The sequence below is a fragment of the Suncus etruscus genome, chromosome X (genome assembly GCF_024139225.1).
Source record: "Suncus etruscus isolate mSunEtr1 chromosome X, mSunEtr1.pri.cur, whole genome shotgun sequence".
Classification (NCBI taxonomy): domain Eukaryota; kingdom Metazoa; phylum Chordata; class Mammalia; order Eulipotyphla; family Soricidae; genus Suncus; species Suncus etruscus.
The window spans coordinates 102,635,750-102,707,838 of NC_064868.1; the positions used below are offsets into that span (position 1 = coordinate 102,635,750).

The following is a 72,089-nucleotide window of genomic DNA, read 5'->3' on the forward strand; positions in this document are numbered from 1 at the left end:
AATTTGCTGAGATCCAAGAAAAATGCTTACCATTAAGTACATGGCATTCATTTGACTAAAAAATCATATCTGTATATATCTTTGTCTTTGTGGAGTTATACTGGCTTTCATGGTTATACCCTTTGTAGACTATGAAACTTTTCATATGAAGTACATGTATTACTTTTTCAATAAGATACCTGTTTCATGTCTTTTTTTTTGAAAGCCTGCTTATCTCATTTTTCATTTCTTCTCTTGTTCTTATCTCAAGGTCTATTTACCACTTCTCAATGTTGTGCCAATGGGGCTCTGCTGGGAGCTGATGATAATCAGTTACTTGCTCCCTTTCATAACACAGTTCAGCAATCAGAAAATTCAATTTCCTTTTATCAGAAAAGTTCCCAGTTGATGTTTAGTATCCAGGAATGCAACCTACCCAAACCAAAAAAATCTCAGAAGCAGAGTGTCTTCCTCAAACTTTCTGAGACATCTAAGAAATATCGAAGAACCGGTGAATTTCAAGCATTTCTTAGATGGTAGCAATATAGAATCCACAAGTCTTGGATCCTTTGCTGACTCTCCAGCAGATGCTGCTCTCTTCAGGACTTTTATTTACATTGTCAATCTTTTCTTGAATTTTCTGCATTTTATATCTAGTAGTGGATATTGTATTAATACCTTAACTAAAGTTCCACTTTTTCTCCATGTTAATGTTCACAATTATTTCAGATACCCTATGAACAAATGTCTTCTTTTCCTAACTTTGTGTCACACTGTCATTAAAAGATAATAGACATCCAAAATAATCCTTGCACAAAACAATTTCATTCATTTTTGTTTTAGTGACACGCTTTGCAATGCTCAGGTTGTTACTCCTGGTTCTGCACTTAGGAATTCTCCTGGCAGTCCTCAGGAGACCATATGATTGAACCAGGCCAGCCATATGCAAGGCAAGGCACTGTACTTGCTGTACCACCTGACAAATCCATATTTTATTAGTTTTTACCAACATGTAAAAAACAATTATATATGTTATGATATAAATGGCACTGTTTTAGAGTCTTTTCCATAACTTGAATAGACCTTTGGTCAAATTACAAAAACTTTCGTAACTCAGGTTTGCCATTTTTGAACACTGTATATTAGTATCGTCTATCATTGATATTAAATATAAACAGATTTGCAGCTTGTAGAGAGCTATTACTCCAAAATCAGTATTATTCCTTTCAATGGCTTAATATCTCTATTACAAATGAGAAAATATTAATAGACTTGAAGTTAATAGATCACACAACAAAACCTTAAATTGTAGTTAATGACTTTCCTCCTTCCTTCCCTCCTTCCCTTCCTCCCTCCCTTCCTCCCTTCCTTCCTTCTACACCCAGAAGGGCTCAGGGCTTAGTCCTGACTGTATGCTCAAGTATCATCCTTGAGCTCAGGAGACCTTATCAGTTAGCTGCCATGGATAAAACCTGGGTTAGCTACATGCAAAGTAAGTACCATGCCCACTGTAGTATCTCTTCAGCCTCCGTGTATTTATTTATTTAACTTTCATATTTATTTTAATTTTGTTTCTTATGGACCACATCTGCCAGAGCCCAAGGCTAACTCCTTGCTGTGTTTTTTGGTATCCTTCCTGATTGTGCTCTGGGGACTTATGCAGTGCTTGTGGAATTGTACTGAGGTCAACTACATGCAAGAGAAGTGCCTTAACTCTTGTACTATATTTCTGGTCCTAATTTTCTTTCTTTTTTATTTTTTGGGGGGTTTTCTTTTCTCTCAAATATTTTGTGGAGTATTTTCCCTTGTTAGTCCCTCAACAATGATCTGAGAGTAAGCTAGCTACTAATTTTTTGACTTCATCATTAATCCTAAAGTAAGGGTATTATACCCTCATTATAAGGCTATTTGTAAGTTTACATGAAATTATGTATGTGAATTTGTCAAATATAAACTGGTAAAGTGCTATATCAATTCAGAGTGTTTAGATTACATGCACATGTAGAGTGAGATTTTAAAGTGAACAAAAGCCTTTGGAGTCTCAATGATTTAGTTTGCAGCTCACATTGATGTGTCATTTTTAGTTGGTTCACAAGCCATATTTCCAGCTGTCATCCATCAACACTTTGGCCACAGCCTGTTCTTGGCTGCCTATCTATATGGAATTAGTTATCCTTCCTAACCCAGCCTAGTTTTCTCCAGACAAAATCCCTTCCTCTCAAGGACAGATATTCACTCAATGTTTTCAACAAAATGCCTTATTTTGAATATTCTTCATATTTTTGACCTTAGAAAAGTTGAAACTTAAAAATATTGAACAGTTCTTTTTCAAAAATATATTACAGTTTAAGTGAAATGGCTATAATAATATCAAAGTTTATAATGTTGATGTACAAAGTTATTGCACCCAACCACCACCAAAGTGCCCAAGACTCTTTACTGCCCTATATGTACAACCTCTAATCTATCTATATTGCTTAGTAATATACTTTATAATTCAATGCCAAATGTGCTATACTGTCCATCACTTACTTTGTTCTTCTATATACAACAGGTGAGTGAGATCAATCGATATTTGTCCTGTACCTCTGATTTATTTCACGATACTAATACCCACAGTTCCATCCATGTTGAATCAAACTACATGATTTCCATTTTCTTATAGATTTATTTGTTGTGTATATGTATATTGCTTAATTATGTTATGAATTTATTCATAACACATACCATTGTATGTATATATCACAAATTCTTCAGAGTTTCACATTAATATATGTGTAAAATTATCACCACACTCTATATAAAAGTTTCAGTGCCAGAACACTAACACAACGATCAATTTATTCGTTCTATTAGCCTCCCTTTCCTCTCCCTTTAGTAACCATCATAGTTAAGACATATTTTAGGTTAATTAATTTATTATCTATCTCAATCCATGAAAAAGTACTGAAATCCTACTGTATCGCAGATCTATTAGTTAACTTTGATAATATATAATGGTGGCTGAAGGATTGTAAAGTAGGTAGGTAATTTGCCTTGCACAAAATTGACCTGTGTTTGATCTCTGGCATTCCATATATAGTCTTACAAGTTCCACCAGGAAGGATTCCAGAATGCAGAACCACAATTAATCCCTGAGTATCTCTAAGTGTGACCCCCTCAAACAAATGTGAGAATATAGAGTTAAATATTTTCATAATAACTCACAACTGAGTAGAAATATATGTAAATAAATGTTTATAATTAATTAATTCCTTATTACAGCAATAATTAATTTTTTTGCCAGTGATAGTTAAAGCAATTGAAAACTCTTTAAATGGTGTATTACTTCAGTTTTGAAGTATAAACACTAATTCAAAAGACAGATAAGAAAGATGGCTTTTCCATGAAGGCGTACAGGATATATAAAGCTAGAAAAGTATGAAGTGCATTTAATATAAGTATGAAGCCTATTTATATATTTATGAAAAGTATTCAGAAATAAATTACAGCCCAAATCATGGAAATCACTGCAGCCATACAAATAGGAAAGGCATAATTACTCTATATTTGTGCTTGTCATTACTCATGTTGCATCAAAATCATCTGGCTGTATTCATGTATTCAAATACATGAATGCCCAAACCCTACTCTTGAGATTGATTGTTCTGTGGTGTAGTCGATTTTGAGCTGTTTTAAATTTTTTCTTGTTTGCAGCCTACACTGAGTGGTGCTCAGTGCTTACTCCTGGCTCCAGGTTCCCACCTGACCATGCTCGTTGGTGGACCATATGGGATGCCAGAAATTGAACCCAGATTTACTGTATGCAGTTCAAGAACTGTACTATAATTTAGGCTCCAGTGTTTTAGAGAGAGGGCAAATGCAGGCCCCCACTACCACAAATTATGCAGTCTAATTTCCCACATTTGGAGAAATTGCAGGGGTCAGCACATCAGGAGTGCATTGGATGAGCCTCGCCCTGAGGAAATTACCTTCGTGATCATATCTCCCCTGCCAGGTAAGTATCCAGTTGGTATTTTTAACATGCATATAGGTTGAAAAAGATTGGTGCTAGGACAATCAGACTGGTGAAGGGTAGTGTACATTCTATGACTGTAACCCAGTTATGAATATTTCTGTAACTATGGTGCCTAAATAAAAAAATTATTTAATTCTTGCGAAAAAAAATTATTTAATTAAAAATAAGCATCAATACTCTAAAATATTATTTTGATAATATAAAGGTTTTATCAGAGCTCCAGGAAGACCAAAAAATAAACAGATCCTGGAGGACCAAAGAGCTATTTCAATAGTCTGGATGAAATAAATTTAGCAGTGACATGTTTAAAAATACAAATTGTTTATTCCAAAGATAAAATACAGCAGATAGGGTGATTGCCTCTTGCACAGCTGATCCAGGTTCAATGTCCAGAACCTCATATGATTCCTGGAGACCGGCCAGGAGAGATTCCTGAGTGCAGAGCCAGGACTAAGTCCTGAGCACAGCTGGTAATGGCCCAAAAACAGCCACCACTTCTTAAGAAAAATAAAAGTAAATTGCTGTCTTCCCAAAGCAAATAAAACTATTAACTATGTAAATCTTTAACCGTGGTCTCCAAATTATTCAATTTCAATTTGAACCTATAGCTGTAGTAAGATAGAATTAGAAGTCCAAGATCAGGGTCACAACATGTGTGAGTACTATTGAGAACCATCTTGCCCTCTCTCTGGTTTGTAAATGACTAAATTCTCATTGTATACTCATGTAAAAGGGAATTGATGAAAAAGGCAAATTCTTCAATCTCTCTCTCTCTCTCTCTCTCTTTTTTTTTGTTTTTTGGGCCACACCCATTTGACGCTAAGGGGTTACTCCCAACTATGCTCTCAGAAATCGCTCCTGGCTTGGGGGGACTATATGGGACACTGGGGGATCGAACCGCGGTCATTCCTACGGTAGCGCTTGCATGGCAGACACCTTACCTCTACTGCCACCTCTCCGGCCCCTCTTCAATCTCTTTTTATAAGGAAACAAAATTTCACTCATGGCAACTCCCCCTTCAGGACCGCATCACTTAAAAGACCTCACCATCTAGTGCATTATACATTAGAATTTAAGCAAAAGAAAAATTGGGGGATAGTCAGTTTATAATCATAAAGCTATATCTATATATCTACCTATATATACATAAAGAGTGGAAGTAAAGATGGTAATTAGCAAAGAGTGACTACATGAAATATTGTATGAGTACTATGAGCATTTGTCATACTTGTCTATATATTTGATACTATTTCATCATAAAACATTGGTAATAGCACTGAACAAAGTTGTTTCAGCCCCGAGCAGTCTGTGACCCAAAACAGTTACTACTGGTCATTGAATTGTGCGCACTGAAATAGTTAAAATGGTCAGTTTTAAGTTACATGCATTTTCCTACAAATAAATGGATAAAATTGCATATAATATGCTCAAATAATTAGATGACTCAAGTCTGGGTACACACAGGTGGAAGCCGAAAAGGTGGGTAATAGAATCATGATACTTAGCAGGATGAGAGAAAGATGAGTGAAAATGAATGATTTCATAGTTATCCCTCAAGATACAGAACATCAGCCTCACATATACAGGATTATTTTTCATGACAGCAGTTGGTGTGAAAGTGCCCTGGGGTTTTTCACTTGCTCACAGGCTTATGTGAGGCAAGGCTGTGACACAGTCTCTAAATTAAGGCATGCAAGACGAGCTCTCAAGAATAGAATCTGAATGTCCAAAAGAATAGATGTCTTACTCTTACTTTTAGATAGTTCTCCATAGTTATTTGGTCTACAACACCCTTTACAAAAATTAAAATTCATTCAGCGCCCCCCCCAGAAATCCAACTTTTTAAATGAAAAATAAAACCAGGAAATAGCCCCCCCCTCAGTTTCCACCCAAAGCAATATCAGCCCAGTATAATTCATGCACCTCCCATGAGACAGTATCCCCCCCCTTTTGGTAAATACTGTGTTAATTAAAATATATAAACTTGTAAGAGAAAAAGATATAAAAAGCCTAAGAAATTATTTTCATCTGTTACCTGGTGAAAATGTTGTGCCAAATCAGTGGTCAGATTGAAATTAGATGGCCGTAAAAATGGAGCAGAAGGACTAATCTGGGCTGGTTATACGGAAACCAAGAAATTAAAAGGCTATAAATAATTTATAGGGTTCTGAAAAACTAGAACTAAAGGGTTAACAGTGCAATGTTCCCAAGAGCTTGAATAGCAGCTGTGAGGCAGGCCCACTGCAGCTGCTGCTCAGGGTTTGGCCCCACAGCCTTCTTCTTGTTGTTCCTTCAACAGTCTGCTAAAGTCAGAGTATGGCTCTTAGAAGCAGTACAGAAAAAAACATACATGAAAGGGACATGAGAATTCCCTTCAAATTTGGTAGGACTTTGTGGTCATTATTACTACGTCCAGTTTACAGATTAGGAAAACTAAGTCTCAGAAAGTTATACGTAAAGAAAAGAACCATTGTTAAGAAATGGCAGAAGTTAAATTCAAATGCAGATTGTCATTCATTTGAGTTTATTCAAATGTTATGGTATGGTGCTCATGGGAAGCACTGGAACTTCAATGTTTTTTTTTTCATCAATATACTTTAGTCTTAAAACAATGCATTCAGAATTAAAAGAAATTATTTCCTACTGGTTAATATATTCCATCGCTAAAGATCTGTAGTTCAATTGGAGCTTGACTGTACTACACATGGAGGTAATAATTGGAAATTACATCTAGAAAACTGAGTTGCATCCAAACTGAATTAGCTTTCAAATGTTATGCCAAGCTGGTTGGACTTTTTATATTGTACTTAGTGGAGAATTATAAACATTTTCCAAACCAGAGGTGTGGTATTTTCAGATACATTTAGCAAGATAAACTCTAGTAGCAGAATGAATATGGACTGAAGAGAGCTGAGAAGACAGATAATTTTCTATAATTAGCATCCTTAAGAGAAGATGAAGGCCAGAAATAAGGTAATAATAGTAGAGACATCTAATGATGGAGATAAACAGATGTGAGAACTTTTTAGAAGGTTGACAGTAAGACTCTGTGACTGATTAGACATAAGGAATAAAAATAAGGAATCTGATAGTGCTGCTGAATTGGAAAAAGCAAGACAATTCATGGAAATAAAGAATAGGAAAGGAAAGCCAGATTGACAGAAAAACACCATTTTTTTCTAGAATGTATTCATTGTAAGGTAGCTATGTGATCTAAGAAAGGATGCTGCATAAAAAGGACTGAAGTTGAGAAACATTTGACATGAAGTTAAGCATTTGGGATCTTCAGATTTTGATTTGGTTCAAGCTATTTTTAAGGACTGAGACTAAATCTATTTTGGAAGAAATAGAGAAGGGAAGGTTGTGATGAATAACATTTTTTAGACTGCCCTAGCACACAGTAGGTCTGAAGTAAATATAATTATAAAGTTACTATACCAAAGGTGGTATAAAAGAAACTTACCAATGGAAGTCTGTATCAAGCAGTGTTTTTCAACCATTTATTGATTGTCTCCCCTTTCAAATATTGTTTATTTCCTGTGGTCCCTATCTAACCAGTCAGTTTTCTAGTCTCATGTCCTTCCCAGTTTCACTATTTCACCTGTCACCCCTTTGAAACAGTTCTATGGTTCCTAATTTAAAGTCCTGGGAATGAAGAAAACAAGTCAGAATAAGACAGAAAATGATGATGATAGAAACTAGAAACTCCTTGAGGAAATGGAATTGGACATGTGAAGGGAAAATAAAAACTTCAGATAGAAGGTGGGTGTGGAAAGGACTAAAAATCACCATGGAGATTGTCTTAAGGGAATAGAAATCTAGTCAAGGTCTAAGTGTATTCAATCACAGTATGTAAGCATTTAAATTTTAGAATTACTAAGAGAAAAATACAGGTATGTAGAAAGAGTAGCAATCTCTCCATAGGTCCTTTGCTCTGAAGATTTAAAGCTAGAATTCAAACAAATCTGAACTGTCAAAATAAAGAAAAGGTGAAGTATGTGTTTATATTACCACAAAAATGAAGAGTTTAGAATTGATCTAAGGAAAACAAAAAATTTGGAATATTCCTAAGAGTTGGATTAAGAAAAGATAAAGTCATTCCATTTACATTGGATGGATCTAGATGGAGACTATCATGCTGAGTGGAGTTAGGAAAGGATGAGAGAAAGGCACATAATCATCTCTTTCAACCTTATAGGTGATACAGTAAGTTTTACAAATATAACTGCTAATGAACTCTCTCCCCTTCTTCCATTTTTTAATTCTGTTCTCTTTCTATTTCTTAATAACTTTGCTTTCTGTCATCCTGAAACAAATGCATTATGATCAGTTATGTCAACAATATGATACATTATCTTTAAATAAATAATTAAAAAACAAATGTGTGATATAAAGGACATAGTTGGGGAATAACAAATGTCCAAAAGCAATATAAATGAAGAGTATGGTCTTGAGAAGGAAGTTTGACACAAGCAGGGGGTGGCGATGGTGGGAGGAGGAAAGAGATATGCCAGGGATGGAAAGACAATACTAAAGGGAATTGGCCACTTGGAAGGATGAAGTTGTTTTGAAAGAAGGTAAAGTCATATGCATGATACCCCATCAGCAAATATATTGTAAATCACAAAACCCCAAGGGCACAAAAAGTGGTTTCCATAGAGACCAGCTGTGGTTTATGGAGGAAACTCATGATTTTGATGGAGAGGAGTGGACGCTGCTAAAGGTTTTGATTTGGAACATAGAGTTTCTGAAACTAACCCATGAATAACTTTATAAAATTTTAACTCACAGTGATTCTGAAAATGGAAGAAAACCTTGTATACATAGTGGATATGCATTGTGACTTTTATTAGAATTATTTCAATTCTAATAATCAGTAGATTTTGTGTCAGCAAACTCTTTTTTTCTCTGTCTGCTCAGGGTTCATCCCATCTGCACTTGCTGAAGAGGCTGAATTACAAAGACTATAAAGTGGTGCCTAATTTTTTATGTCTAAATTTTTATGCTTCATCTAAAGAGAATGTAATTTTACTAGCTGAAATGATCACTGTGGGTTTTGTAAATGCAGACAATAAATGCCAAGGCAGGGAATCATAAGGAATTGGCTGGAAGAGAACCTTGAACGCCAGGCTGTGAAAATAGACCTTGATCCATTGAAAGAGGAAGACATCTGAGTATATTGAAAGTTAAGTTAAGGGGTGGGGAACAAAAGAAAGTTAAGTTTAAACATGAGAAATTTACTCCTAAATTGGCATGCAAAATTGGTTCTGATGTTTTCATCCTTTAGACTTGGAATATTATGTAAAATGTATAGCACCGTTAGGTCCAGGTATGACCTCTTTGGATATCTCTTAATTTTTTTAGGCATCATGATTTACAATACTGTTACTATACAGCCTCATGCACAAAACATTCCAGCACCACACCCTTCACCAGAATGTTCCCTTTTCTCCACCACTGTCGCAGTGCTCAGACCCTTATAATTCCCCCACTGATGCTAAGTGCTAATACCCTTCCTGCAAAAGACCAGTTCTCAATTTCTGTTTCTCTGGGGAAATTTTATTTCCTAATTGTGGTTCTTTATATCCATCATATGAGGTAAATGATTATATATATATATATATCCTTCTCTTTCTGACTATCTGCATTTATCCTCTCTATATATCTTGAGATGTAAGATACAAAAAAAAAACAATGGCAAGAGAGGAGGGTGCAATGTACCTTGTCTCTCACTATTTTTATTTAATTAAGGCAACATAGAGACAATTGTTTTAACATTTATACTTATGGTTTATGTAGTAAACTATACTACACCATTCCCTAACCAAAATGTACAAGACCCTCCACCACTTTCCTATGTCTCTTCTAGTCTCCCCCCCACTTCTCCTCCCCTAGGTCATCTTAGTTCTAAATTTAAAGTCCAGTAGTTGGTTGTCCTTAAATACCAGACCCCTGTATTCTATACTCTTCTTCCAAATTCACTCAATTTTACTCTTACTCTGGATTTCATTTCTTCACCGAAAACTTTAAAAATTATCTATAAATCAAAATAAATATAGAATAACTACAATAATGTACAATATATCATTATTGTGTAAAGGGGACTTTAAAGTTGGCATTAACAATAACAAGTGACACCCTCGCCATGCTAAAGGCAAGGCACTGACCCAGATGATCTCTCATATTTGATTCTTTTCCAGATTTCAAGTCTGTGCCTTGGGAGGTTTGTCCTAGATGCTTTTGGGAAAACATGTGAGAGAAATACTAATGTAGTGGCAAAATTACTTCTCCAAGAAATAACTGATCCTGCTCAGAATTACTTTCAGTTTAACCCCTTCCCTGTTTGCTGTTTATCCTCTTTTATACTGTCACCGTGATGGAAATCCTGAGCATAGTCATTCTTGTGGAGGTCAGTCTCAATTTATTTGTCCGTTATGCCTACAGTTCTGAAATTCATTTTCTGCATGCTCGGAGTCCTAGCAAGGATGTTTTCCAAGCACAGGGCTGCCCTTTTATTTCTGAAGTCCTGAAGCATAGATGAGATTCTTCAGCATCTTGTATATCACATAGTTTTTTTTTCTCTTGGCAGCAATGGCCCATGATAACTATGCCATCATCTCTAAACCTGTATTCTCCATTTTCACTAGTGTATAAAACTCAGTTGGCATTTAGATGGCAAAAGATATATGTAAAGGCATTCATCTCAGCAGTTCTCCTACTGCTCATGTTCTACCTTTTTATATTCTCGTATTTAACAACCGTTTCAGCTCACATTGGTGAATTTTTTTCTAGTTTAAGTTGACTTCTGAACCATTACTTTCAGCTTTGAACTCCTTTATTTCAATAATTTCAATATAGCAAAATATTTTGTGGCTGTACTGATAACCACCTGGACCCAGCCACCATATTCAGATGGCTATATCTTGGATGTTATATCAGGATATTATTTTGTTTCTACATGAGTTATCTCCATATCACACCAAAATATATGGAAAATAAGTTAGAAATCTGGGAATGAAAGCTCTTTCCTCATATGCAATTGACCCCAGTTTGTACTCTGCCACTGCTATGATTCCCTGAATATTGTCAGAAGTTTTCCCCCAAATAGAGAGCCAGGAATAAATACTGAATATCTCCAGGTGTGACTTCAAAACCAAAAATATTCAAAAATATTTGAAGAATAAAATTTACAGAATTCCATATATCATTATTTTCTATTTATCTGGCTGAAATTTTCATAAAAAGTTTTGATTCCAATATAGGTATCAGAGAGATATTACAGCCACTAGAGCACTTGCACTGCCTGTGTCTGACCCAGATTCTATTCCCTGGAATCCCATCTGGTTACCCATAGGATTGCCATTAATAATTCCTGAGTTCAGAAGTATTCCCTAAGAATTGGTGAGTATGGCCTGGAAATAAAACAAGAAAGGAATAAAGGAGGAAATGAAGAAAGGAAGAAAGGTAAATGAAAGAGAGAGAAAGAAGAAAGAAAGAAAGAAAGAAAGAAAGAAAGAAAGAAAGAAAGAAAGAAAGAAAGAAAGAAAGAAAGAAAGAAAGAAAGAAAGAAAGAAAGAAAGAAAGAAAGAAGGAAGGAAGAAAGGAAGGAAGGAAGGAAGGAAGGAAGGAAGGAAGGAAGGAAGGAAGGAAGGAGGAAGGAAAGGAAGGAAGAAGAAGAAGAAAGAAAGAAAGAAAGAAAGAAAGAAAGAAAGAAAGAAAGAAAGAAAGAAAGAAAGAAAGAAAGAAAGAAAGAAAGAAAGAAAGAAAGAAAGAAAGAAAGAAAGAGAAAAGAAAGAAAAGTAAAAAGGAAAGGAAGGAAGAAGGAAAGGAAGGAAGGAAGAAAAGGGAGAAAGAAAGATGAAAGAAAGAGAGAGAAAAAGAAAAATAGAAAGAAAGAAAGAAGAAAGAAAAAGAAAGAAGAAAGAGAAAAGAAGGAAAGGAAGGAAGAAGGAAAGCAAGAAAAAGGAAGAAAGAAAGATGAAAGAAAGTAAGAAAGATAAAGGAAGGAAGGAAGGAAGGAAAGAAGCAAGAAAGAAAGCAAGAAAGCAAGAAAGAAAGCAAGAAAGCAAGAAAACAAGAAAGCAAGAAAGCAAGAAAACAAGAAAGCAAGAAAGCAAGAAAACAAGAAAGCAAGAAAGGAAGAAGAAAGAAAGAAAGAAAGAAAGAAAGAAAGAAAGAAAGAAAGAAAGAAAGAAAGAAAGAAAGAAAGAAAGAAAGAAAAGAAAGAAAGAAGAAAGAAAGAAAGAAAGAAAGAAGAAGAAAGAAAGAAAGAAGAAAAAGAAGAAAGAAAGAAAGAAAAAAGAAAGAAGAGAAAAAGAAAGAAAAAAGAAAGAAAAAGAAAGAAAGAAAGAAAGAGAGAAGAAAGAAAGAAAGAAAAGAAGAAAGAAAGAGAGAAAGAAAGAAAGAAGAAAGAAAAAAGAAAGAAAGAAAGAAAGAAAGAAAGAAAGAAAAGAAAGAAAGAAAGAAAGAAGAAAGAAAGAAAGAAAGAAAGAAAGAGAAAGAAAGAAAGAAAGAAGAAAGAAAAAGAAGAAAGAAAGAAAGAAAGAAAAAAGAGAAAGAAAGAAAGAAAGAAAGAAAGAAAGAAAGAAAGAAAGAAACCAACAAAGAAATAAAGAAAGAAAGAAAGAAAGAAAGAAAGAAAGAAAGAAAGAAAGAAAGAAAGAAAGAAAAAGCAAGCAGAAAAGAAAAGGGTCTTATATATAAAAGGGCTTTAAGAAAAGGGGCTTGGGCTTATATGGGTTGTCAAATCACTCTAGGACCCAGAATATACTGAGAAGGAAAGAAATGTAGTGGGGGGATGGAAAAAGACAAATATCAGGTACAGCGGTGGTGTTAACAAAGGAAAGAACTAAATATCCAAATCAGAGTCAAGAACAATGAAATCATGAGATCCAAACTTTAACAACCAAACATAAAAAATTACCTCTTATAATGGCAGGCAGGGGCAGAGTGTGGTGGCACGGGATGGACTCTAGGAATATTGGTTGAGGGAGGTTGTCACTGGTGGTGGGTTTGGCCTGAACCATTGTTTATTTAAAATACAACTATGAATAATTTTGTAAATCATAATTGGTCTAAATAAAAATTAGAAAATAAAAGCGAGGTATTTTTGCATTAAAAAAAAAAGAAAAGGGGCTGGAGTGACAGCACAGCAGATAGGGCATTTGCTTTGCGCATGGCTGATCTGGGTTCTATCCCTGGCATTCCCATATGGTCCCCTGGAGCTTGCCAGGAGTGATTTCTGAGCACATGGCCAGGAGTAAACCCTGAGCGCCACCTGGTGTGGTCCAAACCCCAAATAAACAAACAAACAAACAAGAAAATCTTTGAGGTATCATTAGACATGTCGAAGGTGTGAGGTCAACCTAGTAGGCCTGGAGTATGGAGTCGGTTTTATGCCAAAACCCTTCAGGGGTGTGGTTTCCCTGTTTTTAGGTCAAAGGTTTCTCCTTTCAATTTCTTCCATATTTTGCTGTGCCTATGCAAACAACAACTGCCACATACACACACTTCTTTCTTTTCTTCTAATCCATCTATTACCTGAAAAAAATATCTACTAATGAACTTTCCTTTTCTCTTTTTTAGATCTCCTATTTTCTTTTTTTTTTTTTTTTTTTTTGGTTTTTGGGCCACACCCGGTGACGCTCAGGGGTTACTCCTGACTATGCGCTCAGAAGTCGCTCCTGGCTTGGGGGACCATATGGGACGCCGGGGGATCGAACCGCGGTCCGTCTCCTAGGCTAGCGCAGGTAAGGCAGGCACCTTACCTCGAGCGCCACCGCCCGGCCCCTTAGATCTCCTATTTTCTTTATATTTTTTGATTCTTCGCTTCCTGTCATCCTGAAACAAATGTATTATGATGTTATGTCAATTATGATGCATTTTCTTTGAATAAATTTATTTTATAAACAACATTATGAAGAATTTTCTAATGAATAGACAAATGCAAATTTTATTAATTTGAGTATAATATTTCTTACTGATTTTAATATAAAATTAAATATAATAAATGAGAGTATCACTGGAAAATGAGAAACTTTAATTAGTTGTCAAAATGTGTATATGAAAATAAGAACCATTTTATTGTTTCTATTGAATCTCAAAATTTCTTCAAGTCTATATACAATTACCTACTTCAGTATCATAACTGCTTTTTATTCACTATTTCATAGAACAACTCCATTGCAAATACCAATCTCAGAGATATGTTTGTTTCCACAGTTTTTATTCCTCTATATACATATATCTGATTCGAGATTGTAGAGAATTCACATCAAATGGGGATTAGTTTGTTTTTGTACCAGGTATGTGATCTTGGAAACTGAAAAGTGATTGTTCTTTTTTATTTGCTTCTAGAAGAGATTATAACACACTTGATATAGAGAGAGCAACAAAAGAAGAATTCTTTTAGAAACAACTAGACTCTAGAGGCTAGAGTATGATGTTACTTTAACTAAAATGAAAATAAAAAAACCAATATATCTCCAATAATAATAATGAACGTTACAAAGAAAATATTATCTATAGCCATTTGTAGTCAACTTTACATGAGTGGACTTTATAAGAACGAATAGTCAATATCTGATTATCTCTGCAATCGCATACATATTTACACACGTTAACCCACAATTTCTTGCTGTACAATTAAATTTAAGGTCACCAAACCCCATTTCTTGACTAGTCTAGAGCATGAACTAAAAGGAACTCCATACATAGCAAATGATTTTTTTCTTTCCCTGGATCATGTTTTCTTATTCTCAAAGTTATTCTATTTCACACTAGAATGCCTAATCCCCAGCATGGTAATAGTAGCATGATATAAGACACAGTCAAATGTGTTTATACTATTGTTTGTACAAACCTCGACTTTCATATATATTTATCCAAAACTTGTATAACATGCATCCAGAGGAAATCATATTATTTTTTCTAATTTCCTATTGGATGGCTTTACCACAGTTTGTTTTATGCCTCCTGCATGGAAAGTTGCATAGGTTTTCCTAGTTTTTCATTATTGTGAATAAGACTGTTGGATGTAAATCTATTATGTCTTTTTCTCTATGTTTTCATTTCTCAAAAGAAAAAAAAACTAATAGTTCATAAAATAATAATGGCCACTGATCTTTCTCATGTAATCTGGTCCAGGCTCTGTGATTTCTCAAGAAATGAGGGAATCATTTTCCTCTTTCTGCATAACCGACAGGAGCCTAACGTCACTTGCCCTAAATTCTCTGATAGAAAGTGCCCAACACCAAGATCGAAATCTTATAATATGAATAGCTAAATCCTCTCAAATAATATTGGACTCCAGGCCGATATTTCTGGACATTTCCTTCTGAAATGGAATGGAGTTGAACTCTCCTGCCGAATACCAACTTCCTGGCAGAAAAAATAAGCCACTATTTTCTACCACTATTCTTGGAAGAAAATAATGGCCAAATATTTCCCAAGTAGTTTTGTCCAGGCTGATACCTCTATGACCTTTGCAGAAAGGAGGTAGACAGATTTGTATCACAGGAAATATGATGAGAAAGTTTCATAGTTTTCTACCCACTTCAGTGAGCCTAAATAGTAACAATGCTCAACTCGCACCAAACCATAGCCTAGTAAATTTTTAGACACTAACTTTAGCCATACCAGGGAAAGATAGAGAAGCTATTTCAAATTGACAATTAATGATCTAAGATTTGATAATTGCAGTTGCTTTTGTAACAAGCAATATGAAGTAAATTTGTTTGTGCCTGCATGGAGGCAGACTATAGTGGTGAGTGGGTAAATGGGCATACTGGGGAAGGGATGGACACCCTGGTGGTGGGATTGATATTTCAATATTTAATGCCTAAAATTATTGTATTCTGAGCAATGTGATAAATCATAGTCTTAAAATAAAAATTAGAAAGGAAAACATGATTGAGAAGCAATTTCATAGTCATATAATCACTGCATTTTTAAGACAATATGAAATTTTCTGCATTTTATTATGCATGTATCATTTTATATTTCAATGTGCAATGTATGATTTCTAGTTGCTTCACATTTTCCCCAGAACTTTTTTCTCATTATTTTTAAAGACATTCTAACAAATGTCTGGTTTTATCTTAACTTGATTTCAATTTGCATCTTCTAATGACTATTGATGTTAAATATGTTTCCCTGAACTTTTTTTGCTATCAGTATATCTTCTTTAATGAAATGTTTTCTCATGCCTTTTGCCCATTTTCTAATTGGATTTTTGCTCTTGATATTTAAGTGATTTATATCCTGGATGCAAGCCCATTGTTGGCTATATGAATTGCAAATATTTTCTGTCTTTAGTTTTCTTTCCCACTTCCCTTATAGTGCCTTTGAAAGAAAAAGTTAGTAATTTAAAAACTTCTGTTTCGACTTTGGTGCATGGTGTTAGAAAGGGGTCTGACTTCATTTATGACTGACATTTTCCCCAGTACCTTTTAGTAGAATAGAATCACCTTGCTCTATGTCATACTTTTTATTTCTTTGTCAAAGATTAATATAACATATAACTATAGATATGTTTCTGGAGTCTTAATTCTATTTCATTAGTCTAAGAGTCTTTTATTTTATTAGAATAAGAGCCCTTATTCTAATACCACACTGTTTTTATTACTGCGGCTATATGCTATAATTTAAAATTGGAGAAAGAGAAGCTTGCCATATTCTCTTCTTAAGTTCTGCCTGTGCTTTATATTTGCATATTCAATAATTGTCAGATGAGATGTGGGTAAATAGTTTTTCCAGTTTGTGGGGTATGATTTTATTCTGGTCTCATTTTTACTTTGAAAAGCTTCTTAGTTTTATGGAATCTTATTTGTTTATTTTTGTTTGTTTGTTTTGCCAATGGCACTATACAATTAAAGATAACTCTAACTTCATTATCATGATGCGGTGTATTTATGGATTTCTAAATATAATTTATGGATTCACATTTGATATTCATAGTAATCTTTGGAGAAGCTGTAAAGTTGTTGTTATGGTTCTTTTAAAATTTTTTATTAAGATGATCTTCTACATTAGTTGAAAGATTATCATTTGAATTATTTTTATCTTTGTCAAAGATAAAGTGGCAGTGTATGTAAATCTATTTCTGAACTTCCATTCTGATCCTTTGATCCAAACGTCTGAGACTGGAGAGATCATACAGAAGGCAAGATTACTTACTACCTGAGTTTGATATCTAGCACCACATATTGTCCTCTGAGATCACTAAAAGTGATTCCCTGAGTGCAGAGAAGGGAGTAAATACAGAAAACTGACATGTGTGACCCAATAACAAAAGAAAATAAAAACATAAAACTAAAAATGTTCAGTTATTTGCCAGTTGACACTTCATACATTAATGTAGCATTAAATTAATTAAAACTTGGTGTAAGTCCTCCATCTTTGTTTATTTTTAATATCTTTAAGCATCATGATTACAAATACTTTTGTTGTTGGTTTTACTTATTAAAATGAATACCCCAATTCACTCATACAACATTTCCACCACCAATGCCACCCATCTTCCTCCTAACTCAACCTTTCTCTTACTCACTACCATTGTCATGATAGTTGCTAGTATAGTTATTTCTCTAACTGCACTCACCACTCTGTGGTAAGCTTCATAAGGTGGGCAGGTCCTTCCAGCCCTCATCTCTTTTTGTCTCTGTGCATTGTTACAATAATGTTTTTTTTATTTTTATTAAAGCCCACAGATGAGTGAGACTATTCTGTACCAGTCTCTCTCCCTCTGACTTATTTCATTCAGCATAATAGTTTCCATGTCCATTCATGCATAGCAAAATCTTATGACTTCATTTTCCTGACGCTGCATAGTATTCCATTGTGTATATGTACTACAGCTTCTTTAGCCTCTTACGTGTTGTCAGGCATCTGGCTTGTTTCCAGATTTTGGCTATTTTAAATAACGCTGCAATGAATATAGGTGTGCAGAAGGCATTTTTTGTGTTGTGTTTTTGTGTTCCTAAGGAATATACCTAGGAGTCGTATGGCTGGATCATATGGGAGCTCAAGTACCAGGTTATTTTTTCAGGAATATCAATATTGTTTTCCATAAAGGCTAGACCACCACCCCCATCATTAGTGAATGCGAGTTCATTTCTCTCCACATCCTCGCCAACACTGATTGTTCTAACTCTTTGTTATGTGTGCCAGCCTTCGTGGCTTGAGATGGTACCTCATTGTTTTGATTTGCATCTCCATGATTATTAGTGATGTGGAACATTTTTCATGTGCCTTTTGGCCATATGTATTTCTTCTTTGAGGAAGTGTCTGTTTATTACTTCTCCCCATTTTTGATAGGTTAGATGCTTTTTTCTTGTTAAGGTCTGAAAGTTCCTTGTATGTCTTAGATATTAGCCCCGTATCTGAGAATATTGGGTGAATAGCTTTTCCCATTCTGTATGTGGCCTTTGTATCCTCGTAACTATTTCCTTTGAGTTGCAGAAGCTTTTCAGCTTAATATAGTCCCATCTGTTTACCTCTGTTTCCTCTTGTTTAGACAGTGCTGTTTCTTCCTTAAAGATGCCTTTACTCTCAATGTCATGGAGTGTTTTACTTATGTGTACTTCTATATACCATAAGGTTTCTGGTCTGATTTCAAGGTATTTAATACATTTGGATTTGACCTTTGTGCATGGTGTTAGATGGAGTTCTGAGTTTGCTTTTCTGCATGTGGCTGACCAGTTGTCCCAACACCACTTGCTGAAGAGTCTTTCCTTGCTCCATATAGCATTTCTTGCCCCTTTATCAAAGATTAATTAAGTGGGGTTGATTTTTAATGTTAATTTCTTCTTTTTTTTTGGAGTAGTGAGTTTTTTGTTTATTTATTTTTTTTATTTAAACACCTTGATTACATACATGATTGTGTTTGGGTTTCAGTCATAAAAGGAACACCACCCATCACCAGTGCAACATTCCCATCACCCAAGTCCCAAATCTCCCTCCTCCCCACCCAACCCCCGCCTGTACCCTAAACAGGCTCTACATTTCCCTCATACATTCTCATTATTAGGACAGTTCAAAATGTAGTTATTTCTCTAACTAAACTCATCACTCTTTGTGGTGAGCTTCCTGAGGTGAGCTGGAACTTCCAGCTCTTTTCTCTTTTGTGTCTGAAAGTTATTATTGCAAGAATGTCTTTCATTTTTCTTAAAACCCATAGATGAGTGAGACCATTCTGCGTTTTTCTCTCTCTCTCTCTGACTTATTTCACTCAGCATAATAGATTCTGTGTACATACATGTATAGGAAAATTTCATGACTTCATCCCTCCTGACAGCTGCATAATATTCCATTGTGTATATGTACCACAGTTTCTTTAGCCATTCGTCTGTTGAAGGGCATCTTGGTTGTTTCCAGAGTCTTGCTATGGTAAATAGTGCTGCAATGAATATAGGTGTAAAGAAGGGATTTTTGTATTGTATTTTTGTGTTCTTAGGGTATATTCCTAGGAGTGGTATAGCTGGATCGTATGGGAGCTCGATTTCCAGTTTTTGGAGGAATCTCCATATTGCTTTCCATAAAGGTTGAACTAGACGGCATTCCCACCAGCAGTGGATAAGGGTTCCTTTCTCTCCACATCCCCGCCAGCACTGTTTGTTCTCATTCTTTGTGATGTGTGCCATTCTCTGTGGTGTGAGGTGGTATCTCATTGTTGTTTTGATTTGCATCTCTCTGATGATTAGTGATGTGGAGCATTTCTTCATGTGTCTTTTGGCCATTTGTATTTCTTCTTTGTCAAAGTGTCTGTTCATTTCTTCTCCCCATTTTTTGATGGGATTAGATGTTTTTTTCTTGTAAATTTCTGTCAGTGCCTTGTATATTTTGGAGATTAGCCCTTTGTCTGATGGGTATTGGGTGAATAGATTCTCCCACTCAGTAGGTGGCTCTTGAATCCTGGGCACTATTTCCTTTGAGGTGCAGAAGCTTCTCAACTTAATATATTCCCATCTGTTAATCTCTGTTTTCACTTGATTGGAGAGTGCAGTTTCCTCCTTGAAGATACCTGAAGTCTCAATGTCTGGAGAGTTTTGCCTATGTGTTGTTCTATATATCTTATGGTTTGGGGTCGGATATCGAGGTCTTTAATCCATTTGGATTTTACCTTCGTACATGATGTTAGCTGGGGGTCTAAGTTCAATTTTTTGCAAGTGGCTAGCCAGTTGTGCCAACACCACTTGTTGAAGAGGCTTTCCTTGCTCCATTTAGGATTTCCTGCTCCTTTATCAAAAATTAGGTGATTGTATGTCTGGGGAACATTTTCTGAGTATTCAAGCCTATTCCACTGATCTGAGGGTCTGTCCTTATTCCAATACCATGCTGTTTTGATAACGATTGCGTTGTAGTAAAGTTTAAAGTTGGGGAAAGTAATTCCTCCCATATTCTTTTTCCCAATGATTGCTTTAGCTATTCTAGGGTGTTTATTGTTCCAAACAAATTTCAAAAGTGCCTGATCTATCTCTTTGAAGAATGTCATAGGTATCTTTAGAGGGATAGCGTTGAATCTGTATAACGCCTTGGGGAGTATTGCCATTTTGATGATGTTAATCCTGCCAAACCATGAGCAGGGTATGTGTTTCTATTTCCGCGTGTCCTCTCTTATTTCTTGGAGCAGAGTTTTATAGTTTTCTTTGTATAGGTCTTTCACATTTTTAGTCAAGTTGATTCCAAGATATTTGAGTTTGTGTGGCACTATTGTGAATGGGGTTGTTTTCTTAATGTCTATTTCTTCCTTATTAGTATTGGTGTATAGAAAGGCCATTGATTTTTGTGTGTTAATTTTGTAGCCTGCCACCTTGCTATATCAGTCTATTGTTTCTAGAAGCTTTTTGGTAGAGTCTTTAGGGTTTTCTAAGTAGAGCATCATGTCATCTGCAAACAGTGAGAGCTTGACTTCTTCCTTTCCTATCTGGATTCCCTTGATATCTTTTTCTTGCCTAATCGCTATAGCAAGTACTTCCAGTGCTATGTTGAATAGGAGTGGTGAGAGAGGACAGCCTTGTCTTGTGCCAGAATTTAGAGGGAAGGCTTTTAGTTTTTCTCCATTGAGGATAATATTTGCCACTGGCTTGTGGTAGATGGCCTTAACTATATTGAGAAAGGTTCCTTCCATTCCCATCTTGCTGAGAGTTTTGATCAAGAATGGGTGTTGGACCTTGTCAAATGCTTTCTCTGCATCTATTGATATAATCATGTGGTTTTTATTTTTCTTGTTGTTGATGTTGTGTATTATGTTGATAGATTTACGGATGTTAAACCATCCTTGCATTCCTGGGATGAAACCTACTTAATCGTAGTGGATGATCTTCTTAATGAGGTATTGAATCCTATTTGCCAGGATTTTGTTGAGGATCTTTGCATCTGCATTCATCAGCGATATTGGTCTGTAATTTTCTTTTATCGTAGCATCTCTGTCTGGTTTAGGTGTCAAGGTGATGTTGGCTTCATAAAAGCTATTTGGGAGTGTTTCCACTTGTTCAATTTCATGAAAGAGTCTTGCCAGGATTGGTAGTAGTTCCTCTTGGAAAGTTTGATAGAATTCATTAGTGAATCCATCTGGGCCTGGGCTTTTGTTTTTGGGCAGACTTTTGATTACCATTTTTATTTCATCAATGGTGATGGGGGTGTTTAGATATGCTACATCCTCTTCTTTCAACCGTAGAAGATTATAAGAGTCCAAGAATTTATCCATTTCTTCCAGGTTCTCATTTTTAGTGGCATAGAGTTTTTCAAAGTAGTTTCTGATTACCCTTTGAATCTCTGTCATATCAGTAGTGATCTCTCCTTTTTCATTCCTAATACGAGTTATCAAGTTTCTCTCTCTCTCTTTCTTTGTTAGGTTTGCCAGTGGTCTATCAATCTTGTTTATTTTTTCAAAGAACCAACTTCTGCTTTCGTTGATCTTTAGGATTGTTTTTTGGGTTTCCACCTCGTTGATTTCTGCTCTCAGCTTTGTTATTTCCTTCTGTCTTCCTATTTTTGGGTCCTTTTGTTGAGTACTTTCTAGTTCTATTAGCTGTGTCATTAAGCTACTCAGGTAAGCTCCTTCTTCCTTCCTGATGTGTGCTTGCAAAGCTATAAATTTTCCTCTCAGTACTGCTTTTGCTGTGTCCCATAAGTTCTGATAGTTTGTGTCTTTATTGTCATTTGTTTCCAGGAACCTTTTGATTTCCTTCTTGATTTCATCTCGGACCCACTGGTTATTGAGTATGAGGCTGTTTAACTTCCAGGTGTTAAAGTTTTTATTCTGAGTCCCTTTGGAATTCACAAATAATTTCAGAGCCTTGTGGTCAGCGAAGGTACTCTGCAAAATTTCTATCCTCTTGAACTTATGGAGGTATGTTTTATGTGCCAGCATGTAGTCTATCCTGGAGAATGTCCCATGTACATTGGAGAAGAATGTGTATCCAGGTTTCTGGGGATGGAGTGTCCTATATATATCCACTAGGCCTCTTTCTTCCATTTCTCTCCTCAGGTCTAGTATATTCTTGTTGGGTTTCAGTCTGGTTGACCTATCCAGTGTTGACAAAGCAGTGTTGAGGTCCCCCATAATTATTGTGTTGTTATTGATATTGTTTTTCAGATTTGTCAACAGTTGTTTTAAATATTTTGCTGTCCCCTCATTTGGTGCATATATGTTTAGGAGAGTTATTTCTTCCTGCTCTACATACCCCTTGATTAATATAAAATATCCATCTTTGTCCCTTACAACCTTCCTGAGTATAAAGTTTGCATTATCTGATATTAGTATGGCCACTCCAGCTTTTTTATGGGTGTTGTTTGCTTGGATAACTTTTCTCCAGCCTTTTATTTTGAGTCTATGTTTGTTCTGACTATTCAGGTGCGTTTCTTGTAGGCAGCAGAAGGTTGTATTGAGTTTTTTGATCCATTTAGCCACTCTGTGTCTCTTAACTGGTGCATTTAGTCCCTTGATGCTGAGAGAAAGAATTGTCCTGGGATTTAATGCCATCTTTATATCGAAATTTGGTGTGTCTTTTGGTTAGTCTTGTCTTAGATTAGGTCTTTCAGTTTTTCTCTTAAGACTGGTTTTGAGTCTGTAAAGTTTCTGAGCTCTTTTTTGTCTGTGAAACCATGTATTCTTCCGTCAAACCGGAAAGTGAGTTTTGCTGGGTACAGTATTCTAGGTGAAGCATTCATTTCATTCAGTCTTGTCACAATATCCCACCTTCTTTCTGGCATTTAGTGTTTCTGGTGACAGGTCTGCTGTAAATCTCAAGGATGCTTGCTTGAATATAATTTCCCCTTTTGATCTTGCTGTTTTCAGAATTCTGTCTCTATCTGTGGGATTTGTCATTGTGACTAGGATGTGTCTTAGGGTGGTTTTTCTTGGGTCTCTTTTGGTTGGTACTCTTCGAGCATGCAGGATTTGATCACATATATTCTTTAGCTCTGGGAGTTTCTCTTTAATGATGTTCTTGACCGTTGATTCTTCCTGGAAATTTTCTTCCTGGGTCTCTGGGACTCCAATGATTCTTAAGTTGTTTCTGTTGATCTTATCATAGACCTCTATTTTCATCTGTTCCCATTCTTTGACTAATTTTTCCATTGTCTGTTCATTTGTTTTAAGTTTTTATTCCACTCTCTCCTGTTGTATGGAATTGTTATGTATCTCATCTTCCACGGCACCAAGTCTATTCTCAGCTTCTGATACCCTGTCCCAGAGCTTATCCATTTTGTCATTCACTTCGTTTACTGATTTTTTCAGGCCTGTTATTTGACATGTTATTTCAGTTTGGAGTTTTGTGATTTCTGTCTTCATATTTTCTTGATTTTTATTAGTGTTCTGTTCTATTCTATTCATGGTTTCTTTGAGTTCTTTGAGTATATTCCATATTGCTACTCTAAAGTCCTTATCTGAGAGATTGATTAGTTGGTTGCCCTGAGGCAAATATTCTTAACAAAATACTTGAAAATCAAATCCAATGGCACATCAAAAATATCACATACCATGACCAAGTGGTATTCATCTTGAGAATATAAGGATGGTTTACTAGATGTAAGTCAGTCAACAAAATACACCATATCAGTCAAATATTTAAAACAATTTGTTCATATAGATGTAGAGGAAAACATTTGACAAGATCTAGCATTGATTCATGTAAAAACACTCAATAAAATGGGAATTGTAGAAATGTTCCTCAACATAGTCAAATTCATCTACCACAAGCCCACAGCAACATTATCCTCAAAGGTAAAAAACTGAAAGCTTTGCCTCTAAATCAGGCACAAAACAAGCTTCTCCACTCTCAATTCTGTTATCCAATGTAGTGTTGGAAGTACTTTCCATAGAAACTAGATAAGAAAAATATATTAAGGACATTTAGAGGGGCTAGACGATAGTGTTGTAGTAGGGCATTTGCCTTGCACACAGCTGACCAGGAAGGACCTGGGTTCAATCCCCAGATCTCAGATGGTCTCTTAAGACAGGAATGGTTTCTGAGCACATAGCCAGGAGTAGCCCCTGAGCATCACCGGGTGCGGCCCAAAACCAAAAACAAAAAAATAAAACAAGGACGTAAGTCAAGATCTTACTATTTGTTGATGGCATGACAAAATACTTAGAAAATTCTAAAGACACCAAAAATCTAGAAACCACAAATACTTTACTCATGGTTGACCATTTTCCTCTAGCTTTGTTGTAATGTTTTCTTCCCTGTTCTATTTGCTTCCCACCCTTTGCCTGCTTTTGATTTAGTAGATTTGGTCTTTCAGTAGTTTCTTAAAACAAATACTTCAGTAATTAATTTGACAATATTTTTTCGTAATATATACTTTTAATTTTATAAAAATTTTAACCACTGCTACAAATGAAATCCACAAATTTCAGGAAGTGGCAAATTTATTACATTCAAAATTACTTCAGATTTCTTTTAAGACATTCTCCATGATTGACAATGCATTTGGGTGGATTGATTTTCTGGTAAACATAATGTTTTTTTTTTCCTTTTATTTCTCACTAGTTTAAATAAATTATGGTTAGATACTATCTTCTATATAACTAAAACTATTTTAGAACTTTACAAGAAAAAAACATCTAACCCCATCAAAAAATGGGGAGAAGAATTGAACAGACACTTTGACAAAGAAGAAATACAGATGGCCAAAAGACACATGAAAAAATGTTCCACATCACTAATCATCAGGGAGATGCAAATCAAAACAACGATGAGATACCACCTCACACCCCAGAGAATGGCACACATCACAAAGAATGAGAATAAACAGTGTTGGCGGGGATGTGGAGAGAAAGGAACTCTTATCCACTGCTGGTGGGAATGCCGTCTAGTTCAACCTTTATGGAAAGCGATATGGAGATTCCTCCAAAAACTGGAAATCGAGCTCCCATACGATCCAGCTATACCACTCCTAGGAATATACCCTAGGAACACAAAAATACAATACAAAAACCCCTTCCTTACACCTATATTCATTGCAGCACTATTTACCATAGCAAGACTCTGGAAACAACCAAGATGCCCTTCAACAGACGAATGGCTAAAGAAACTGTGGTACATATACACAATGGAATATTATGCAGCTGTCAGGAGAGATGAAGTCATGAAATTTTCCTATACATGGATGTACACGGAATCTATTATGCTGAGTGAAATAAGCCAGAGAGAGAGAGAAAAACGCAGAATGGTCTCACTCATCTATGGGTTTTAAGAAAAATGAAAGACACCCTTGTAATAATAATTTTCAGACACAAAAGAGAAAAGAGCTGGAAGTTCCAGCTCACCTCAGGAAGCTCACCACAAAGAGTGATGAGTTCAGTTAGGGAAATAACTACATTTTGAACTGTCCTAATAACGAGAATGTATGAGGAAAATGGAGAGCCTGTCTAGAGTACAGGCGGGGGTCGGGTGGGGAGAAGGGAGACTTGGGACATTGGTGATGGGAATGTTGCACTGGTGATGGGTGGTGTTCTTTACATGACTGAAACCCAAACACAATCATGTATGTAATTAAGGTGTTTAAATAAATTAAAATAAAATAAAATAAAATTAGTTATTTTTGGTGTAAAATCAGATATATGGTATGCTTAGTTGTTGTGTAGTTATTCTATATTGATTACTAATTTATAAGTTCATAAGTTGTTCCAATTAAATAATTTTAATATATTCTATTCAAAATAATAGGGAGCGACATTTATGAAGAGCTTTCTGTTGTAAGGCTAGGTATACTAGATAATTATTTGAATCTTTATTTAAATTCTGCAATGTAAATATAAGTGTCATGGAGTAAAACGAATAAACAAGGTTTTAAGAACCGTGTCCAAAATAACACAAATACAAAAATTAAAAGCCAGAATTTGATCACTTCTTCTGACTTTGAGGATTCTTTTGTTTTTTTTTTATTATATATCGCAACTTTCAGCATGTTATATTGAGTTTGGGTTATATTGAGTTTGGGAGAATGTTCTTCTATTACCTTTTTGGGTCAAACCTGACTGTGTCCAGGATTTAATACTAACTCTGAGTGCAGGGATCACTCCTGGGTAAACATAGGGGACCACATAGGTTGCCAAGGATTGAACCAACAATTGACTGCATACACAACAATTGCCCTATCAAATGTACTTGTCAGCCCAAGGAAAATTATCTTTTTTTTAAAAAATGATACCTGTATTTAAGCACTATGATTACAATCATGTTTGAATTTGGGTTTCAGTTATAAAAAAATCGCCTTCACCAGTGCAACCTTCTCACCAATAGTGTCCACCATCTCCCTCTTCCAACAATCCTGCCTGTATTCAAGATAGGCATTCTACTTCTCTCACTACCTTTGTCATGATAGCTGTTAGTGTAGTTATTTCTCTAATTGTGCTCACCACTTTTTATGGTAGGCTTCATATCGTAGTTGGTCCTTCCAGCCTTAATCTCTATTGTCTCCGTGTATTATTACAATAATGTCTTTTTTCTTAAATCCCATAGATCAGTGAGACTTTTCTGTGTCTATCTCTCTCCCTCTGACTAATTTCATTCAGCATAATAGAATACATGTCCATTCATGAATAGGAATATTTTATGACTTCATTTTTTCCTGATGGCTACATATTATTCCATTGTGTATATGTACCATAGTTTCTTTAGCCATTTGTCTGTTGAAGGGCATCTGGTTTGCTTCCAAATTCTGGCTATTGTAAATAGCGCTGCAATGAATATAGGTGTGTATAGAAGGCATTTTTGCATTGTGTTTTTTGTTCCTAGAGTATATCCCTAGAACTGATATACCTGGATCATATAGGAGCTCAATTTCCAGGTTTTTTGAGGAATCTCCATATAGGTTACCATAAAGGCTGGACTAGGCAGCATTCCCACCAGCAGTGAATGAGAGTGTCTTTTTCCCCACATCTCCGCCAGCACTGATAGTTCTTGTTCTTTGTGATGTGTGCATGAGATGGTACCTCATTTTTGTTTTAATTTGCATTTCCCTGATGATTAGTGATATGGAACCTTTTTTCATGTGTCTTTTGGCCATTTGTATTTATTCTTTGTAAAAGTGTCTGTTTATTTTTTCTCCCCATGTTTTGATGGGGTTAGATTATTTTCTTGTTAAGTTCTGTCAGTGCCTTGTATATCTTAGACATTAGCCCCTTATCTGATGGGTATTGGGTGAAAAGTTTCAACCATTCTGTGGGTGACTTTTGTATCCTAGTCACTATATACCTAATGACCAGAAGCTTCTCAGCTTAACAGAGTCCTACCTGTTTATCTGTGCTTCCACTAGTTTGGACAGTGCTGTTTCCTCCTTGAAGATGACTTTAGTCTCAATGTCATGGAAGGTTTTACCTACATGATCTTCTATATATTTAGGGTTTCAGGTCTGATATCAAGATCTTTAATCCATTTGGATTTGACCTTTGTGCATAGTGTTAGATGTCCTTGACTGTTGATTCTTCTGGGGATATTTTCCCTGGGTCTCTGGGATTCCAAGGATTCTTACATTTTTTTCTATTGAGTGTATCAAATACTTCTATTTTTTTCATTCCCATCTGTAAGGAATTTTTCCATTGTCTGATCATTTGCTTTAAAGTCCTTTTCCAATCATTTCTGTTTTTTGGCAGGTGGGTGGGTCACACCTGGCAGCGCTCAGGAGTTACTTTTGGGTATGTGCTCAGAAGTCACTCCTGGCAGGCACGGGGGACCATATAGATTGCCAGGATTCGAACCACCATCTGTTCGAATCTGTTGCATCAAGACAAATGCCCTACTGCTATGCTGTCTCTCGGGCCCTAATCTCTTCTGTTTTATGTGTTGTTATGCATTCTTGTCTTCCAGATTACTGATTTGATCCTCAGCTGCTGTTACTTGTTTAGAGAGGCTTTCCAGTGAGGTTTTTACATCATCACAAGTTTTTCAATCCCATTGTTTCACTTTGGAGATTCCTCATTTCTATTTTCATATCTTCTTGGTTCCTAATTGTGGTTTCTTCAGTTCAATCCATGTTTTCTTTCAGTTCAGTGAACATTCTTCATATTTCTTCTCTAAACTTCTTATTTGAAAAGCTAAATAAGTGGTTGATACTTACAGGGTCATCAGATTTTCCATCTTTATTCTCTATGTATGGTGTTGGCCTGCATTGTTTTCCCATTTTCATGTTTTTAGAGTGCTGTTTTCCATGTGATTTGGTAGGTTTCATTGGCTAGAAGATATGCCTAGCCTTGGAATGGAGTGGCTGTGCTCCTCAGGTTCTGTACTTTGTGGGCGGAGACAGGCTCCCTCATTTGTCCTGCCCACAGGGGATGTTTTCTGCAATCGTGCCCTTCAGAACTGTTGGGATGGTTCATCGCAGATTCACAGTGCAGGGCAGAGGCAAAAGTTCAAAATGTCTCCAGTGTGCCAAAGCACATGGTAGGAATCAGGCTCCACCCTTCCTTGGTGGAGATAGCCTACTGTGACTCCACCCCAGATTTACCTGTAACTACCTACAAGACCTGCCCATTCCTGGGAGGAGTCTTGTGAAGGTTAGATAAGGCCTTTGACCCAGGGGATTAAGGTCTTTGGCCAGCATGGAGAGGGAGCAGAAGCAGAGTTGGCTGAGAGACAAGTATAATGCACGGCTGAATAGATATACAGCATAAATGGTTATGATATAGGCCACACACGTGGGCCAGGACCAATAAAGATGTTATCTCTCTGGAAGCCTGCCTGTGAGTGAGTTCTATATCCACCGATTTCCTGGACCCAGAGATTCGCTGGCTGAAGGGGGTTGCAGAGCCACGTGGCCTGGGATGGCAGAGAAAGGCCTCCATCTCCATCCACCATCCAAGCCCATCCTAAGGGCTTAATGCAACAGCCTACCTCTGCTGTTGAGCCCTCAGGAGATGTTTTCTTCTACACTACACTCTCGAGCTGATGGGGTGGGGTGTTTCATGGCAGCTTCTCAGAAAATGCTTTTTTTGGGGGGGGCACACCCAGTGACGCTCAGGGCTTACTCCTGACTATGCACTCAGAAATCCTTCCTAGCTGTGGGACTTGGGGGGGGATTGAACTGCTGTCTGTCCTAGGTTAGTATGTACAAGGCAGACACCCTACCACTTGTGCCACTGCTCTGGCCCCAGAAAATGCTCTTAAACCATATTTACAAGTATATATTTTCCCTCTTCAACTAAATATGAGCTTTCTTAAACTAAATGCTTCTTTTTACATAGTGGTAATTAACAAGTAAGGTCTTTATTATTGCTGAGAAATGAACGAATTTAAGAGTGGTCTAATAAACCTCAGTAGTAACAGGCTGATGATGATAATTACCATTCTCATTCACTGAGCGGAGATGTCAAATCCATGTCATCATAATTTATGAATAAAAATTCTATTGCGATTTGGTGTGAGAAGACAACTGCCTTTAGAATTACAAAAAATCTTATTTGAGAACAACAGTACATTTAGTATATCTGGCTACTCATAACTTACTATCAGTATTTCTTCCATTATTTTAACTATCAAAATATAATCAATATTATTCTAAGTACCTTTAATAAGGAAACTCTGTCATGAATTAAGATTAAATAATGTTTCCCATTACATATGCATGTTTCATAAAACGAGAAAAAGATATAAAGAGTATATAATGATATCTACTAACTTTGTGAATTGTGATTGTGGATGTCTTTTCAGATAATATGAAGTAAACATGGAAATGGTGTCTGTAGTCACTCCTAAAATCTCCATACTTCATTAGACTCCTATGTTTATCTAATATTTTAGGTCAGCATTTCATTGATCACAATATTCTGCAGGTAATGAAGTATTTGTTGGGATCCAAGGGCAACAATCCCAAATTATATAAAGACCTCTCCCTGATTGGATTGTGTAAAAGCCCCAAATTCTTCCTCAGATTTGGTGATATACTGGACAACTAAGGTTAAGTTTGCAGCCTATAAACAGAAAACGTCAAAGGGAACTTATGAAGTAAGTACATTTGTAGCTTTCAGCTATAGCAATATGTTATTGTTATCTGGGAAATACAATAGAAAATGGACACCCATGATTTACCCTTAATCAATTTCCTAGAATATAAAAAATTTGCAAGTATATGTATGGAATTTTTAACTACTCATCGATATTTAATATGCAATGGATGTTCCAAAGGACTAGTTTTACAGAAAATAACTGACAGAGTAGCTACTAGGTTTTTTTATGTCAATGTGTCCTGGCAGAAAGAATATAGATTGATTGGCTATGCAGTCAGAAGGACCTGAGTAACAATTCTAGCTTAGTAATATATTGTCAGTGCAATCCTGAGAAAATTACTTACTCTGAATTTCACTTTTTTAATATGTAAAATAGAAATAAATATAGTCTCTGCCTCATAGGATTGTAAAAATAACACAACATTTTCTGATTGAATTTAGTTTCTTTTACAGATTGGTTCAATGAATCTTTTAAAATATGTGGTATAAAACTTGTGAGTTACACAATGCACATTTAGAAGTAATAGAAAAGTGATAAAAATATCATTTTGAAATTCAAATGGTAAATATGACATCAGAACTAAGAAAAGAAAGACATTTTAAAGAATACATTAAAACCCTCCCTGTTACTGGTTTCATGAAAATAGATTCCAGACTTTCATTTACTCCGGACTGGAAGGAGGAAAACCTTCTGGATCTGTCTCGAGAATAGGTGATTCCTCTGTCTAGTCATCAGCATAGAGATAAAAAAGTCAGAAACCATTTGGATCTTATCAGAACTGTTTTCATGGCCTACCAAAATACATGGCACAAGTGGATAAACAAATTAAAATCAGAAAGGTCACTCACTTTGACCGTGTAACCGTTGAAAAATCTTTTAGCTAGGGATAAATCCACAGCTGTCATAATATGGGGGATTTTGCTCCCATAAAATAATTAGGGATGGTACAGTGCTCAATTGTAAACACCTAAAATAGGGAGGAATCACTGATTCAATATTTAAATTCTTACAAATTAAACACTTTATGAAACTATCAGAATTTTGCTTCTAGGCAAAGAGTGATCTTTGGACTTTGAGAAATTGGTAGTGTATCAGGCTGAGTGCCCAGAAGGCATTGCATCAACATTATTCAAATGTCTATAGGCAGTAACAATAGATAAAGACATTCCCCTTAATATATCACAACATAAGAAAGACTTATAAGCCTCTAGATGAAAATATTTGGGCACCAATTTGGTCTGCTGGCACATTGCCTCATTTATTGCTGAGCATTAATGAGTTAGCCTTTAAGTTGTTGTCTCATAACCTCTATTTCAGCAATGGCAGTAGTCATGAAGAACAAAATGGCTCATTTTGTCCTAAGCAGTGGTGATGTCCCAAGATAATTAAATTTAGGGAAAGCATTCCTAAATACGTGGAGTCAGCCCATCATGCCATTGCAGAAGCTCATATGCTCATTCAAATATCACCTAATTTATCACAATTTAACTTGAAAAATAATTTCTTCACTTAAAATGGCCACAAAATTCTGCAGAGCCAAGCAATAGAATTAAATGAATGCTCACAAGAAATGTGCCCATAGTGTATGCTTTCTAAACAATTTCTTGCTTTAAAAACCAATAGCTTTAGCTCTTTAAATGCAGGATTTTTTTCTATAAAATCTGTTAATGAGCCTGAAATAAAGAAAATTGAGGCAGTTTTTGCTTTCCAAATGAAAGACTTGTATATGTATGTTTGCATATTCACAAGAGTGTATATTGCTGAGTGAAAAATGTCGTGTATATAAGGGATACTATTTGCTACTGATCTTCTATCTATGACTCCCAGAGTAATGACAGACACACAACAAATATTTAACAAATATCTATTAAATGGAAAATTGAGCAATAGAACAAAAGCTAGTTTTTCTCATTACACACTAGGTTTGGTAAAACATGTAAAGAAATGATACAAGGCAGTTGGCCACCCGAAACATCTCAAGAATACAGATATTTTATTCTAATAGTGAGTGTCACTCAATGAGATTACTGACCACATAAAATTGATTAATTATTGCTTAAAATAAATTGCTAGTTTATTATAGGGTTTGGTAATCAAGATAATATGCAAGATTATAAAATTAGTAATATATCCTTAATTGACCATTTTGACTGTAATTATAGAATCTCTATGCTTGAGAAAATTATTAATTTTAATTGCAGCTGAGACTTTTAAATTTGCCTAAGAATGTACGACATATAAAATATTTATAACAATATAATTAATCATCAATAGCTTTTTCCAGTTGTTCCCCAAAACTCTCAGTACTAGTCAGTGAAATACTCCATTGAGGATGGTTCTGCTTACTGATGCAGCCATCTTGGAGGTCACAGATGCTCTGTCTCTGAGCTTATTTTTCTCACCATCTCATGAGACCAACAATGGCAGAAATTTTCCTATATTAATGATTCCTCCAATTACATACACTTGGCAAATCTTGGTGAGGAAGTATGTGAGGAGGGACTCTGTCTTCGAGCTTAAATCTTGAGGCATTGATGTTGTGAGTACATAAACTTTTCTGTGCCTGACAAGAAAAGAATCTGAAAAAGTCCCAACCACCAATATTGGCCTGAAGCATTTTGTATTTTAGATAAGCATAGAGACAAAAAATAGTCACTTAGTGACTTAGTGAATACTTAGGACTTCTAGAGACATTAAAAAACAAAGGTGAGTGAGTGATATATGACAGATATACCTGCAGATAAAATGTGTTAATGTATCATAAATAGAGTCACCCATAGAGTATTTAGACCATAGGTGCAACTGGAAACAGCAATTCTGATATAATTTAGGAGAATGAGTTCTATTCCTGACAATATTATTAAGCACCTGTATGTATTTAGGTTGTTTTGTGTCTAATTCATTTTGTTGAAATTCCAGCTCTTCAAAGAGAATTTTTCTTCCACTCCTCCTGATCCTCTCTAAACTTTTAGCTCCCTATACAATAACTTTGACTTTTTAACCATTTAATTCATTAAATTTTGATTTCTTGATTTAACTCATCTTCTTTATATTTAATAAAGTTCATGATAGTGCCCTAATTCTCACCACATTTTCTAGAATAGACCAAAGTCTCTGTTCAATGAATGCATGACAAAAACAAAACACTTCAATTTTTCCAGTTGGATTATTATTAAGAAAATCCATATCTATTATTTCTAAGATTAGCATCATAATATTGCAAATATCATGAAAACTTTCATAAACTCCAATAAAATGGCTACATATAGTGATTTCAGCAGTAGCATCATAATCTTGCAGACTTCAGTTTGAATATAAGTTCCATAGTTGCATCACAATACTTCAAGATTCAACTGCCTTATTTGTAAGATGAGAGTGATAATAGTTAATTCATAGGGTTTTGAGAAAAGTAACTAAAATCACATATATAAGTTATCCACCATATTTTGTGGCACTCATTAAGTGTATTATTAATGATAGATACTAATATATTCAGGATAATATTTAAAATTTTTAACAACCAGTACTGCTTTCTGTGAAAAGGTGGTTCAAAAGATGGTCATAAACATAAACTTAATAATTGACTACAGACTAAAAGCAGGTATTGCAGCTTGAGAGAGACTGAAGGGAAGCCAGAATTTGCTTACAAATGGATAGACAATAATCTCGTTTTTTATTCCAGGGTCTGACTTGGAATCCACAAGAAGATGGAGGACAATATTGTGAAAGTCAAGGTGGGCTTGGAAGGTAACAGGGAAACATTCATTGAGAAAGGGGCTTTGGAACAGCAATTTAGCAAACTTTTATGAAACATTTTAAAAGCTAGGCTATTCAAGTGCATGCTTTCCGAGCAGTTTTCCTGACTTTGTTTACACATTAAAAACCATTTCCTAGAGATTTGCATTATACCTTTGGAAATCTTGTGAGATCAGAAGAGCAAGTGTTATTAATGTTTTTGCTTATGAAGACCATATCAGTCACAGAGAACTTACTAAAAGCTATCAAGCTACTTTATTGAATCAGAACTCAAACTAGTGTGTCTAACTCTAAACCCAGTAATAAATTCTATTTACAGAGTTGTCCTATAATTGTCACTCACTATCTCAGCTCTACAGGATATGCAATTTTAAAATAAAATACAGTGATACTTTGGCAATCTTTCTGATTAGGAGCAAGTATAAAAGTGGAGCTAAGCCCGTCAACATTGCAATTTCTCAGGGACTTTTGGGTAAATCAAATGCCTGTGTGCTAATGAGTACACGAATTTCATGTTTCTGAAAGAGGGAAGGTCAAAGGCTGTTACCCCTTCCAAGTGGAAAGAATATTGTAGATAAGACACCTATTTTCTTATTTTGGCTTCTATATGAAAACCCCGGACAGTTATGGGAAATATTATTTTATTTTTAAGACCCAGGTTTGGAGAAATAACTATACTAACAACTATCATGACAATGTTAATGAGTGAGAGAAGTAGAATGCCTGCTTAAATACAGGCAGGGGTAGGGGAGAAAAGACTTGGGGGACATTGGTGGTGGGAATGTTTTACTGGTGAAAGGGTGTTCTTATTATGACTAAAACCCAATTACAAACATGTTTGTAATCATGGTGCTTAAATAAAAATATTATTTAAAAATAAATAATAAAATTTAAAAAGACCCAGGATCGTGTCAACTACATCTTTAAAATAAAATATTGTTGTATCAGAAATTTAATTATAAAAAACAAAAAATGAAATCATGAGATCCAAACTTTAATAACCAAACTTTACAAGGTGCCTATTATAACGGCAGGCAGGGGTGATAGCGGTGGTGGCATGGGATAGACTCTGGAATATTAGTGGAGATAATTTGGCACTGATGGTGGGATTGGTCCTAAACATTGTATATATCTAAAACTCAACTATGATTAATTTTGTAAAGCACAATGGCTTAAATAAAAATTTTTCTTAAACAACATAAAAAAGAAATTTAATTATAGTTTTGCCCTTTTCACTGTTTTACTATGTTGAAGAATTGCAATTGAATTATTTTTAAATAATCTCAGAAACTCAGGGATTCTTAGCAAGGGGAAATGAATAGAATTTTCAAAGAGCATGGTTTGAACAAGCCAACTACAGGTTTCTAATAATAACAATAATAACAATTATGATGCGCTTAGTAAGTACCAGATGCTGCTAATTGATTTACATGAATTACATTCTTTATTTCTTTGTTCTTTATTGATTATTGTTTTTGCTTATTTCTAATAAAAAGCACTGAACATATTTTATTTTTAAATATCTTTATTTAAGCATATGATTACAGACATGTTTGTAGTTAGAATTTAGTTATAAAAAACAACTTTCACCAGTGCAACATTCCCACCACCAATAAGGGGCATTGATAAATTATATTCTTCACAGAAAAGCAGTAGATTAGGAAGTACTTGATACTGAAGTCTTGAAGGCGAAGTAATTGTAACTCAGAAAGGTTAAGTAATTTTCCAAACGTCACATAGCTAATAATTCACAGTTTTATAATATTCTATATATAGCTAATCTCGGGTCTTTCCCCTTACATATAATATTGCTTACTATCCTCTTTCTACTCATTCCACTCTGACTCTCAAACATACAACTAATAATGAAAGAAATAGCAAGTTTATAGAGTTCCTCTCACATCTAAGATTTATGTCAATGATTTTATGGTCAAGTTAAATTTTGCTCAAGACAGATTTAGTGTTATGAATAAGGATGTGGAAGGAGGAAGGAAATTAAAATTCATTGAGTACATGTTCTTTGTTCATTCTTTGCTGGACATTTTATACATGCCCACCACCACCTTCAGTTCTTATAACTGATCTTATAAAATTGGGTTCTTATCTGTCTTTATTAAGATGTAATTGACCTATAATACCTATAATACATTGATCCCAGGAGTACAACATAATGATATTTGTATACATAATACCTGTTCAAAAAGAAGATTCAGAGGCACTGAAACATTGAGACACCAAGACTAAGATACTAGCACGAGATCATAGAGGCCATATATAGGAAAGTAGCCATTCAGATTCACCATTCTGACATAGGGTTTCATTCTCAGGCTCTGGAAACTTTCTTCAAGCAGCCTAGAGGATGGCTAAAGATAAGTGAGCCAGAATAAAACACTTCCCAAGCTCAACACACACAACAGACAATATCGTAAATAGCCAAGGCAAGCCCCTGCAAGTGTATGCCATTTGAGCTCTATTGCCTCATTACTGTCACGCATCTCCCTCCTACAGACCTGCAGTGGCTCAACTGGTGCAAACAGCAGCAAGCTGAGTGAATTCTTCCTTGTGGGCCTGACTGATGATCCTCAGCTGCAGCCTATCCTCTTTGCTCTCTTCTTGTTTATCTATGCAGTAACAGCGGTAGGAAATCTGGGGCTCCTAGCCCTCATCGTGGTCAGCCCCAGACTTCACACTCCCATGTATTTCTTCCTGAGCAACCTCTCTTTTCTTGATTTCTGTTATTCTTCAGTTACAGTCCCAAAGATGTTAATGGGTTTTTTCTCCGATTGCCAAACCATCTCTTTCTCTTGTTGTGTAGTTCAGACGAGCTGCTTTATCATCTTTGCTGTTACCGAGTTCTTCCTCCTGGCCTCCATGGCTTATGATCGTTATGTAGCAGTCTGCAATCCTTTACTCTATCACATCACCATGTCCCCAAGGCTTTGTTTGCAGCTGGTGACTGCCAGCTATGCAGTGGGCCTGATAAACATGGTGCTTCTCACGAGTACAACCTTTCACCTGATCTTCTGTAAGTCCCATGTTCTCACTCATTACTTCTGTGATATTCCTCCACTTTTAAAACTTTCTTGCTCTGATACACGGGTTCTCCAGGTTTTCCTCTTTATCTGTGGTGGCTTTAATGTTTCTGTGTCCCTGGCAATTGTCCTCATCTCCTACATTTGTGTATTCTTGGCTATAATCAGAATACCTTCATCTGAAGGTAAACACAAAACCTTCTCCACATGTGCTTCCCACCTAACTGCTGTCAGTTTGTACTATGGAACAACAATTTTCAGTTACATGCGCCCATCCTCGGAGTACTTAGTTGGAAGGGATATGCTAGTCTCTGTATTCTACACAATTGTCATTCCTATGCTCAACCCCATGATCTACAGTCTAAGAAACAAAGATGTAAAGGAAACATTTGGGAACTTTCTAAAGAAGACGTCACAATTCTTCTCCCTTCCCATGTCCAGATTTCGATGATGTTCAAAAAAGGGGAAGGTAAGAAAAAGAAGATGAGGGTGGCATATATTTGGTCTCCAACCATTTCTTGTGCATATCAAAATGGGTTTAATGATTCTTTGAATCTTCTTTTTTTCACATATGGAGAACTGTAAAAATATGGAATGGTAGGAATGCCCCTGATTCAATGTCACTATGTACCTGAAATACTACTGTGAATTATCTGTAAACCACTTTGGTCAAAATAAAAATTATTAATATAAAATATGAAATGCTCCACAAATTTTCTTTGAATCTTCTTAATAATCCTAGAAGTTAGTCTGTGTTTCCTAGATGAGAACATGGAGGTTCTAGGATCATTGGAATTGCCCATAATCAGTTTGGATTTCAATTAAAGACTATCTGACTCAAAATATGTTTCTATTTCATTCTAGAGGTTTAGCATAGGAGAGGACACTACCCACTCTCTTTGTCATCAGAGTCTAAAGTTTCTGATCTTTAGGGTGATTTTTCTTTTGGTAAATATGGTTTTACAATAGATTGATTACTCTAAGAGCCACAGCCTATTAACCACATCTGATTTTAGATTATACATAATCATGTCAATACATAAATTGAACTTATACTGCTTAGAGATCCTATGCCAGATTCAATGGTGGAAATTAATAGCAAGAGATATTTTTAATAATTTATAATTGAGTATAATATAATATATATACAATATAATTGTATATAATACAAGGTACTGAAAGAACGTTAAAAAGTCTAAACCTATAAAAATGGGGAGATGGGGCCGGAGTGGTGGCACGGAGTCGTCAGGTGTCAGCCTTGTTGGCACTAGCCTAGGATGGACCACTGTTAGAATCCCCCGACATCCCATATGGTCCCCCATGCCAGGAGCGATTTATGAGCGCATAGCCAGGAGTAACCCCTGAGCATCACCGGGTGTGGCTCAAAAAAACAAAACAAAAACACAAAAAAATGGGGGAAGACATAAACAGATATTTCTTCAAAGAAGAAGTACAAATGGTCAAAAGGGACATGAAAAAATGCTCCATGTCACTAATCATCAGGGAAATGCAAATCAAGGGAGTGTTCTTTTTATAAATGAAGCCCAATTACAAATATATTTGTAATCACGGTGATTAGATCAATATATTATTAAAACAATTAATTACCATCTCATCTCATGCCAGAGAGACTGGCACATATCACAAAGAACAAGGAAAACCAGTTCAGCATGTATGCAGGGAGAAAGGAACTCTAATTTACTGCTGGTGGGAATGCTGTCTAGTACATTTTTTTCTGAAAACAATAAGGATATTTCTCAAAAAGGTAGAAATTAAGCTCCCATATGATCCAGCAATACTACTCCTAGGGATATACCCTAGGAGCACAAAAATACAATTCACAATAGCCAGAATCTGGATGTACATGGAGACTATTATACTGAGTCAAATGAGTTAGAGGGAGAGGGATATACATTGAATTGTCTCACTCATCTGCAGGATATAAGAAAAATAAAAGACAGTATGGCAATAATATCCAGAGACAATAGAACTGAATGCTAGGAGGCCAGCTCATGTCATGAAAATTGTCACAGAGAGCAGTCAATGCAGCTAGAGCACTAACCACAATGACAACTATCATGACAATGATAGTGAGATAGAGAGGCAGAATGCTTGTATGAGAGACTGGCAGAGGGCCTGGAGAGAGAGCACAGAGGTGTTTGCCTTGCAAGCAGCCGATCCAGGACAAAAGGTGGTTGGTTCGAATCCCGGTGTCCCATATGGTCCCCCGTGCCTGCCAGGAGCTATTTCTGAGTAGACAGCCAGGAGTAACCCCTGAGCACCGCCAGGTGTGGCCCAACCCCCCCCAAAAATAGAGAGACCGGCAGAGAGTCGGGGTGGGGGAGGTGTCTGTGGTATATGGTGGGAAGATCATCCTGGCAAAGGATGATGTACAGTGTATGAATGAAACCCCAGTATGAAAATGTTTGTAAACAAGATGATTTAAAAATAACAATTTATACTTGAATCACCATGAGATACAGTCATAAAGTTATTCCTGATTAAGTTTCAGTCATACACTGCCCAACACTCAGTCCTTCACTAGTGAACAGTTCTAGCTACCATAGTCCCAAGTTTCCATTCCATCCTGCCCCTCCTCTATTCCCTGTTCTCTTGACTGCCTCATGACAGACATTTTTCTTCTCTTTTTCTTTTTCTTCTTAGACAGTATGGTTTTCAATATTGTTACTGCAGGGGTATCATGCATAGTACTTTATCTCCTTTCAGCATGCAATTCTTGTCCAGAGTGATGATTTCCAACTGTTATCATCTTAGTGGTTACTTCTCTGCCTAATTGCACAAATATCTCATCCCTGTTAACTGTTGCAAGCTTCCTATCATCAACTGGTATTCCTTTCCTCTCATCTCTATTTTATTTGGGTATTATTATCATAGTTGTCTATACCACAAATGAGTATGATCATTCTATTTCTATCCCTCTCTTGCTGACTCATTTTACTCAGCATAATACTCTCCATAACTATCCATATGAAAGAAAATGTCATAATTTTAATTTTTCGAAAAGCTGCATAGTATTCCATTGTGTGGATATATCATTGTTTATTTATCCACTCATTTTTTCTTGGGCACTTGGGTTGTTTCCAGATTCTGGATATTCTTAATAGTGCTGCAATTAGGAGTGCAGATGCTGTACGCAAGTTTTGAATTCAGTCTTCACTACTTTCTAGCTGTGCTTTACCATGCTCTCAAGGTTCACTCAGTCTTTCTCACCTTGAAGCCCACGCATTACTCACACTGCTTTAGATGAGTACATGTACATAGAATTTTCTAAGTTTAAAGAACTAAGCAAATTATCATTTGAAGAACTATCATTTGCTAAGTTTGAAGAAAAAGACTAGGTTTTTATGATATTTCCTCTTATTTAAATACATTGGTTACAAAGTTTTTTAATGATCAAATTTAGCCTTTTTTATATTGTTATCTTTATTTCAACACCTTGATTACAAATATGGTTGTAGTTTAGTTACAGTATGGAAAGAACACCCCCCTTCACTGGTGCAACATTCCCACCACCAATGTCCCAATTCTCCCTCCTTCACACCCCACCCCCACCTGTACTCTAGACAGGCTTTCCACTTCCCTTATTCATTCACATTGTTTTGATAGTTCTCATGTAGATATTTCTCTAACTGCACTCTCCACTCTTTGTAGTGACCTTCCAGCACTCCTCTCATTGTCTCTGACATTATTGCAAAAATGTCTTTAATTTTCTTAAAACCCATAGATGAGTGAGACTATTCTGTGTCTATCTCTCTCCCTCTGATTTACTTCACTGAGTATAAGAGGTTCCATGTACATCCATGTATAGGAAAATTTCATGACTTCATCTCTCCTGACGACTGCATAATATTCCATTTTGTATATGTACCACAGTTTCTTTAGCCATTTATCTGTTGAAGAACATCTTGGTTGTTTCCATAGTCTGGCTATTGTAAATAGAGCTGCAATGAATATATGTGTGAGAAAGGGAGTTTTGTATTGCATTTTTGTGTTCCTAGGGTATATCCCTAGAAGTGGTATAGCTGGATTGTATGGGAGGTCAATTTCCAGGTTTTGGAGGAATCTCCATATAACTTTCCATAAAGGTTGGACTAGATGGCATACCCACCAGTAGTGAATAAGATTTCCTTTCTCTCTACATCCCCACCAGCACTGCTTGTTCTCATTCTTTGTGATGTGTGCTCTGATGATTAGTGATGTGGAATATTTTTTTCATGTGCACTTTGGCCATTTGTATTTCTTGTTTATCAAAGTGTCTGTTCATTTCTTCTCCCTATTTTTGATGGGACTAGATGATTTTTTTCTTGTAAAGTTCTGCCAATGCTTGTATATTTTGGATATTATCACCTTATCTGATGGGTATGGGGTGAATAGTTTCTCCCACTCAGTGGGTGGCTCCTGTATCCTGGGTACTATTTCCTTTGAGGTGCAGAAGCTTCTCAGCTTAATATATTCCCTTCTGTTTATCTCTGCTTCCACTTGTTTGGAGAGTGCTGTTTCCCCCTTTAGGATACCTTTAGTCTCAATGTCATGGAGTGTTTTACCTACATGTTGTTCTATATACCTTATGGTTTCAGGTCTGATATCACTATATTTAATCCATTTTGATTTTACCTTTTTACATGGTATTATAATAATACAACACCAATCATCAGTGCACATTCTCCACCACTAATGACCCCACTTTCCCTCTCAGTCTCCCCCATGCCTGCCTCTGGGACAGGAATTTTATGTCTCTTTCTTCTCTCTCTTTCTCTCCCCCTTTTTTCTTTTAAGACACCGTTTTTGCAGTATTGTTATTGCAGGAGTGGTGTGCATATTACTCTATCTCTGTTTTGTACCCAGTTCTTGTCCAGAGATATCAGTTTCAACTATTATCGTCATAGTGGTTCTTTCTCTATCCTAACTGCACTGCACACATGTTCTCCTGGGATTTGTCTCTATTGTTTCTGCATATTATTAGCATACAATTTTTTCTTCATTTTTTTTATATTTCTGGTCACACCCAGTAGCACTCAAGGGTTACTCCTGGCCCTGAGTTCAGAAATCGCTTCTTGAAGGCTCGATGGACAATATCGAATGCAGGGGATCAAATCCTGGTCTGCTGCGTGCAAGGCAAATGCCCTATCTTCTGTGCCCTGTCTTTTTTCATATATCCCACAAGTGAGTGAGATTATTCTATTTCTATCCTTCTCCCTCACCCTCATTTCACTCAGCATAAGAATACCATACTGCACACATGAAAAGAATACCATACTGCACACAAGAAAGTAATCAAATGTCTGCCCAAAAACAAAAACCCAGGCCCAGATGGATTTACTAATGAATTCTTTCAAACCTTTCAAGAGGAACTACTACCAATCCTGGCAAGACTCTTTCATGAAATTGAAAAAAACAGGAAAACTTCCAAATAGCTTTTATGAAGCCAACATTACCTTGATACCTAAACCAGACAGAGATGCCACGAAAAAAGAAAATTACAGACCAATATCGCTGATGAATGCAGATGCAAAGATCTTCAACAAAATCCTGGCAAATAGGATTCAATGCCTCATTAAGAAGATCATCCACTACGATCAAGTAGGTTTCATTCCAGGAATGCAAGGCTGGTTTAACATCCGTAAATCTATCAACATAATACACAACATCAACAGCAAGAAAAATAAAAATCACATGATCATATCAATCGATGCAGAGAAAGCATTTGACAAGGTCCAACACCCATTCTTGATCAAAACTCTCAGCAAGATGGGAATGGAAGGAACCTTTCTCAATATAGTTAAGGCCATCTACCACAAGCCAGAGGCAAATATTGTCCTCAATGGAGAAAAACTGAAAGCCTTTCCTCTAAATTCTGGCACAAGACAAGGCTGTCCTCTCTCACCACTCCTATTCTACATAGCACTGGAAGTACTCGCTATAGCGATTAGGCAAAAAAAGGATATCAAGGGAATCCAGATAGGAAAGGAAGAAGTCAAGCTCTCACTGTTTGCAGATGACATGATACTCTACTTAGAAAACCCCAAAGACTCTACCAAAAAGCTTCTAGAAACAATAGACTCATATAGCAAGGTGGCAGGCTACAAAATTAACACACAAAAATCAATGGCCTTTCTATACACCAATACTAATAAGGAAGAAATGGACATTAAGAAAACAACTCCATTCACTATAGTGTCACACAAACTCAAATATCTTGGAATCAACTTGACTAAAAATGTGAAGGACCTATACAAGGAAAACTATAAAACTTTGCTCCAAGAAATAAGAGAGGACACGCGGAAATGGAAGCACATACCCTGCTCATGGATTGGCAGGATTAACATCATTAAAATGGCAATACTCCCCAAAGCACTGTACAGATTTAATGCGATCCCCCTAAAGATACCCATGACATTCTTCAAAGAAGTGGACCAGGCACTTTTGAAATTTATTTGGAACAATAAACACCCTTGAATAGCTAAAGCAATCATTGGGAAAAAGAATATGGGAGGAATTACTTTCCCCAACTTTAAACTGTACTACAAAGCAATAGTTATCAAAACAGCATGGTAATGGAATACGGACAGGCCCTCAGATCAGTGGAATAAGCTTGAATACTCAGAGAATGTTCCCCAGACATACAATCACCTAATTTTTGATAAAGGAGCAAAAAATCCTAAATGGAACAAAGAAAGCCTCTTCAACAAGTGGTGTTGGCACAACTGGCTAGCCACTTGCAAAAAATTGAACTTAGACCCCCAGCTAACATCATGTATGAAGGTAAAATCCAAATGGATTAAAGACCTCGATATCAGCCCCAAAACCATAAGATATATAGAACAATACGTAGGTAAAACACTCCAGGACATTGAGGCTAAAGGCATCTTCAAGGAAGAAACTGCACTCTCCAAGCAAGTGAAAGCAGAAATTAACAGATGGGAATATATTAAGCTGAGAAGCTTCTGCACCTCAAAGGAAATAGTGCCCAAGATACAAGAGCCACCCACTGAGTGGGAGAAACTATTCACCCAATACCCATCAGATAAGGGGCTAATCTCCAAAATATACAAGGCACTGACAGAACTTTACAAGAAAAAAACATCTAACCCCATCAAAAAATGGGGAGAAGAAATGAACAGACACTTTGACAAAGAAGAAATACAGATGGCCAAAAGACACATGAAAAAGTGCTCCACATCACTAATCATCAGGGAGATGCAAATCAAAACAACGATGAGATACCACCTCACACCACAGAGAATGGCACACATCACAAAGAATGAGAATAAACAGTGTTGGCGGGGATGTGGGGAGAAAGGAACTCTTATCCACTGCTGGTGGGAATGCCGTCTAGTTCAACCTTTATGGAAAGCGATATGGAGATTCCTCCAAAAACTGGAAATCGAGCTCCCATATGATCCAGCTATACCACTCCTAGGAATATACCCTAGGAACACAAAAATACAATACAAAAACCCCTTCCTTACACCTATATTCATTGCAGCACTATTTACCATAGCAAGACTCTGGAAACAACCAAGATGCCCTTCAACAGACGAATGGCTAAAGAAACAGTGGTACATATACACAATGGAATATTATGCAGCTGTCAGGAGAGATGAAGTCATGAAATTTTCCTATACATGGATGTACACGGAATCTATTATGCTGAGTGAAATAAGTCAGAGAGAGAGAGAAAACCGCAGAATGGTCTCACACATTTATGGGTTTTAAGAAAAATGAAAGACATTCTTGCAATAATAACTTTCAGACACAAAAGAGAAAAGAGCTGGAAGTTCCAGCTCACCTCAGGAAGCTCATCACAAAGAGTGATGAGTTTAGTTGGATAAATAACTACATTTTGAACTGTCCTAATAATGAGAATGTATGAGGGAAATTGAGAACCTGTTTAGAGTACAGGCGGGGGTCGGGTGGGGAGGAGGGAGACTTGGGACATTGGTGATGGGAATGTTGCACTGGTGATGGGTGGTGTTAAGAAAGAAAAAATATTGTTATTCAATAATGGAATACAATGTATATACAATATATTATTATATACAATACATTGCGTTATTTAATACATTGTAGTTCAAGCTAAAGCAAATAGCAATTAAAAAAAAAGAAAGAAGAATACCATACTCATCCATGTATAAGCAGATTTCATGGCTCCATTTCTTCTAACAGTTGCATAGTATTCCATGATTTCTTTATCCACTTCTCTGTTCTTGGGCATTTGGGTTGTTTCCATATTCTATTCTAAATACTATTGTAGTAAATACTACTATTTGTACCATTATCTGGAAAAAACTTAGAATTGCAGAGGGCTTTTCTATATTGTGTTTGGGGGTATAAGGTATATTCCTAGAAATTTTGTTGCGAAGCCATATAAAACCTCAATTTTGAGGAATATCCATATTGTTTTCCCTAAAGGCTGGATCAGTCGACATTCACCTTTGAAAAAAAATGAGATTTTCTTTACCACAGCATCTGTGAGAGCTTGGTTCTTGAATAACAAGCAATATTTGGACAGCTTTCAATTCATTTAACGAATACAGAAAATTCCAAGTAAAAGGCAAATGTTTTTTATTAGGATAAAAGGCTGATGAAAGCAACCATTCTATAAGTATATACAACCTTATTTCAATTCTCTTATTTTTGTTTTTATTTTCTTTACTCTATTGTATGCATTAGAGGGACAAAACATGGTTGGCTTAAAACTATGTATCCTTGGTATCTAGAATCAAGCTGGTATTCAATAAATATTGTTCACGGGATAATGAAGAACTTACACATGGTATTCTTTGGTTGTGCAACAACAGTGTTAATGTCTACTTCTGAATCATCTTAGAAATCCACAGGTAGTTACTAATCCACAACCCTATCAGGTTTTGGATTTACTAACATTCATATTCTGTATGATATTAGTAATGACCAAACAAGAGCAGCTCTGACTCACTGAATGCCTACAATTCCAGTTACAGATTTTTATACATGATGTCTCATTTAATTTTTCATTTATTTATTATTATTTATTTTTGTTTTGGGCCTATACGTGGCAGTGAGCAGGGGTTATCCCTGGATCTTTGTTCACAAATGACCTTTAATTATACTCAGGAATCCATATGCAGTACAGATCTTGGAACTAGGTTCAGCTACATGTAAGACAGAACCTTACTTACTACATTATCTCTCTAGTCCTAATTTTATTGTACAAAAAATCTGAAAAATAAAGACTTTGATAGTGTATTCAAAAACCTTCTTGAATTAATAGCACAACCCTATCAGAAAGTTATAGAGCAGGTATACAAAAATATATAATATCAAACAACACATTAACAGTCTGGAGGTATTAGAGAAATTACACCCATAGTTGTCTTTGTATGTATGTATGTATGTATGTATGTATGTATGTATGTATGTATGTATGTATATGTGTATATATATATATAAATTAAATCCTAGGTCTCTTGTTTAGAGACCCCAAACTATATAACAATAATCAAATTCTTTTTTTTTATTGTGGTTAATGTGAATTACAATTATTTCACATAAATATTTAAGGCACATAGTGACAATGAATGAGGGGCAGTCCCTCCACCCCTGTTCCCAGCATGCATCCCATATCTCCCTCTTTTACCCCACCCCATAATGCTTGTGTAACTGTTCCCCACTTGCACAGCTTGTTGTAAGTTGGGTATCAATTTTGTTGTCCTTGACCACAGGTTTGATGTTCAAGTCTGATCATTTTTTATTTCGATTAAATTATTTCCATTAAATGTTCATTCAATTGTCTGGTCTTGGTACCATCCATTTCTTCCCCCTCAATTTGTGAGACTGAGCAAGCTGATTCCAGTAATGTGATTCTGTTGAAGATATAAGGGAGAAGAAAAGAAAAACAAAAACAAAAAAAACAACAACAAAAGCAAAAGGAGAAAAGGAAAAAGAACAAAAACGGAACTAAGAGGAGTCCGTCTATGTGTTAATAAATTTCCCTTTAGAAGGAAAAAGAGAAAGAAGAAAAGGGTAACAAAACAAAACAAAACAAACAAAACAAAAACATTACTGTGAAAGATTTCTAATCCACTTTGGTCAAAATAGAAATAAAAAATATAACGATAGGGAAGTAATAACAAAAGTACAAAAAGAACAAAGAACAACCCCCCCAAAAAACTGAACAAAACAAAACCGAACAATTATTTTTAATAAATCTTAAGTGAGTAGTCTTAACATTTTCATAAAACATTATACACAGAATTTTATAGAAAAATTAAAATTCCATATATTCATCCAATAAAGATCCCTTCTAAATTAAGATAGTTTGATTAAAAATAACAAACTATTACCCACTTGCAGATTGCAGCCAACATAATATTTATAAGAGAATGGGATGTGTACCATGGAATATAAAGCAACATAATTAAATAGTATGCAATTATTATAAATCAAAAAAATTGAAAAGAATCATGAAGTAATCCAGAAAATACTAAATGTGAAAATAAACTAGAAAATACTCTGAGACTGAATAAGTAAAACAAAGCAAAATCCAACATTATTAACAACGAAAATGATGGCATGACAAAATCAATATTTCATCATTTGTTGAGTATTAAATGAAAACATTACATTTGATGGTATCTGTGCTACTAGGGATCAAATATTGCTACCACTAGGTAAGTATGTCCTTTATATCTTTTTATATCCTTTTATATCTCCAAGGAAATATTTTTTATATATTAAAATAAATAGCATACTATAATACATTTTGTTCCAAACAAACACAATTATATGCAAATTCTATAAGAAACAAACCTTTATAGTGGTTGAAAAGTTGGTCCACAACTGGCTGGGCTCAAGATTTATTTCTGATATTCAGGCATCTCTTCTGTCATTACCTCCTTACAGCCTGTTCTAGCCATCAGATTCAAAAATGTATTTTGTTATTCAAGAAACAGTTGGAACCAATGTCTTCATCCAACGCTGAATAAATTTAATTTGTAGTGAACCTTTCTTTTACCATTGTTATATGCTTTCACAAGTAATTTTTTTAAGTTACAAAGAATATATAGAATATTCAAAACAATTTAAAATTTTCCAGAGAACTTAAAAAGAGAGAAAGATACTCTGTTCATTTTATGAGATGAGTGAAATGGTGATGCCAGTGCCAGAAATTTTGTAATAATAGATTGAAAATAAAATAATCGTCTAACTTTTGGTAAATCTCAAAAGTCCTAATTAAAATTTTAGTAAATTTAACTCACCAACTACACATAATAGGAATAGCTTTGATTTTTTAAGGAATTAAATGAGAGTATAGTTTTAGATACTTCATTACAAATTACTATTTTGCGTGATAAAAAAGAAGATAATTCAATACATATCCATCTCAAAGAAAAAATAACATTCAACACCTCTCTATGGGAAAATCTATGAAAATCAAGAACAAAAGAAGGGTCAGACAGATAACACAAAATGTAAGGTGTGTGATTGAACTGTATTTAATCTTCAATACTGCATATGGCCCCCTGACCACTATCAGCATGATCACTGAGTGCAGAGCCAGAAATAAGTCCTGAGTACTGTCAGGTGTGATCTTCCTTTAAAACCCCCAAAGAATTGAGGAAAATATTTAATTTGACATAATATATCTACCCCTAAACCTACCATATACATGGTAATTAATGTAGAAAGTTTAGGAACATTATCCTTAGAACCATGAACAAGAAGAAAATTACTAATTACCATTGTATTAGAAAGATCACTGTTGTTCCAGTGAGAACTGAACAGAAATATGAAAAAATTATTAGGGAATGAATTCTCATTACTCACAGACTATCTGATTGAATGCACAGAAAACCAAAGAGAATTTTCAGGCATATTATTTTAGCTCAGAGTTTATCAATGTTTCTGCACAGAAGTATTTCTTAAAAACTCAATTATAGTCTATGACTATATGAAATCTTGGTATATAACAGAACTGCAATTATAGATCAAGGGAACAAAGGATAAATTATGCAATGAATAGTGTAGGAACAATTCCTTATTCATATAATAACAAATAAAATTAGTTTCCTGCTTTGCACAATATATAGAAATAAATTCCAGATGAATTTCACAGCTAAATATTTACTTTTTAATTAAAATTAGAATGTTTTATTTATAATATATGGTGGGAAGGAATTTTTTAAATAAAATACAGAGGAGCCAGAGAGATAGTATAGTGGTAGGGAATTTGCCTTGCATGTTACTGACCCGGGACAGACCTGGGTTCGATCCCTGGCATTTCATATGTCCCATGAACCTGCCAGAAGTGATTTCTAAATGCAGAGCCAGGAGTAACCCCTGAGCACCGCTGAGTATGGTCCAAACAACAACAACAACAACAACAACAGCAACAACAATAAAAAACCCAAAGAAGTGATTAATTTGGTAATATCAAGGTAAAAGTAGTATATATTTTTAAATTAACTATATTATAATAAACAAATTTATTCACAGGTCTTCAGAAGATATTTAGAACAGACAAATACAGATTACATAAGATCCAAATCTAGGCAAATTATTAATCCAAATTAAAAATGCATTAAATGTTATTAGATAATGCACAGAATACCTGAATGGCCAATAAATAAAAGCTTCCTTATTATTACCAATAATGAGGCAAATGCAAATTATATTAGTACAGAAATACTACAACATAGTCATTAGATTTTCCCTTAGAAAAATATCTGCCTATGCCAAATGCAGATATGAATGTTAGGAAACAGATGTTAGTATGCACTGATTATAATAGTGTGTATTTACACATCCACAATAAAGGGTAATTCTGTAGTACCTTGTAAAATGAAAATGTAAATATATATTAATGTAAAAATTTGAATATTCAGTTCATTGTAGAAATACATAAAATATATTTTTTATATTTTCACAACACTGTAATGTGTAAAGTTAATTCACACACATACCCATGTTTTTCTGAAATTTAAAAAAATTGAATATTCAACTTACTTTCTTTTCAAGAATCCTTTATTTGTCTGATTAATACATTACACAGGGTAGTCTCACAATAATGATCTGAGAAAAATAAGAATTATTTTTTAGTTAGTTATCTAACTGTAAGGAAAACAAAGCAACAGAATTCAATATAATAAGAAGCAAATTAAATAAGCACTGAGTGAATGAGAATGAGATGTACCGAAATGGATAGGGCTGAAAAAAAATTGTGCTAGGAAAAAAATAAGTGAGTTACTAAAACTTACTTGTGATTTTTACATCATACAAAATATTCATTATATATACAATATATACAATAAAATAAAAATATAAATGGCACATAAAGCAACTTTAGTAAAGTGAATGATTCTGGGACTCAAGAAATGAAAAAAAAATTTTACTTGTACCTAGAATATTTTTAGAAACAAACTATAGCAAAAATAAATTCATAGAGAATTATTCATATGCTAAACTATGTAAGTACTAAAATAAACGAAAAAGATTTCTGTTTTCAAATAAATTCAAAATGTTGAACCAAGGGATGAAAAAATATTACAATGGGTAATACATGCCTTACATGGGAACAATCCCAGTTTAATCTTCAATTCCCTCATATGGTTCCCAGAGAACCATCAGACATGATCCTTGAGCACAAAGCCATAAATAATCTCTGAGCACTACTTAGTGAGGTAAAGATGTTCGTCCTGCATGCCAGCATCCCTGTTTTGATATCTTGAACTGCCAGGAGTGATTCCTGAGCAGAAAGCCAGACTTAATCATTAATCACAGTTAAATATGTCCACATCCATGCCCAAAAGAAAATTATGTATTATGAAATCGTAAGTGTGAAAATGTAAATATATGTGTGTCAGTACCAGCAGACACAATTTGATTTGTGATTTAAAATTATTTTATTAAATAACAGTGATTTACAAAAAATATTCACAATTGAGTTTTAGACAATGTTTCAGCACTGATCTCACCACCAGTATCAACTTCCCTCCAACAATGAAGTTTGGGTCTCATGATTTCAGTATAGTTGACACTGTGGTTTAGATATTTAGTGCTATCATTGCTTAAGACACTGATGTGATTGAACCCCCTTGAACCGTGCCTTCTCTTATTTTTCATCTGTATTCTCTCCCTCCCTTCCACTCTTCCTTTTCTTCTCATTATAACCTGAGGCCAAGGTTGATCTAGGAATCCTCCATTTAAGCCACTGCATTCTCTCATCCTCTAAATCTAAATACCATATATAAGTAGTATCATCCTTTGTTTACCCCTCTTCTGGGTTATTTCATTTAATGTTCTCATCCCTTTCCTTCCATGTTGCAGCAAATTGCACGATCACACTATCCCTTAGAGATGTGTAGTATTCCATACACCACATCTTCATCATCCATTCATCTATAATTGGATATCCAGTTAGCTCTTGTGCCGAGTGCTGAAATAAGCATATGCATAAGTCCCTTGGAATAAGTGTTTTTATGTCCTGGGGTTATATGTGGGGGTAATTCTAGTTGGAGATAATTAATCACAAGTTGGCTGGTTTCCCAGGGGTTGATGGCTGCCTGTTTTTAGCCACCTGCAGTTCACGGTATTCACTGTGTTCATGTTTGTGCCGACTCTGGAATGAAAGGGTCAGCTGCATGGAGTGGCACATGAGAGACCAGATAGAGTCATGTTAAAAAGTACATTTTGTCAAGGGGTTGTTGAGCAGTCTCTGGGATCTTACTGAGTCATCCATGCTTCTACCTCTCTGATGTTTTTTCCTGCCACTTTTATTAGTCAGAATGTAAATAAAACACAAAAGGGTCAGGGTTGATGTAATTAGGATACTCGTGCTAATTAACTCAGAAAAGGTAAAAGGAAAAAGTGACTTTACAAGTGCATGACAATAGATACCCAAAAATGGAATTACTGTCATATGATAACTAGATTTTGAGTTTACCAAGAATCCTCCATACTGTTTTCCATAGGGGTTAGACCAGACCATATTCCTACCAGCAGTGAATAAGTGCCTTTTTAACACGTCCCTGCTGAAATAGATCATTCCTGATATTTCTTTTTTTTTTCTTTTTGTTTTTTTGGGCCATACCCAGGGTCGCTCAGGGGCTACTCCTGGCTATACACTAAGAAATCACTCCTGGCTTGGGGAACCATATTTCTGATATGTACTATTCTCACTGGTGTAAGATGATATCTCATTGTGTTTTTTATTTAGATTTCCCTAAGAAAATTTATGATGAGTCTTTTTATTTTTATGTTTTTGGTTTTTGGGTCACACCCGGAGATGCTCAGGGATTACTCCTGGCTCTGTGTTCATAAATCGCTCCTGGCAGGCACTAGGACATTATGGGATGCAGGGATTCAAACCACTGACCATCTAGGATCAGCTGCATGTAACGTAAACGCCCTACTGCTGTTTGCCTTCTGTTGGCCTTCCTTGGAGAAATGTCTTCTATTTCCTTTCTGCACTTTAATTTTTCGTTAATATTTGCAAGTACTTTATATATCACAGATACCAACTTTCATCTGATGTGTTGAGTAAAAATATTTTCTTTCACTCAGCTATATTTTTAATTTTTCCTTTTTTGCCATACAGAAGCTTTTTAGTTTGATTTCTGATTCTATATTCTTTATCATAGGCATCATATCATTGAATAGTCCTTTGTGGTCTATGTATTGGTGAGTTCTGCTTATATTTTACTCAGTGTACTTTATAGATCCAAGACTGATCTCAAGGTCTTAATCCATTTTGAGTTAACTTTGATATATGGTGTGAGAGAGGGATCAAGTCTTAATTTATTATTTATGATTATCCAATTGTCCCAATAGCTTTGTTGAAGAGGCTGTTTTTATTCTATTTTATTCTCACAGCTCCTTTGTAAAAAATCAGCTGACCATATATATATATATATATATATATATATATATATATATATATATATATATATATATATATATATATATAGGGTTATGCCCTTGGATGTTCATATTATGACCCATTGGTCATAATACTCCTTTACTAATTTGATTCCTTGGCACTTGATATTTTTGTGCAGTATTTTAAATGGAATATATCCTTTGACCTCGTTCTCTTCTAATTATTTATACACAGGAATGCAAAACAAATTTTGTTTATTTAGCTTGTAACCAGCCCTAATGTTGTATTGGTAATTGTTTCTAAGAGAATTTTTGTGGACTCTTTAGGGCCTTCCATCTATATCATCATGTCATCTCTAAATAGAGATAATTCGACTTCCTCCTTTACTTCCCTTTTTTCCTGATTGCTGTTGTTAGAATTTCTAATACAATGCTGAATAAGAGTGGAGATAATGGATATCTTTGCATTGTGCCCGATCTTAGAGGAAATGTTTTTAGTTTTTTAGTATTAAGAATAATATTGGACCAGTGTAATAGCACAGTGGGTTGGGCATTAGTTTTACACAAGGCCAACCTGGGTTTAATCTCCAGCATCCCATATGGTCCCCTGAACGTGCCAGGGATGATTTCTGAATGCAGAGCCAGAACTAATTCCTTAATGCCCCCCAAAATATATCCCCAGAAAAATATTGGCTATTGGCATTTTATAGATAGCTGTTACTTGAAGAAGGATCCTTCTTCTTGGATTTTACCGATGACAGTTTTAAAATCATGAATTGTTCTTATGTTTGGTCAAAATTTTCCTCTGTACCAATTTGCATGATTTTTATATTTCCTATACAGATGTGGTATATTATGGTAGTTGTTTTCTGTATATTGAACCGTCTTTGTCTCCCTGTAATAAATCACAGTTGATCGTATTGTATAGTATGCTGTTGGATTTGGTTTGCTAAGATTTTGTTAAGGATTTTTGTATCATTGCTCATTAAGAAGTTTGGTTTGAAAAATATTTTATAGTATCTGTTAGCTTTGGATATCAATGTGATATTAGCTTCATAGAAGACGTTAGGAAGGACTCCTTTTTTCCTTGATATTTTGGAAGAGTTTAAGGATCAATTAGCAACAAATCTCTGAAAGTTCAATAAAGCTTACTTGTAAACTCATCTAGGCCAGGATATTTATTCTTGGCAAGATTTTTAATTACTATTTCAATTTCCTTGCTTATAATTGACCTGTTCAGACTTTCTATTTCCTCCTCATTCTGTTTCTGGAAATTGGATGTTTCTAGGACTCTGTCCATTTCTTTTAGAGGTTCTCTAATTTAACAGAGTATAGTTGTCCATACTAAATGCTCACAATGTCTTAGATTTCTAGAATGAGAAATTACAACAGAACCCCCAGGATACAAAATTTTTTAAGCACCCATATCAAAATGTCTATTGTAATTGCCTGAGAGTAGATAGGCTGGTAGTCTAGACTTTAAGGGTAGGTATATTAGTGATACTTAAATTATTATAATTGTGCCGTTTGAATTATTATTAAATGTAACTTTTTAAAAAAATTAATAAACTTAAAATAAAATACCTGAAATATAGTGTGATCTTTCATTTGGTACCTAATAATTTTTTTTTGGTTTTTCAGGCCACACCCGTTTGATGCTCAGGAGTTACTCCTGGCTAAAAGCTCAGAAACTGCCCTTGGCTTGGGGGGACCATATGGGACGCCGGGGGATCGAACCGCAGTCCTTCCTTGGCTTAGCACTTGCAAGGCAGACACCTTACCTCTAGCGCCACCTCACCGGCCCTGGGTACCTAATATTTAATGACGATTACATAATATGTATCATGATTTCTTTTAGTGATTCCCAATTCAAAAATAAAGTTCAATGTGTACTCTCGCCTTTCCCAGGATCGACCATGGTTTAGTCACTGCCACCATATATGGCCTTTCTCTGTGTTACATTTACTTGTTATACAACATTTTGTAGTGCATTCATAATGTTACAACTACTTTTTTCTTTACAAATCTGTAACTTTACTATTCATTGAGCTCCCAAGTTATGAATTTAATTTCCCATTCTTTTATCACATCAAGTACTACCTGCATGACACATAGGATGGGCCTGTTATTGTTTATGATCTTCATAACAAAATGACAATGGTGATAGTAGTAAAAGTGTAATTACCATATCTTTTCAAGGTTATGTTTTATATGAACTTCACATAAATTTAAAATATAATTATATATTGCATACCCTCATATAAAGCTCATTGATTATTATAAGATGCTCTTAGGCAATCAAAGAAACAGAGGGGCCTTACTAAATATTGTGCATTAACCTAACCAGCACTTTTAACTTTTATTTTTCAAACTAATACTTTTTTGTATGCCATGGAAATCATAGAAAGTATATACAGTTAGTACTGAAGAGATTTGTTTAGGAGACTGGATTTGATCCATCCAACAGAGATTAAAAACCAAGGTGTCAGTTTAAAAGACTACCTCGATAGCCAATGAAAGGCAAACTCTAATAGTTGTGCTATTATTTAGAATATAGGATCCACTTAAAGCTGCTTTATGGCTTTTGGGAAAGAAATTTAAAAGCATTCAGGATGTATTTGGTAAAGTATAATTAACCTTTTGAGTCAGTGATAGTTCAGCAGGTAGGGAGTTTGCCTCACACCTTGCTGACCAGGATTTGATTCCTGGCATTCCATATGGTCCCCTGAGCACCCCCAGGAGTAATTCCTGATTAGATCCAGAAGGAATCAATGAAAATTGTCAGTCATAGCCCCAAAACCAAAACAAGAATTAAGCCTTACTTTCAGCTTCAGAAGTCTGCAATATCATTTGTATACACCTCAAATATATTATAAGCATGAAACATACATATTTAATTGATAAAGTGCTCTCCACATATCTTCTCTTTTGAATTCAATAGCAACACTACTATATCAGTATAACAAGGATTATTGATTCTATTCAAAATAAAAAAGTACTGGACCTAAGAGAAGATTTGTGACATGCCAGATTGACCAGATTGTGTATGTATATATATAAGTATGAAAAGCAGTGCTAAATTCTAGATTCTCACTTGGGTCTTTATATGTAAAGACATCATACTCTTTTTCACATTATACTCTTTTTATGCTATTGCTTCCTGTTTTTAGCAGCATCTGGAGGCTGGCATAGATCATGTCGATGACCCATGCGACATGTCAGATACACCAATATCCAATTTCACACAATTAGTCAGCAGTCACTGAATGGAAGTTCAGGATGTCATGCAAGTCCAACATTGATCTCTCAATTAAAAAGTAACGCTCCCTTGGGAGCCAAACTTAAAGATAATTGGTTTTCTTATTTGAACTATATTTATCAGCCCCTTCTTGCAGAACGCTGTTGGACTGTTAAAAAAAGAGATAGTTTGGCAACATTTATGCTCTTTCTAAATCCAAAAGAGGTCACTTCAGTTGCTCAAAATTATTTGTCCACAACACCTTAAAACTAAAAGTTTCCTTAGGTGATGTGAACTTATTCTTCATTTTGAGAGCCTGGTAGACTCCAGAAAAGTTAAGGAGAAATGGGAAATTGTGCTTATATTAAAGAAAAATTTGAAAATCTGTGATTCTGTGATTAAAATTCTGTAATTATTTTTTTTAGAATTTTAATAATCAACATGCTATTGATGATTTCACTCCAATTTAAACAATACAATAGTAATAGAAAAATAGCTGCTTGGTAATTTATTATAGTCTGCAGTAGTTTGAGTGCATCATATATGTATGGAACAAGAAGACAGGCTCTGGGAAAGTAAAGTGAATATCTCTGTCATGGGCTCATCATAGCCATCAAGGATGACCTTAGTTTTTGCACAAGTGGAAAGATAAATATGAGGTAAGTATCTTACTAATCACCATCCAGAGCCATTTTACACCCTTTCCTTCTCTTCTTTTAATTTTTCATATTTAATTAAAGAACTGTGATTTACAAAGTTATTGATAGTTGGGTTTTAGACATGGGATATTTTGACATTGATCCCATGACCAGTGTCAATTTCCCTCAACCATTATTCCCATGAACCCTCCTTCCCCTCACCCCCACCTTGACAGGTTACATTTAAATTTATGTAATGTAGATTGAATTGCATGTTTTCAGTTTTGTTGAGGCTGCATTTTGGATATATGCCTAAACCACTCACCCACATTTCTAATATACCCAAGATCTCTTATCCCTATTCCAGCATTAATTCCATTTCTCTTCTTCCTTTCCCCCTTGATTTCTTTCCTTCTGTGTCCCTCGCCCTATACTCTGGGATTAGCCTGATAAAGCCATCCCCATTTATGACAATGAATTTCCTCATTCAGTTATTCTATATACCACTAAAAAGTGAGAGATTTTACTTCTTTAAGATTCCATTTTTCTTGTCAAAAGGTAATGTCTCTACTTGTATAATTTTCACCCCATTTCATTAAATTTCATTTTTTAATCAATTACTTTATTTAACCATTGTGGTTACAAGGTTATTCATAATACAGTTGTTTTTTCACAGTTGTAACGTTGTTCATGATTGAGTTTTAATTATACAACATACAACATCCTTCACCAGTACCGATATCTCATTTCTCTCCCATCCTCCATCATGCCTGCCTCTGGGGGCAGACATTTTATTTCTCTTCCTTATTTTCTTTTTAGACACTGTGGTGTGAACTGTTGTTAATGAAGGGGTACCATGTATATCTTTCATGGTATTTCTTTATGTCACTTTATCTTCTTTCAGCACCCAATTCATGTCCAGAGTGATCATTTCCAATTATCACTGTCATAGTAGTCCCATCTCTTAAATTTTATTTGAGAAACTCTTAGTTCTATCACTCACCTCTTTACATGTTTTTAATCTTCTCTTACCATGATTTAGAGTATTTTCCTGAAATTTTGGTCGGTTGTATATTTTTGCTATAATGCAAAGGCAAAAATAAACAATAACATATTCCATTAGCTCCTTTTTGTTCTTTCCATCCTCCCTCTTTTACTTCAGAGTCTTCCTAAATAGGAATCTATTTTTTTCTTTCCACTGCCTCATATCATTTTAGTCACAATTCTCTACACAGAACTCCAATGTTCATAATATTTTTATATATAAATTTTTATTTTGATCATAGTGGTTTACATGTTGACAATAATATTTTAGTTAAATATTTACATAACATCAGGGGGGATTCCCATCACCAAATTGTCTTCCCTTCACCTCTGTTTTTGTCGTATCTCCCATATCCACTTCCTTCACCCCCAGGGCTGCTAGAATATGTGGTCCCCTATTTTTATTAACAATTCTGATTGCTCCTTGATTACTTTGGACCTTGGGATATCACTTTTCCCAGTTTGTATACTGTTTGCATTTCTAAGGTTGGTTTTGCTTCTTATTTCTTTAAATTGCCCTGTTAGTCATCCTTTACCTTTCTTGGTCCCTCTACAAGTTGCTGAAACCATTTTTCCAAAATCAATTACAAACATGGCATTTAGGTTACCATACCAATTCTTATCTACTTATTATATTAAAATACATAATCTTTTCTACTAAATAGTACTTTTTTGGACACTAACCATTGTTCTTGTAGAAATTAATTTTATCCTGTCCTCTAAGCACATTTCTTGAAGCAGGCTTTTTGTTACACTTCCATAATAAGAATCTGTCCTAATTTATCTTATTTGTTGTTCATCTTAGGTGGTGATGATCTCCATATGACTCCAATTACCTAGTTACCTGACAAAAACTCCCACCTCAATATAATTAGCATATTACAAATTTATATCTTTACCAAAATGCATACTATTAGCTTTTGATCTATAGGAAAGTTTTAATTGGTATGCAAATACAATGTTGTAACATAGCAATGATCATTTTCAGTTTTCTCATCTGAAAAAAAATATATCAGACAAATCAAAAACTACCCCGAAATATTTCACAAGATAGCTGTTAACAAATGTTGCAAACAAAATATTGAAAATTATTGATTAGAAATTTGTTTTAGAGATAGTAAGCTCCAGAAATTAAGTTGATTTGGTAAGTCTTTCCTGAGTTACCTATTTCACATTAAGGACAGTTCATTGAAGAGAAATAGGGAAAGCAGAAAGAAAGTTGAAAGCAAGTGATACTAGAAGGAGCAAGAACTGGGAAATGATATAGGTGTCAATTCATAGTCATTGACTGAAAATGAGATCTAAAGGAAAACACTGTGCCGCTTGCATCTCTTTTTTTCACTTAAAATTTATGTTGATTAAATGTTACTTTAAAGTTTTTTCTGTTTTTATTAACCAAAAGAAGTGATAAAGAAAGACAACACAGACATTTCTTCAAAACTAACCTCTCTCCTTGGGGCCTGAGCTACAGCACAGTGGGTTGGGCATTTTCCTTGTAGGTGGCTGACCCAATTTGATCTCAAGCATCCCATATGGCCCTCGAGTATTGCTAGATATGAACTTAAAACAAAAACAACAAACAAAAATTACTCCCCCTCCAAGTATCTTTCAATTCTCTTCCTTCTCCCTTTTACATTGTTTTCCATTAGACAAGCTCCAAAATGTGTTGAAACTATGCTTCCTTCCTTCCTTCCTTCCTTCCTTCCTTCCTTCCTTCCTTCCTTCCTTCCTTCCTTCCTTCCTTCCTTCTTTCATTCTTTTTTCTTTTCTTTCTTCTCTTTTTCTTTTTCTTTCTTTCTTCCTTTCCTTATTTCTTTCTTTCTTTCTTTCTTTCTTTCTTTCTTTCTTTCTTTCTTTCTTTCTTTCTTTCTTTCTTTCTTTCTTTCTTTCTTTCTTTCTTTCTTTCTTTCTTTCTTTCTTTCTTTCTTTCTTTCTTTCTTTCTTTCTTTCTTTCTTTCTTTCTTTCTTTCTTTCTTTCTTTCTTTCTTTCTTTCTTTCTTTCCTTTGATTTTTGGGCCACACCCGGTGACACACCAGTTCTGTCCCCAGAAATCGCTCCTGACTTAAGGGACCATTTGGGTCTCCGGGGGATCGAACCGCCATCCATCCGAGGCTAGTTCAGACAAGGCAGATGCCTTACAATAACCTGACTTTCATCTTTATAAATGTGATTTGGCTTTTTCTTGATTTTTCAACCCACCTATCGCCCAGCAAGAAACTTTATATAGTTTACACATCACAGCCTCTTCTACTTTATTGTATAAATAAAACTATGACATGCAAATACCCTGATATTAAATAGGTCATTTTAATTGTAACTGCCTTTATTTTTTCTAGCCTTCCACTTATCTTTATCTCTTGATAAAAATTATCAAGAATCGCTGCCTTTATCAAAGATGAAGCATTTTCTTGGCTCTATATCCCACCTTTTTCATTTGCTCAAATATTTCACCCCCAAAATTAGTTTCTCACTTGTGTCTCATCAATATTATCTTTGTGATGGATAATTCTCATTAGCATATAAAGTCTAAGCTGATCTCTGAAGAGTTAGCACTCAATTTTTCTCTTCTTCAGTCTCTACTACCCCCACTGAATTTAGTATGCAACCAAACACAAGACTACTATTCAATGTCTTCATCTTTACCTAATACCACCTTTTAACATAATAATTTTGAAACATTCTCTCTTCTTATGTTTCCTTCTGGCTTTCATCCTATCTCACTAAATCAATTTCTTCTTTTCTGCTTTTTATGTTTCCAGTCAAACCTGGCAATGTTCAAGGCTTACTCCTGGTTTTGTCCTCAGGAATCACTCCTAGAGGGCTCAAAGGATCGTATGGAGTACCGGGAATCAAATCCAGGTAGGCCATGTGCAAGGCAAGTGCCCTGTTTGCCATCCTATCACTACTGGCCACGTTTCAATCTCCTTTGCTTATTTTTCTGTCAGTTCTAGGTGGAAGAGAGTTTTAAGATGATCAGACATTCTTTTATTTCATAAACTGTGCGTCAGGTTATAAGATGTATAAGAATGTATAAGAATACATCCTTCTGTTCCTGGACTCCCTATAGTCTGATGAATGCAAATTTTTTAATATAATTTTTATTTTGATCATAGTGTCTTACATAATGTTGACAATAACATTTTAGGTACATATTTACATAAAATCAGGGGGGATTCCCATCCCCAAATTGCCCTCCCTACCCCTCCGTTTTTGTCCTACCTCCCATTTCCTCTTCCCTCACCCCCAGGGCGGCTAGAATATGTGGTCCCCTCTGTATCCAACCCACTACTTAGTAGTCGTGCACCTGTTTGGTCTTGATGCCTCCCTTATCTCCCCCTCTAACTGTAGGCAGGACTAGCTAGTTCAAGTTGCGTGGTTTTGCCTGAAAAGGAGGAGATAAATAAACTGGGGTAAGAGTCTAATACTCCCAAAATGGGTGGAATCCTTCTAGAGGCTCTCATCATTGATTTGGGAGATGAAGGAGAGAAAGAAGGTGAAACACTCCACCAGTACCAAAAAAAGTGTCAATTATCCAGTGAGGACTCCAGCTATATCGATAAGCACCACAAAAAAACAGACGAAAAACAAAGCAAAACAAACAAACAAAAAACAAAACAAAAACAAACAAACAAACCAAAAACACGTCTTGAAATAAGAAACATGGCATAGCACATAACGAAGGAAAAGAAAAGAATAGAAAAAAATAAGTATAATTGGGGACAACGATTTCAATAATCACACTCAAACAGAGAAATCAACCAAAATAGATAGGTAAATAAAAATAATAATAACAATAATAAATGAAGGTAAAAGATATATATGTATATATATGCATATATACATAAAATACCAAGGTTTTGTGCTTTTTGCATTTTTGTTTTCATTTTTATTTAGTCATTTAATCATTTTTAATCATTATAAATCATTACCTTTGGCTATATATTTTCAGATCCATATATCTAGTTCTTTTCTCCACCCTAAATTTCTATAACCATCTTAAATTTAATGACACCAAATTGAATTTTGTATTTCAGCTAAACTTTCCCTCCACATTATCACCATTAAATAATTAAAGAAGCTAGTTACCTATGCAAGAAATCCAGGAGTAATCTTTGCTAATTTACTTTTCATCAGTTTTCACATCTAACTTGTTGATAGCTTCCTACATTTATATCTACAAAATGTATTTTAAAGTTGTCCTCTTATCATCTTTACTATAATTACTTTATTTAAGTAGGTTTACTATATCATTTCAGTTTATTTAAATGGTATCTTGAATATCTCATTAGTTTTCCCTAATCAATTTATTACGCAGTACCAAAAGTTATTTTAATCTACAAATTTGATCACACTTCTATTTAACACCTTCTAATGAATTCCTACAGTGTATATTCTGTACATTACTTTGAGTGGCCTCTAAGAACCTGAAGAAATCATCTGATCCTTTCTTACTTTTCCCATTCCTCTTTAGTTTTGCACTCTCTCTCTCCTCCTCCTCTCTCTCTCTCCCTCTCTCTCTCTCTCCCTCTCTCTCTCTCCCTCTCCTTCCACATCTTTTCTACATGCCTACACCTATCATATTATAGGTTTTATCCAGTGTGTTTGTGGCATTTTTTTAATTCCTTCCTAGGACATATTCCCTATGTTTCAAGTATTTTTCTATTCTTCACTCACAACTATTCTTTCCTGTCTTTTTAGGCCTTGGTATTTTAGGCTGTTTTCTTTGATTTTGGATTTGGTTTGGGGGGGTCACATCTGATGATGCTCAAGGGTTATTCCTTGCTCTTCACTTGGGAATACTTCTAGTGATGCACAGGGCATCATATGAAATGCTGGGATTCAAACCTGGGCCTGCTGCAGGCAAGCTTCCTACCCACCATGCCCTATTTTAATTTTTATATTTTAGGGTTTTGTTTGTTTGTTTGTTTGGCTTTTGAGCCACACCTGGCGACGCTCCAGGCTATGCATTTAGAAATCACCCCTGGCTTGGGGACCATATGGGACACCAGGGCATTGAACCACAGTTCTCCTAGGTTAGCTGCCTGCAAGGCAAATGCCTTACCACTTGTGCCACCACTCCGGCCCCTAGAATATCCCTCTTTTACATATACATACACACACAAAGACACACACATACCATATTTTCTATTTTAATTACTTGGGTTTTTGTATTCATGATAGAAAATTCAAAATTTACTTACAAATTACTCATCTTGTTTTTAGTACTTTTTTTCCACTAGAAGGTTAATGTAATGTGCAATAACAATATTCCTGGCTTATTAGAGATTCTTGCCTTTTTTCATTATTTAAGTTTAAGCTCTTGTCAAAGAATTTCTTCACATAGTAGGAATTCATTAAAATTACTGAGTGAATGAATGAATTATTAAATGTCTATTATAAAGTATTGGTTGTAAAAGTAAGCTACATAGAGTTAACATGCTAGTATACTGATGATAAATTTGTCAGATAAAATTTGATTTGTTCAAAGGTTTATAGCCATTAAATGGCAGCTGAAATTGAACCAAGTGGGTGTCTTTCTACTATCATATACCACTCCATACTGACTTCTTTTCACTATGTGTCCTCTAAGATAGTTCACAGAGGGCCGGAGTAATAACACAGAGGTAGGGAATTGAATTTGCACATGGCCAACCTCAGACAGACTCCGGTTTGTGTCCCAACATCCCATATGGTCCCCTGAGTCTGCCACAAATGACTTCTGAGCACAGAGCCAAGATTAATCCTTGAGTGCCTCCGGTGTGACCACTACCCCCCCAAAAATAAATTAAATAAAAAAGTTAAGAGAACTTGCTACCAGGACCATATAAGTTTTAGATATCTATGCAAGAATTAGATATCCTGGAACTGGAGACATAGCATGGAGGTAAGGCATTTGCCCTTCATGCAGAAGATCGATGGTTCGAATCCTGGCATCCCATATGGTCCCCTGAGCCTGCCAGGAGCGATTTCTGAGCATAGAGCCAGGAGTAACCCCTGAGCGCTGCTGGGAGTGACCCCCCAAATAAAGAATTAGATATCCTTAGACATCATGAAAGTCTGTTCATGTTATTTAATTATTATGGGATTTCAAAAAGAGGAAAATATTTGATTTAGATCAAATAAATTGATATTGTATTATAATATTCAAATTATTCACTGTTGTTGATAACACCATTAGTAGCCATAGAAATAAGCACAATAATACCTGCAAAAACAGAACTGTTTAATTTTGTAGTGTTGGGGATGAAACTCGGGGCTTCACACATAAATGGTATGCACTCTAGTACTGTGTCACACCCATAGTTGATACCTATTCTTGACTTCTGGAAATAGATTTTTTGCTGCAATATGCTCAGCAATATCAAAAACAATTTTAAGGTCCATGCATTCTATAAATTATAGTACAATTAAAATAATAGATTAACTTTAGAAATATTCCAGGGGCACTGTGGTCACTTTACTAAGTTTATAAATCCTGGAGGGCCTGAGAAATTTAAAATTGGTAAACTCTTACCTGTTTTAATACCTAGCAACTCATAAGCTCCCCTGAGCCCTGACAGGACTCATCCTTAATACAGAGCCAGGAGTAATCACTGAGCACAGCCAGATATGATACCAAGCTCCTCCCCCCAAAACTTAAAATCCTTGCCAGAAAGCTTAATACAGTGGTTGAAACCCTTGTTTTGCAAGCTACCAAACTTGATTCAATCCTCAGAATCTCATATGTTCCTCCAAGAACTTCTAGGAGTGGTTCCTGAGCACAGAACCAGAGCATCACTGAACTTGGGGTATTCCCCTCAAACAAATAAACAGCAACAACAAAAAAACCAGAAATATAAAAATCTGAACCAAGGACTGGGAAGATTTTGCAAAAGTTAGGGTATATAACTTGTATGTCCCCATCCCAGATTCAATCACTAACACCCTTTCCAATGCTGCTAGATGTATCCTGAAGGCTCCCCAAAATACATATGATTCTAGAAGTCTCCAAGCACTACTTGTGTGAGTGTGGTGGACCATAATACCAGAAGAGCATGAAGAGTGACTTTAACTTGGACACTCATAGCAATCTAATGGCCCACTTGCCCAAAAACTGCTAAGCATGGCCCTAGAGGTCCACTGATAACCACTTAGAAGGCATCCGAAAATTTATGAACAAATGAAACCAGTAGTGCTTGATATGGTTTATGCTCAAAGAAGTTTTTTAATCTGAAAATAGCATTTAATTAATAACTTTTCCTTCTCTTCCTTCTTTTTATTTTCTTTTTTCTTTTGATTTGTTTATTCCTTATCTTTCTTTTCTTCTTTCTCACTCGCTTTCTTTCTTTCTTTCTTTCTTTCTTTCTTTCTTTCTTTCTTTCTTTCTTTCTTTCTTTCTTTCTTTCTTTCTTTCTTTCTTTCTCTCTCTTTCTTTTCCTTCCTTCCTTCCTTCCTTCCTTCCTTCCTTCCTTCCTTCCTTCCTTCCTTCCTTCCTTCCTTCCTTCCTTCCTTCCTTCCTTCCTTCCTTCCTTCCTTCCTTCCTTCCTTCCTTCCTTCCTTCCTTCCTTCCTTCCTTCCTTCCTTCCTTCTTTAGATCCAAGTCATGGATAGCACTGAAGAAGAAAACATGACTCAAATTTCTGAATTTATCCTTTTGGGTTTTGGAAATCTCCATGGCTTTCAATTTTTTCTTTTTGGAATATTTCTAGTCATCTATGTGATGACTCTGATGGGAAACATTGTGATTCTAGTTGTGGTGTCATCGGATCGTTCTCTTCACACTCCCATGTATTTCTTTCTCGGCCACTTCTCTTTTCTAGAGATTAGCTACACCACTACAATAGAGCCTATGATGTTGAAGACATTGATATCAACTCATGTCTCTATTTCTTTCCCAAGCTGTGCTTGCCAGTTTTATATGTTTGCTTCTCTGGTGGCGACTGAATGCTTCTTTCTGGCTGTTATGTCTTATGATCGTTACATTGCTATCTGTAACCCATTGCACTACTCCAACATAATGGACCACTGTGGTTGTTTACAGCTAGCTAGTGCTTCTTGGGTGGCTGGATTTCTAGCACCCATCATTCTCATGATCCTCATTTTTAGATTAACATTCTGTACTTCCAATGAAATTGATCACTTCTTCTGCGATTTGAAGCCCATAATGAAGCTAGCCTGTACTGATACTCAAGTAGCAGAGATAACTTCTTTTATATGCACCTCATTATTTGCCCTAGGTCCCTTCCTGCTGACTCTGGCTTCTTATACACACATTATCTCTACCATTCTGAGGATTCCTTCTACCACAGGGAAACAGAAAGCCTTTTCAACCTGTTCCTCCCATCTAACAGTGGTCAGTCTGTATTATGGGACACTAGGTATTGTTTATGGCTTCCCATCAGGGCCTCAGTATGAACACTTACTAAAGCTGCTTTCACTTCTATATACTGTCCTTACTCCTGCCCTCAATCCTATTATTTATACATTAAGGAACAAGGATGTAAAAGTAGCCCTGAGAAAATTGGTGCAATGAAAGACAGTCCCAATTGAAGGAAAGCTTTTTGATGGGTTTTGGCATTTTTTTTTGTAAACCATATTGAAGTTGGCATCTCTGTGATATAAAGACTCAGTACTACAAATTGATATAATTTCCTTAGTTCAGTAGATTTTTCTCCACATTAATAAAAACACACTCTCATTAAACTCTTGTTTGTTGAACATTTTGGAACTGTCATGATCTATGCTATGCTCTTTGCTTGGGTTACTTTGTTAAATCATATATTAGAACTATGAGGCAGTTAATATTACTATTCCATTTTATAGATATCACAAATTAGTCTCAGAAATTTATTTGTTCATATACATACCAGCACATTAATTAACCAGAATAAATAAGATTATGAATCTAATGCTTTCTTAGCTCCCTATCCATGATCTTTCTATTAATCAAGGAGAGCCCAATATCTTGTAGTGCCCTAAATTGTCATGGAAAATATGCCAATAAATTGACCTGGAAGATAAGCATATGGAAAAATATGCTTAGGACAGTATGATCTAGCTTCAAGGTGAGAAAATCTAGTATAATTTAAGCAAAATATGGGCTCTCTTCTTTTTCCATCTAATGTCTTGTTAAAATACATATTAAAAATACCCTTGGGATTAAAATTTTCCGTTTTTTATTTAAAAGATTTGTTTATTTTAATAATATCAAGAATACAAAATGGAGAGGTAAAACAGTGTGTAGGTGCCTTGTCTTGTAAGTGACAGACCCAGGTTCAATTCCCATTATCACATAAAGATGCACTGTCAGAAGCAATTTCTGAGTGCAATGCCTGAAGCTACCCTGAGTATTAGAGAATGTGGCCCCAATACCAATACATATCCTAAGAATAATATAACTGATTTAATAAGTAAAAGCATGTGCACACAATATAATACAATGTACCCATAAAAAATGAAAGGAAGAATAAGTTAGCTTTGTATATGATAATATAGAAACATCTTCACAATAGATTAAGTGCAAAATGTCTAATACAACATATATAGTGAGACATCATTTGTATAGCCAAAGTTAAAGGTGAAATAATATTTATCCTCAATAGATGTATTGACAATTTTAGAAAGGTGCATGTAAATTTGATGATACTATTTCGTGGTAGAGAAAATGAATGAAGTGAGCATTCCATAAGTATAGCAGTTAATGAAAAGTCATCAATTAACAAACCATTGTAAAATATACAATGTAGAGTTATTAAATTCTATAGTTTAAAATAAAATGTTTCTGGGGCAGGAGAGATAGCCTGGAGGTAAGGCGTTTGCCTTGCATGCAGAAGGATGGTGGTTCGAATCCCGACATCCCATATGGTCCCCCGAGCCTGCCAGGGACAATTTCTGAGCATAGACCCAGGAATAACCCCTGATCACTGCGGGTATAACCCAAAAAAATTAATATAAAATAAAATAAAATGATTCTAAAGTTAGATTGTAAAGTCTTAGAAGGCTTATTTGCTCTCAAAGATACACTTTCTAAAGGCAAGAACCTAATTAACTTACTTGTTTACTATTCAGTATTTCTCCCATGTTCAATAAATATAAAATGTAAGTTGCATCAATGTTTATCATTGGTTACTATTATTCATGATGGAGAAGCTCGTTTATTAGCATAACCCTAAGAGTTTCATAAGTTTCAATTTCTGGAATGGACAAACTAAGGGGGAAAATGTGATCTGTATTTCTGATATTCTTCTGACCCCCTCCATAGCAGTATTACAATAAAGACACTGGGAATGAAGAAAGAATGAATGGTTTCTTAGATGTATTCTTATAGACACCCAAGTGCATTTACTATAATAGAAATTTCTTCACATTACAAGCTACAAGGATGCTTAGTTAGGAATAGTCTAAAAGTTTCATACGTTTTGAAAAGACATGATGCTGCAAATTTTACCTATGCCTTGCCTATAGTTTACTACCTTGTTTTCATTATTCAAAGTCCAGTTTAATATTCAAAGTAAAGTCTCACAATTTCTACAATGCTTTAGATAATCCTTCATCATTCCACTAAAATTCTATTACCTTTCCCCTATTTTACTAAAACACTTTAGACATAGTTCTGTTTTTGCATTGATCGTACTGAACAGATATTTGTTGAACAAATATTTGTTGCCTATGACATCTTTCTACGTCATTAGTTTCTTAGAGTATAAAAGTATGTCTTATTCATTGCTCTCTCTACAACAATTTCATCCCCCAGAAGACCTCGAATTCGATGGTCCTGGCACAAAATATTCAAATAAACAATTGAATTTTTTAAAATTTATTTTGGGTCACATCCAGGTGTGCTCAGGATGTATTCTTGTCTCTATGCTCAGGGACCACTTCTGACTATAATCAGGGACCAGATAGTTTGCCAGGGATCAAATCTAGGTTATTTGTATACAACAAGCACTTTACCTAATGTACTATCTTTTTGACCCCTTAGATATTTATTTCTGTCCTTTATTATGAACATGAGATCCCCTTAGCCCCTGTACCTCATCATTTCATGTCTTTCTCCTCCTCCACTCAGTTTCTTTCCATCTCTTCACTATATTCTAGGGTCTAAACTATCCTGACAATCCCTATTTAAGCCATTGCGTTTCATCATGCAGTTATACTAAACACTGGAAGAGATATCATCTTATATTTATGTAAATGAAGTTAGTGAAATAAGATCAGAAGAGGTAGAAGTTGCTGGTCAGGTCAGAGTTTCTGCTGAAGTCAGATCCTGGGCAAGTAGAGCACAAATGAAAAAACATTCAAGACCACTTCAGGGGAGTAACTCAGTTTATTTTAGATGGGAAAGGGATATTTATATTAGGAGAGACTAGGGTGTGGACTCTGTGTCAGCCAATCAGGTAAAATGTGAAAGGGGAATAAAACAGGGTGTGTGCTTCTGTGTTTAAGGAAGACAGGGTATAGGGATTAGGAAAAGCAGGGTGTGCACTCTGTATGTTAAAACAGGGCATGTGCTTACAGTGATTAGCTACATTTTTGTTCTTCTTATCCTTTCATTAATATAAACATATTAAATAATATCTCCCAGCACCGTCCATGTTGCAGCAAATTGCATGATCGCATTATTCCTTATAGCTATATAATATTCCATTGTCTATACGTACCACACCTTCATGAGCCACTCGTCCGCTGTTGAATATCTAAGTTGACTCCAACTCTTAGCTATTGTACTGTATTGCAATGAATAGCGATGTGCATACATCCTTTTGGGTAAATGTTTTTCTGTCCTGGGAAAAAGATATCCTTAGCCCTTGACATCTGAGCCTTGACTTGGGGGAATCTTCAGTATAATAAATGTGATAAGAAGTATAGAATCCTGTCGCGTCTGTGCGGTTCCAGAGATGGCACCAGGGGTTCCTGGATACAAAATGTGAACATCCTATGGTGGCACCTCGGTGCTCAGTCACACGAGGCACCATACTCTGCTTGAAGCATGAAAATGGCCAGATAAAACTCTTTAATATACCCTTTATCTCTAGATTATGCCTTCCTTTAGGACCTGAAGCACAGGACCAGCCAAATCACCGAAGCAACAACCGAGACCTACGGATTTTTACCACAGGGCCCAAGCATCGAACCCTTTCAACCAAACTAACATGCCCTTGCTCTTATATCCTCTCTTACCATTACTTCATATTTTTGTTGCTTTTGGTGTTCGATTGTTGGTTTGTTTTGTTTTGTCTTGTTTTTCCTATTCTCTCTTCTTGACTCCTTCTTCTTCTACCTTCTCCTCCTCACTATCATCAACTCAATCTGTCAAATAAAAACCACATGGTTACCTCCTCTATAGGAAAGGAATGCGGACATATAGGGTACTGTGGACAAAACTGAAAAGGGTAAACACCTATATAGATAGACCTCACTAACATAATGGTCAGTACTCGAGACACAAAACCTATACATACCCAAAAGTTGATCTATTAAATGTTTCCTTTCCTTACAAGTACTATACTTAGTACTCAGCGCACCTCTTGCATTCCACACCTCTCTACATTGCTAACTTCTATATGTTTATATGTGTGCAGAAGCACACAGAGACAGGAATTCTCCTTAAGGGACAAACCTAAACCACAAACAACTCATACCTATACCCTATGTAACCCCTCCCATAAACTATCCCCTCTCCCACCTCCAGAAATCCGATTATACCTTCACCCCTCAGTTTCACCCCCGATATCCCCACCCCACTCTAACTCTTCACCCTCAGCTCTTAATCCACTAGGCACCAAGAAAGACCTCCTACCACAACGATCCAGTACCCACTACCCAAGTGAAGAGACACCCACTCAAGCTCTCACCTCGTTCCTGGCAAGAAAATAAAACCAACACCCTGACAGACTCATGCAGTGTGGCCCTCCTAATCACCTCCCCCTAATGTGGACTGTGGCTTGATACTGGAACTAGCTCCAAAGGACCCCCACTGCAAGAACTCTACCCAAGACTTCCCTGCCTGGACCCCACATCTCACAAGGAAATCTCAAAAGACAAGGGGGAACCCTATTCTTTCATCATAAGTATAGACCTATATAACACTACCTCTTATCCTGTTTCTCCCCAAATGTAAAGTGATCTCCTATATCACTTTCTCCCCCTTTTCTTTGTTTTTTTTTTTCTTTTCTTTTTATTCTTGTTAGTTTCTCTTTTTTTGCCTTGTTTTTGTTTTTTATTGGATTTAATTTGTTTTTGCTTCTTTTGGGTCACTCCTGGCGGCACTCAGAGGGTGCTCCTGGCTCTATGCTTGGAGAAAGTCCCTAGAGGGCCTGGGGGACCATTTGGGATGCCGGGTTCTGAGCCACTGCCCTTCTACAGAAAGGACAGATGCCTGATCTCCATGCTATCTCTCGTGGCCCCACTTTATCCCTTTAATTACATCTTTTATTTAATCTTCTTCTTTTTTTAAAGAAACTTTTTTCCTTTAGGTATGTGTGAGCATATATATTCTTAGTTTTTGTCGGGAGTCTGGTTTCTTTTCTCTACCCCCCAAATCCACCAGCAATATAATGTAGCACTACTTCCTCCTGCAAAGACATATTAAACAAAGGGGAAATTATATGTATAAAAACAAGCTCTTATCTACTAGGGATAAGAACTCATACTTGTTTACAACACAGGGACATCTCCCACCCTGAATGTATGTCATGTAGAAACAACTTAGGCTCCAGGGAACTAGACACTAACTGTTCAGCCTTAACTCCTCGATCCCAGACATAGATACGACAGAATTCTCCACAACACCTCAAGGAACCAAATCTCCTCCAGGGCATTTATAATGCTACTCTGACACCAACATGAGCCAGTCCTAAATTGATAACCTGACAAGGAGGAAATGGGAACAACTTGATCTAAGAGCAAGTTGTCCTCCCTCATCAGCTATCGATAAGACAAAATTAGAGAACAGGTCACCCTTTGATATGTGCAAAAGCCAAGATCGCTATATACTGGTTGTTGCAACCAAGACTGGACAGTGCACATCCAGGGACCAACAACAACAACAACAGCAACAAAAAGCTCTAGCC

General features: G+C 35.6%; 1 protein-coding gene and 1 non-coding gene across 2 annotated transcripts; one reads left to right on the forward strand and one right to left on the reverse strand.

Moving 5' to 3' along the window:
* Nucleotides 1-3,825: 3,825 nt before the first annotated feature.
* LOC125999966 (U1 spliceosomal RNA) lies at nucleotides 3,826-3,984 on the reverse strand. The gene has a single exon (XR_007492386.1). It is a non-coding gene; the product is annotated as a U1 spliceosomal RNA (small nuclear RNA).
* A 30,173-nt stretch (nucleotides 3,985-34,157) lies between these two features.
* Nucleotides 34,158-37,689, forward strand: LOC125998983 (olfactory receptor 1020-like). Its single transcript, XM_049766995.1, has 3 exons — nucleotides 34,158-34,197; nucleotides 34,620-34,678; nucleotides 36,715-37,689. Exons 1-3 carry the CDS (start codon nucleotides 34,158-34,160, stop codon nucleotides 37,687-37,689), a joined length of 1,074 nt encoding a protein of 357 aa, XP_049622952.1.
* Nucleotides 37,690-72,089: the final 34,400 nt, after the last annotated feature.

Excerpts from the sequence above, each read along its gene's own strand:
- LOC125998983 (XM_049766995.1), top strand. The coding sequence starts at position 34,158 with ATGGAGGACAATATTGTGAAAGTCAAGGTGGGCTTGGAAG. Across the intron at positions 34,198-34,619 it reads AGTCAAGGTGGGCTTGGAAG|GAGCAAGTATAAAAGTGGAG; the intron begins GTAACAGGGAAA and ends CTTTCTGATTAG. Across the intron at positions 34,679-36,714 it reads AATTTCTCAGGGACTTTTGG|ACCTGCAGTGGCTCAACTGG; the intron begins GTAAATCAAATG and ends TCCCTCCTACAG.